The 69228-nt window shown below is 46.1% G+C and overlaps 7 protein-coding genes and 1 non-coding gene across 8 annotated transcripts in view; 3 read left to right on the top strand and 5 right to left on the bottom strand.

The window, feature by feature from the left end:
* The window catches only part of znf16l (zinc finger protein 16 like), a 2888-nt gene extending 1834 nt beyond the window's left edge, over window positions 1–1054 (bottom strand). Inside the window, exon 1 of the mRNA XM_036548724.1 lies at window positions 287–1054. Within this exon, the coding sequence (XP_036404617.1) occupies window positions 287–1028 (742 nt within the window). The 5' untranslated portion in view covers window positions 1029–1054. The remainder of the gene's footprint in view (window positions 1–286) is intronic.
* An 891-nt stretch (window positions 1055–1945) lies between these two features.
* nit1 (nitrilase 1) lies at window positions 1946–4477 on the bottom strand. The gene is made up of 6 exons (XM_036548413.1): window positions 4329–4477; window positions 3586–3816; window positions 3268–3371; window positions 2949–3085; window positions 2728–2853; window positions 1946–2247 (listed from the first exon to the last, which is right to left on the bottom strand). The coding sequence occupies exons 1-6, from the start codon at window positions 4421–4423 to the stop codon at window positions 1987–1989; spliced, it is 954 nt and encodes a 317-aa protein (XP_036404306.1). The 5' UTR covers window positions 4424–4477; the 3' UTR covers window positions 1946–1986.
* Window positions 4478–5012: 535 nt separating this feature from the next.
* Window positions 5013–8124, top strand: pfdn2 (prefoldin subunit 2). The gene is made up of 4 exons (XM_036548414.1): window positions 5013–5105; window positions 6167–6255; window positions 6761–6884; window positions 7862–8124. Exons 1-4 carry the CDS (start codon window positions 5019–5021, stop codon window positions 8048–8050), a joined length of 489 nt encoding a protein of 162 aa, XP_036404307.1. The 5' UTR covers window positions 5013–5018; the 3' UTR covers window positions 8051–8124.
* Window positions 8125–9448: 1324 nt separating this feature from the next.
* Window positions 9449–9530, bottom strand: trnas-gcu. The gene has a single exon. It is a non-coding gene; the product is annotated as a tRNA-Ser (tRNA).
* Window positions 9531–10007: 477 nt separating this feature from the next.
* Window positions 10008–12203, top strand: b4gat1 (beta-1,4-glucuronyltransferase 1). The gene is made up of 2 exons (XM_036548321.1): window positions 10008–11461; window positions 12012–12203. The coding sequence occupies exons 1-2, from the start codon at window positions 10358–10360 to the stop codon at window positions 12201–12203; spliced, it is 1296 nt and encodes a 431-aa protein (XP_036404214.1). The 5' UTR covers window positions 10008–10357.
* Window positions 12204–25721: 13518 nt separating this feature from the next.
* On the top strand, window positions 25722–30763 carry six7 (SIX homeobox 7). The gene is made up of 3 exons (XM_036548779.1): window positions 25722–26129; window positions 29918–30081; window positions 30559–30763. The coding sequence occupies exons 1-3, from the start codon at window positions 25722–25724 to the stop codon at window positions 30761–30763; spliced, it is 777 nt and encodes a 258-aa protein (XP_036404672.1).
* A 7056-nt stretch (window positions 30764–37819) lies between these two features.
* LOC118791519 (ras and Rab interactor 2-like) lies at window positions 37820–56250 on the bottom strand. The gene is made up of 11 exons (XM_036548906.1): window positions 55957–56250; window positions 45248–45394; window positions 44835–44949; window positions 43832–43904; window positions 43314–43405; window positions 42851–43212; window positions 42278–42728; window positions 40153–40458; window positions 39229–39360; window positions 38753–38919; window positions 37820–38224 (listed from the first exon to the last, which is right to left on the bottom strand). The coding sequence occupies exons 2-11, from the start codon at window positions 45392–45394 to the stop codon at window positions 37901–37903; spliced, it is 2169 nt and encodes a 722-aa protein (XP_036404799.1). The 5' UTR covers window positions 55957–56250; the 3' UTR covers window positions 37820–37900.
* Window positions 56251–65911: 9661 nt separating this feature from the next.
* Window positions 65912–69228, bottom strand: part of gal3st3 (galactose-3-O-sulfotransferase 3) — a 14495-nt gene continuing 11178 nt past the window's right edge. The window contains exons 2-3 of the mRNA XM_036548427.1: window positions 68186–68284; window positions 65912–67222 (exon numbers count right to left, since the gene is read on the bottom strand). Of these exons, the coding sequence (XP_036404320.1) occupies window positions 65932–67222; window positions 68186–68268 (1374 nt within the window). The 5' untranslated portion in view covers window positions 68269–68284 and the 3' untranslated portion in view covers window positions 65912–65931. The remainder of the gene's footprint in view (window positions 67223–68185; window positions 68285–69228) is intronic.

Here is a 69228-nt window from a genome sequence, read left to right as displayed (position 1 = left end):
TTTGCACGGCACTTTAGCAATTAATCTATTTTTCAATAGCCATGACAAGCAACTACTTTAAGTGAACATACCTCAAATACAGTGCAGGGAGTGGAAACGTTGCCCGTTTTAATGTCAACATTATAAATGTGTGTGGCAACTTCAACAAAAATCTGAGAGGATCACAACAAAGGCAGTAACGATTCAAAACGCCATGGCCCCAATGCAAGACAGGACGCCTTAGCTTTCGCTAGCCAGTTAGTGTAGCTCATCCTCATCAAACCGCTCTACTAAGCAAGCTAGCTACCTTTCAGATCTGGCGGATACTCCACTCCCGTTATCCATTCGTAGTCATATATTCGTTTGCTACCCGACGGTAGCATGCTAAATATGTCCTCGGGAGTGGTGTCTGTCTCCCCATCCCCTGGGCCTCCGCTATTGATCCCACTGTCCGTCCACAGGTTGACCGAGCTGTGCGACTGCGGATCGAGGCGACTGTCTCTGTCTGACGGCGGGATGCTCTGGTCGCTATCCAGTTCAGCACCACTCCTCGAGTTCTTATCTTTCATCAGATAGTCACAGATCGCATCGATATTCTCCTTTTTGATCCCGGGGGCGCCTGGTTTTGCTTTCTTGGGGTCACTGTTGTATTTATTACCCGGATGAAAATCGGATTTCCTAAACGCAGCCGCCGCCTCCGCGGCCGCCGATCCAGGTAACTGGTCTCTCCCTTCTCTCTCCACCGTCTCCAGCCGTGCCTTTAAAACCTCGATTTCGTCTGTTTTCTCCCGAAGCTCCATTTTAAGCACCCGAATCCTGACGCTGACCATCTTCCTGATTTCGGACAGCGCTGCCTCCAGTACCACAGAGATGTTCCTCCCGAGGTGCTCCGTGATGTCGCTCATCGAGCTCAGCAACTCCTCGTCCGGCTCAAATTCGGAGAAATCCTCGTCGATCCGGGAAGGGGGACCCGTAGTGTCCATGAAAGCGTTTTGAGGGTCAGGGGAGAGGCTAACTTCTGTGAAACAGTGCAGTCTCTTTCGGCTCATGGTTGTGGGCGCGTACTTGTTTTGGACGGTGTTGATAGACGATGGACTGTGGTACGCACCACAGAGTTCTTGTCCTGGTTTTCTGCAAAGTGAAAGTGCTCGGCTAGCGAGGTGGCGCCATCTCTCTCAGACTCCATGAAACAACTTTATATTCCTCCGACCCCGGTTTAGGAGAAAAGGGTTTTCCCTGTTTTTTGTCATAGTGAACTATTACAATTAACTATTGTTTGCTCAGCCATACACATGTATGTTAATAGTGAAAATATCCAGTGTCAAAGAACTGGTAAGTTATGAGGTAATGGTAATAATGATCTTACAAGTTATCGCATGTTTTAATCAGAGTAATTCGATCCCCCTATTATGTACACATTGTGTTTCTTGAATGAGTTCAACAATATTGTGACTTCAGTGCTCAAGCCAAAAATCGAGGAGGTTTTTTGAAAGACAATAAGTTACAAAAATAATTTGCATTATTTAATTATTTGTGTACTTAAACTCCTAATGTGTGTATCACGATTTACAAATTAGTTACATAAATAAAGCAAGAACTGAATTAAGCATATGGTAGGGATTCCATTTTTTCTCATAAAAACAGAGAATATTCCACTGCTGCTCGCTTATACAAATCACATGGGAAAATACATACATATAAAAAAAACAATCAGAAATTACAAAACAAAGATTGGTCAGAAATGCAGGACTGGTAAAACTGAAAAGAAATTTGTCAAATTGAACATTTTTCTCAAAATGGAAAAAAAACCAAGCTAACTGCAGTAGTTAAGAATAACTGATTTGTTATAATTACAACAGATGTTATTTCAGTGTGATTTAATTCAGGGTGAAGTCATCATGTAAAACTGCAGTTTTTTTAGGAAGGTTTTGAAGCTAATCAGAAGCAAATGTACTTGAGTGTCATCTTAATAAGAGCCAGATTTGCCCCAGAAATGTTCCTGTCTCTTCAGTCCAGGCTGCTGTAGAACTCGGCACTCCTCCAATGCTGCTGCACCGGCATATTCGTCCTGGTGTCCCTGAGCTTCTGCATGTCGATCTCCACCAGGGCCACGCCCGTCTCCGCCCCCCCACAGTCACCAATCACCTTCCCCCATGGGTCCACAGCCAGGGCGTGGCCGTAAGAGGCACGCTTGGCATGGTGGCTGCCCACCTGGGCGGCAGCCAGAACGAAACACTGAGTCTCAATGGCCCTGGCGCGAAGCAACACCTACGGTAGCAGGAGGAGTGCACGTGTAAGCATACAGCCCAGTCACAAGCGCATGAACACACAGATATGCATTAAACCACTGGAATCCAGTGTAAAGAACAACGTCTGCACAGAGTAAGGAACTTCAGCTCTCATACCATGGGGTACATTCCAGTACATCATCGCTGATGAGTGACCAAGTGCTCCTTTAACTTGTGGCTACAATGTTGTGTGATTCTCAGAATCCTTTCATGAGAGACTAGTTATTACCATTTTTGGCAATGATGTTTATCTTTCTGCATTTGTTATGATGTATGCATTAAGACCGTGTGGTGTAAATTACCACAGATGAGGGCATTAGCTGAACGATATCAAAAATCATCACTCAAGGTGATGATCAATAGTTATCTTTTGTTAGTCTTTGTTGTTGCCATTAGAGTACTCAAAAAGTGAAGGTTTATCACTCTTAAATTTGCATTTTTTATAAACTGACTTTCTCACCTCCCAGTGGGCTGCCCCCGTTGCCACAGTGAAAGCTGATGGGTATGTCAGAATCTCTGCTCCGTGCCGCAAGAGGGCCAATGAGAGCTCTGGGAATCGCAGGTCATAGCATACGCCCAGCCCCACCTGGAATGCAATAAACACACACGTATATACACATACAGAAAAATGATCTGTTGCTCAGGATAGCAGAGAAAATATTACGAAACATTCCCAGTGACCTTTCCGATGGGAGTCTGGACCGGGGGAGTGAGACTGGGTCCTGGGATGGTGAACGCACTCTCTCTGAGGGACACACCCTTTTCTTTCAGCTCTACATCGAACAGGTGCCCCTTCCTGTACACTGAGACTATATCACCTGGCGAAACACAAAAACTGAACTTAGGCACTATTTGAGTGTGTGTGTGAGTATGTGTGTGTGTGTGTGTGTGTGCGTGCGCCATGGACACTTTGGTCCACCTTTGTTGTAGCACGTGTATGTGTTTACGCCTCTGTGTGTGTGTGCAAGTGTATGTTTATCCACTTCTATGTAGCGAATACCTTGTTCATTGAGGATGATGTGACTATTGTAGATCCTCCTGTCTGTCTCCCAGTCTCCCCCTCTTTCATGAAATCCTCCCAGAGAAAGCCACACCCCCAAATTCCTGAAAGAGAGGAAGAAGGGAGGATGTGTCTTGATTCCATAACGCACAGACACAGGTTCCACACACCAACTCTAACACCCCCCAAAGAATAAACATTTATTTGAACATAGAACAGACAATCCTGGTCCTACAAAATACAGTGGATGACCATGTGATTATTTCTAATGATCTGTTTGCACAATGAGCCGCATTCTGACATGCCCCGGGGACATGCCTGGCCAGCTGAGAGTAGCGTGAGATAGTGTGTCCTTCCAGGCTTTCCGACAACTGCAAGGTCTCGTCACGACTTGACCCGATGTAGTCGAAGCCCTCCGGCAGGAACACCATGCTGGCGCCCCTCTCCTTTGCCTGCTCCATCAATCGCTTGCAAGCGGCAAAGTTGACCTCTTTGTCTGGGGTGGAGGTCACCTGACACACTGCGGCCACTGGATTTGAGGATGACATCCTAGGAAGATTAAATTGAGAATTAAAGCAAATTAATTATATTAACGAGAAAATTAAGGGATTCAATTCCCCACTGAGTGACACATTTATAGCCTGGAATTTGGCAACCCCTAAAATAGAAAATTGAAAATGGAATTGCTCTTCCACAGTGATCAAAATGCTTGAGAAAAGAGATATTCTTGATGTTGGCACTGGTTCCGTGGTTTCATTAAAAGTGATGATATGGGGCACACTTCCTGTATTTAACAAATCTGCGAATGCATGACTCTGACTTTTAGGATTCAAAACTCGTAAATCACAACATTTTTCCTCACGTCAATGGGAGGTGGAACGTTTCATGCACCGTATTTTAAAATTGGTTTTTACTCACCAAAACAAATACTTAATCAAATACCAAATAACATCTCGTTAACACTCGACAAATTATTGTCCCAATAATGCAAATCTTACACATAGTTTATTGGAGGGAGGTGACGGGAGGTCAATAACGCAAGTATGCCACACGGTAATTACCTGCGACTCTCGCAAGTTAAACTCGATATCCTGGTCAAATGGTGCCGCAACAAATGTCTGGCTTGGGACCGCGAGGTGATACCGAATACAAGCATTAAAACACCGTGCAGCAGTACTTAGCTCGCGCTACTGAATTATAAATAGGTTTAAAATAAAAAAACGAACTTTTCATTACATTTCGATTAACAAAGGCTAACTGACTTCACTCTTGTCGTTTGTGTCCAAAGGGTGACAAATGTCATAGGACGAGTACCAACTACTGCTTCTAACCGGACAATCAGCTGATTTACCCCTTGACAGGTTGTAGCTAGGTAGTTAGCTAGCCAAAATAATGCTTGCATTGACTAGAAGTTTTGCTATCAAATGTAGCTGTAATTCTAATCAGGGGAAAGGCAAATTCATGCTTTGCCATCCACCGACCTATTCGCTAACGTTTCAACGAACCCGTAGTTATTAGCATGTTTGCTAATGATAAAATATACTCGCCGAAATGAGTCGTGATACTTAATAATAAATATTTGTCTCCGTCCTAAAGGGTCGTTATATCGTGTTGCCAATAATCTTGCAATTTTATGAGAGCCACCTAAAATGTAAATACGAATATTGCCTTTATTCGTGCAGGCAATGGAGAAGACAGCTCGGAATTGTAAGACGGGGTCCTCGGACTGTCTGGGTGCTCCCTATTCCAAGATGGCAGCGAGCAGTAGTAGCAGCACGGCGGCCAGTAAAACCAACAACAGCACCGGAGGGAAACAGTCTGGGCCCTCGGCGGAGCAGGTATCCACGCGGTTTACCTATTCATGTTCTTATGTGTGGAATGTTATTCTGAAATTTTGGATCGAAAACGGTGTGGTCAATCGCACCAACAGTCGCGATGCATTGCTAGCCAGTTAGCTGGCTAGCTAGCTAGCTTATCACACGATTCACAGTTGCAGTGACTTGCTTGCTAGCTAGGTAGCAGCAGTCCGAGCTGTGATGTCACTTCGCTTTAATGCGCAGGCAGAAACATAATCCAGAAGTGTATCTGAAGATGTTGTAATACAGACACTGCAGTGAATAGGATTGAGAATATTTGGCGTTTCTTTCAAGAGCACATGCTAATGAAGAAGCCTGTTGATAGCATGGAAAAGCCCCTTGTCTGAATAAGGTATGGTCTGTGACACTCGGCGAGGTGTTCTGAGCTATTCCTGCCCTCGGTCAAGCAGAGCCAAGTTACTACCTAGCCGATATATCCTGAGTTCAGTTGTCGGGAACCATACATTCATACGTTATGAACTACACTGTTCGACATGTGTTCATCACATATTGAAATGATCCATACTGTGAAATTAAAAGGAAGCTTTGAATGATTAGATTAGTATTGTGTACTTTTACTGTAGTGAAAATTACTGTGTGGCACGTTGTTCAGAAAGTTGAAAAAATCTTGGATAGAAAATGAGTGATTGTATTTTGCACCGTATTGTTTTCGGATGAATCTAGTCATTGTCATTTTAAACTCAGTAACGTGAGGTTATCCAATATTCCAGTGTCCTTATAGAGTGTACTTCAGTGCATCATTTTCATATTTTGTCCATATTCCACCAAAGTTAGTTTGAGCTGGATTCAGAATAAGCCTGTCATTTTCATCAGTACAGTAGCTTTTAAAGGAGCCTGTCAATTTTGGATTTTCATTTGTTTTATTTTATTTATCCATCCTCAGGCTCAGTAATGTGTTCAGCTGATGTGTAGTGTTTGTGTTGGGTTTTCTCTCTCCCTTTCTGCGTGACTGTGTGTGTTTGTGCGTGCACGTACGTGCGTGTGTGTCCGTGTGTGTGTGCGTGCGTGCGTGTGTCACGCAGGTGGTTGCCGCATTTCAGCGGATGCGCCAGGAGCAGCGCAGTATGGCCGCCAAGTCAGCTGAGCTGGAGATGGAAATCAATGAGCACAGGTGCTGTCCTCCTGTTTGTCAGGTTTTCTGTTTTCGCTCGGGGCCTCTGAGGGCTCAGGTGCCTCACTGCCTGCCACCCTGCCAGCAGAGCCGAGCCAATGACAACAAGCTGTTATTCGCGTGATAATTGGGCGGGTGTACGGTATTGCTCTTCCTTTCCTAATAAACAGCTTGGACTCAACAGATTGAATCACCGCATCACCTGTGCCTAGTCCCCTTACTTACTATGTGCAGTCTAGGTCACTCGGGCATATAATGGTCAAGCATTAACAATAAATTACAGTGGCTAAAAATAAGTGTTTAATTGATATGTGTGAAGGAGGGCCTAGAATTGTCTTTTCTACATGCGTAAATGGAGAGCTATGTTGAGAGCTAGCTTCATGCCCAGAGTATATATATACAATGGTAAGGGTTGTTATAGCCGTAGAATAACCACAGCCTTCTGATGCTAGGGTTGGATACTAAGCACAGGCCCGCTGGTCTTGTCTCTCTCTTTCCCTTTTAGCTTGGTCATTGACACCCTGCGGGAGGTAGATCCTACACGAAAGTGTTACAGGCTGGTCGGCGGTGTTCTTGTAGAGAGGACTGTGAAGGAGGTTCTGCCTGCACTGGAGAGCAACAAAGAACAGGCCAGTATCTCTTTTGATCTCTCCTGGTCTCTCCCTGCCTCCCTCTGTTTTTCTCTCAAGCTCCCTCACATTTGGTTTCTCACTGACTGGTTTAAGTTGTATGATAAGCTAGAAAAGGGCAAGGTACTCCAAAGAAAAATTTTGTCTACTTACCTAACAGGCTGCGCCTTTCCCTTTGTGACACAGTATAGTCAACCTGAGTAGGCATTGCAGCTTAACAATTTGGCAGCTTTATCTGTACCTCAGAGAGTTGCATGCTGAAATCCTTAGCATGACCCTGCTCATCCAACAAGAGCTGGATACTTCCTCTGGTATATGTCTGGCTGTGTGCATGTACAGTATATGAAATATGTCACCTTTGATAGGGGTCTCTGCTTAGAAAATACCGTAACTAAAGTAAAAATTGTATTTACGAAATTGATTTACTGGTTCAGTTCATGCAAACTGAGCAAAACTGATCAAGTTGAGCATTGGCAGATGCTGTGCGCTCTGTGAAGTGGATACATGTATTGTTGTTGCCATAGTGCAGTCATATGTATTTAAAAGTAATTTGAACTGCTCAGTGACCCTTTCAGTTTTGCATCAACCTTGACTTAAAATTGTCATGAAATAAAAGTATCAGCGTGGTCTGAGTACTTCATGGCACTCAGTAATGTTGTCCATGTTCTTCTGTTGGTCCTGATACATAATCAGAAATTATAACTGAAATATCTTGCTCAAAGGTATGAAAGAAATGTCCTGCCTGGGATCCAGGCCAGATTCAGGCTACTACTTGTGCCCGTTATGTCTAAACCGTTGAATCACCCAGCCGACATGTAAATCCTATTAAGTTTTGTGGGCTTTAGATAAGTAGAAGGCCACAGACAGAAAAAAACAAAAATGCAGCCACTGCTATTATACCCAGTGCTCAATACGCAACGTTTCCTAATGCCTTCCTGTTTCAGAGAGTGAATTCAGTGTTTTCCTATGTGCCACAGATATCAAGGATAGTGGAGTCGCTCAACACACAAATGCAGACAAAAGGGCGGGAACTGACCGAGTACCGGGAACGCTACAACATTCGATTGGTGGGAGAGGAAGATGGGCCGGGCAAAGCAGGAGCAGCAGCCAACCGGGAAAGTGAAGGGGGCGGATCCAAAGGCGGGGCTGGTGTCCTGGTGTCATAGGATGAGGCGAAGCCCTGGAGAAAAATCCTCCAGAATGCCATAGCGAAGGTTGCCACGTACTTACTGTATTTGTGTGTTGAGAATTTTTTTATGTTTTGGTTTATTTTTTGGGTTTATGAATAAAAACAGCAAATTGTAACCAATTTTTCACCGGCTCTCGCACTTAATTTCATGTTTAAATACTGACACAGTACCACCCTTGCCCATCTGACTCATGGTAACAGGGAACTGCTGTGGCGTTGTGCATTTACCCAGCGTATGCATATAACAGGGATAAATAAAGATCAGCAGGTTGGAAATGAGCAAGCTGAACACTTTACAATAGATCAATATTCAACTATCCGATATGCAGTCAGAGGTTGACAACAGTTTATCAGGTTTATACAAGTCAGTTACACTATTCAGTAGCTTTTTCACTGGGGTGTCTGGCCTCACACTGGAAAGCTGTTAGACCAATCACAAGCCAAGTTGTATCAGAAGCAAAAAACACACTGACCATACTGTGATTTGAAAGCTGCAATGCACCCGCATTCTCTGCAGGGGGCGCACTGTGCTTAAGCAGGAATAACTCATGCCCAGTTACATGAATAAATGCTGTTGTTCACTTATACTAAAGTAGGAATCAACACCAAGGAGATAAATTGAGTTTATTTGAAGCTATTTTATGATTCTGTAACCAGTTTCACAGTGATCCAAATTTCACACAAACGAAATACCGGAAAGCATTTCACCATCTCTCTGTCTCTGGATTAAAGGGAACATTGAAGGGATCATTATGAATGGTACTGAATCTTATGAAACAATAAAATTCCTGTGAAAATGTAAATGGCTTTATGGATCCAGGAAAGCCAGCTCTTCGTGTTTAAGAGCTTATACTGAGATCATAAAATATTGATTTGTTGAAGGAAGTCTGAAATCAAGAGGGGAAATGTTACATTCATGTGTCAGAGCTGGGTTTGTGTTTTTCATTTGGATGCCTACTAAATTGTAAGGTAAGGAACCGCTTGAAAATATATTTGTTTTTGGATTTTGTGTTGCTTTAAGCACTGCTTAGCCAAAGTTTTTTCAGATTGTAATAAAGCATGGATCACTTGGTGCAACTTCAGGGACGGTGTATGGACGAGTATTAGCAATATTATTGTCACGTTATAAAGACATCTGTATTTCTGTGTCTGACACACAATGTCAGCATTCTAGCAATGATTAAACTCGAGGTTTGTGGCACTTTGCTTGATAAAATTTAGATATTTTAATCAGGGTGTATATTCTTAATCGATGAAATGTTGTTCAGATTAGCTGTGACTCGATGAACGATGTTCATTTAGAAAGAATATATTCGGGAAATTTTCCTCATACACCGCTAAAATCGGTACAATGCACATCTCTCAAAACGTTTATCGACGAGGATGGGATTCGAACCCACGCGTGCAGAGCACAATGGATTAGCAGTCCATCGCCTTAACCACTCGGCCACCTCGTCCTATACGCATATATCGCTACGATCGGGTCTTGTATTTCCACATACTACTTTTATATATCGTGTGAAAAGTAAACTAAATTCACGCGAGTTTTATTTAATATGAATGAGCATATTTAATGTACAAACAAAACAAAAATATTTCTGCATCGTCATTCACTCTAGATTTGTGTTCAGTTGTACACATACAGCTAGCTAGACCAGCTAACTGGCTAGGTAACGTTAGCTACTCACACGGTGCGGCTCACTTGCAAACTAGCTAAATTAAAAGACCCTAATTGTTATGAATGGCTGTAGAAAGGACTTTATTGATATTATTGAGAACATGTAGTGTATTATATCTGGGGACAATATTAATACGTCTCAGTTTTCTCACTGCCCCCCACAACTCCCCCACAAAACAGTCGCTAGGCGTATAACAAGCTAGAAGTGTGCCCCTCTTTTCGGAGACTTACGGTAGGGCGACGTAGTGCACAGGCGTGCGCTTCTGGTCAACGCACTCGCGTTTGTTGTGTGTTTTGAAATGCTGTCCTCCAAGATATTTTAACACGAAAAATGATTGTGAAAGAGGCTCACTCGTTTGAAGCTCGAAACTAAAATCGAAATATTGACGCTCCCATCGACGCACTGCGCGTCAGAGTACAGATGCATACGAATGAACGCGATGGATAATGTAAGTAGGTAGCTAGCTAACCTGGCTAGTGCCAAGCGCTGCTCGCGTATTTAGCAATCAATGGCCAAAGCTAGCTATCCATAATTACAGCAAAGTGGGTCCCGTGCGCATTGTCGCATATTGAATCCAAATAAAATACTCGCTTGATGTTTTTGGAATGCATTTCTCTAAAAAATGTTCCGTGTTTAAAGTGGTGCTCAGTGCCCTGCTCATTGTAGCGCTCCTGCAGTTAATTTACCTGTCCTTTCTGTCGAAACTGCACGGGAGGCAGCAGCGCTACAGGTATTCGGAGCTCTTCGGGGGCGCTGGCAAGAGAAATGCTCACCTGCCCGAGAAAAACACTCGCAAAGAACGTCTCAAATATTCTCTGTCTACGGGGGGCATTTTCGATGGCAGCGGGCAGTACCGCGTATACAAAAACTTAATCAAAAGCGAGTTTTCAACTAACCAAAAGCCTGGCACGGACGCCGGCTCGCATCAGATCGCTCTGGCAACGCACACCACCATCAACAATTTGCACCATCTTGATTCGCTGCTGGAGCGCTGGCAGTACCCTCTGTCCGTCGCGATATTCGCGCACGGCCAAGATGTCAGGTTTGCCACCGCGCTCGTGTACGCCCTCAGCATGTTCTGCCCGCAGATCCAGGCGTTGGTGGACTTCCACCTGGTGTGCCACTCCGGGGAGATGGCGAATTTTCCCGAGCAGGACCGCGAGCAGTTTGCCGGGCTGGAAGACTGCGGTGGGGTGTTTGCTAAGCTGGAGACCCACAGGGACAAATACAAGAACTATGCCATCGGGGGTAACGTGTCGTACCCCAACAATTTGCTACGTAATGTCGCACGCGGGGGCACGGACGCAGCTTACATCCTGGTCATAGACATCGACATGGTTCCCAGCGCGGACCTGCCTCGGCAGTTCCAGGCCCTGCTGAAAAGGCGAGAGCCCGCGTCGGACGAGGTCTTCGTGCTGCCGGCGTTCGAGATCCGGCACGCCCGCAAGATGCCCGCCTCCAAGTCGGAGCTGGTGCAGCTCTACCAGGTGGGCGAGGTGCGGCCCTTCTACGAGGAGCTGTGCCCGCGCTGCCAGGCGCCCACAAACTTTTCCCGGTGGGTGAATCTCCACGGTCAGCCGTCGGGCGAGCTGGAGGTGGCCTACACCCTGACCTGGGTCGACCCGTGGGAGCCCTTCTACATCGGACCCCGCACCGTGCCGCTGTACGACGAGAGCTTCCGTCAGTACGGCTTCAACCGCATCAGCCAGGTGCGTTGCAAGGCGAGAGGTTACCGAGAGCTGTCCAAGGGCACTCTGTATACTGTGCTTGTTTAGCATTTGCCGCTGTTAGTGTGCTTAACAGATGTAAAGCTCACGGCCCGGGAGTGTTGTTAGCCTGGTCTGACACTGTTGCTTAAATGGAATTGGAAACACTCATGTTATAGTGTGCTGGAAGTGGCTGTGGATAAGAGCGTCTGCTAAATGCATGTAATGTAATGTAGGAGCAAGGCTTGTAAATGAAAAGTTGCTGGTTTGAGTCCCCACTGGGGCACCGCTCCTGTACCCTTGAGTAAGGTACTTACTGAATGGATAAAATTGTAATCTATGTAAATTAATCTGGTTAAGAACGTCTGCTAAATGAGAATAATGAAATATAAATATCTTTCCCTGCATTAATCTTGTTGTCATCTCCCCCCCCCCCCCCCCCCCCCCCCCAACGTCTCCTGCCTTTTCTTTCTTTTCCCACACCACTTTTCTTGCCCGCTCTCACGTCTCTCACCTGGCCACGCCTGGCCTCACCCTGCCCCGCCCTCCCCAGGCCTGCGAGTTGCATGTTGCCGGGTACCGGTTTTCGGTGCTGAGTTCGGCATTCGTGGTACACCGGGGGTTCAAGGTGGCCGGGGAGTTCCACAAGCGCAAGGACGAGGAGAACCGGCGCAACCGAATGCTCTTCCGCAGCTTCAAAGAGGGCCTGAAGAGCAAGTACCCCGCCTCCCCTCGCAGGTGCTGAGGCCCCCGGGGGGGGGGGGGGGGGGCAGCGGCTCGGCCCTCCAGCAGGGCGTTTACATGTGGAAAACCCACAGAAACCACCCCTCTCTGTACGTTACGCTGGCTGTATGCTCGGCCGTTTGTGTGGTAGGTCTCTGTAGAGGTCAGTGACATCAGTGAGATGTAGAACCTGCTTATACTGTTCCCAGCCAACCCCACCAAGACAAAAATACTTTCCCTGTCACCCTTCAACAGGCATGTCAGACACAAGGCCCATCTGAGTGTATCGCCTTGCCCTCAAAATGAGTTTACCTGTAATGGTTTAATATGAACTAACAACAAAACCTGCATTCAACCTTCGTAGTTTCAGTGCTTGATGATTTCTGCCATTATTATTGTTATGTTTTTTTGATGTGCCAACTGCATGTTTTTAACTTTGCCATATTGCTTTGTTGCTACTGTGAAGTGCAGCAGCGTGTTCGTTTTAAAGGAATGAATCCGGCACTCCTTCTGTGCGGATAGAGAGATTTTGTGGCACGAATGAGTTAAGTAGTTATGGTTTGATTTGAATATTGTGCCACTGATTTTTATTGTACTGTAAGTTAGATGCCGGGAAAGCAGTGAAACCCGCTCACGAATGTCACATTGATGTTGGCATTTGCTATCAGAAGTATTGTGCATGGCAGCTGTGTAGTCCATATTGATGTTTGTGCGGGTATCATTTCCTTCTAATTGACCCCAGCGGAGGTATCGAGGAACAGAAGAAACGTGGATAAAAGACTGCCTCGCACGCTGTCTTTATTGTTTTGTCATTTTAAGATGGAACCTCGCTGAGACACGGCAGGTCTCGCTGCTGCTGCGGTCTGCTGCTTACAGTGCTGTCACACGCTATAATGTTTGATCAGTGCAAAAAGAAGGGGTGAGAAACCGAGGCTTTTGATGAAGCAGCTCTCAGAAAAAGTAGCCGCTACCTACTCAACGCAGGCACCTGCATTCACGGATACGTTTCCTGGTGTCCCGCACTGCTTTTCTCTCTCAGGTCGTCACCTGCTGCTAACGCGCTACCTTGCATCTCTGAGTTGTTCAGAGAGGGGTACTCCGTAGAACCCAGTGGTACCGCCTTGCTCCCACCACATGTTCCCTCTTGGAAAAACTCGGCCATATTCGCCAACACGATCCACACAGGCCACCGACAAACTGTGATCCCTGCGTGTTGCTGTTTACAAAACAACTTCTTACTTCTGTTCACCAGGACTGGACAGGCGTGGGGGGCTTCCTCTTGAGATCATTATCTTGATTACTGCCACCCAGAGGTGCGTGGGGTAACTGCTGCGTAGGCTGCACACAGTAGCACATTTTTAGAGATGTGATTTTTTTAATCCATAAAGCCCTCGTAGACCAAGCAGCCTCTTCTGCAGTGCACTACACAATGACAGCGTGCAGGGTATTTGCGCTGAGTATGTGGCAGGCTTCAGAGACCCTGCTGAAATATCACTGAAACAAAGGAAAGAGATAATCTTTTCCTTGACTACTGAACTGTGTATATCAATTTGTATGTATTTATTTTTTACTATTTGTTGTTTTTTTCTACTGTAAAAAAGTATTGTAAAAAACACTAACAAAAATTATGAGTGGCTGGCAGAGGTTTACACACCTCACTTAGAGACCTGTGATTGATCCTGACTGGATTGTCCCCTTGAAGGTGGAACATAATATGTAGCTTGGGTTTTCAGAATTCATACTGATCTCACAGATGCCCAGCCTTGCAGTGCATTTTGCCTTCCGACCGGAGTGGGACATGAAGTATGTTCTGGAATCAAAATGGCAGTTTCTGGCTTCTGATTGGCTGTAGCCAGCCTGGCGGTGTTCCAGGTCACAAAAGTACCCCCCTGGTTGAAATTTCACAGGCACGGGTGGAACCACACAAGCCTATCTCAGCAGGCACGCCAGTCCTTCTCTTTAATATCCATGGCACATGGTGATGCAAATGATCAGTATCCCAGCGGGCAGCTGTGGATGTCTCTGGCTAGGTGTGTATCTGTAGACCTTTAGGCTGAGTGCAGAGTGTCTGTTTTATTGTCGGTCCCTGCATTTCCATTCTCGGAAAGACTTGGAAGGGGTTAATCTATTTGTATGCATCACACGTAAGAGATGTGACAGGTTTGTCCAGATAAATGGAATATTATACCTGCGGTATTTCTGACTGGCTGCTGGAACAGTGGTAAGATGTGTGCCTCAAGGATTGCATTCGATTTTTTGAAATGTGTTTAGTGGGTTGTGGAGTTTTACACTGGCAGCTTCCTTCTTGAAGGCATATCCATGACATTTAAAGCACAGTTGAGATTTAGCATTATGTTCTGACCTCGGTACAGCAATACTCGTGAAAAAAGTTGATTTAAGAAGTATTAGCAGAACTATGTATGGATCAGGGTGTGTGTGTGTGTGTGTGTGTGTGGGGGGGGGGGGGGGGGGGGGGGGGTTGGGGGACATGTTTAGGCAGTTAAACTGGGGATAATTTCATGGCCAGATTGAGACTACTTTTAATGGAAAATGCCAAGGAATCACCAGTGACCTGTGGATGAGGACCACGTAGTCTTCGGAAAGGTACAACAGCAGTGTTCTGCCCTGGATCTCTACCCATTGGCCTTTATTTTAAGAGTGCAGTACACTAATGACTAGTGACAGCAGAGAGAGGCTTCATGAATCCCATAGTGGGCAGAGGTAAAGTGCATCATTTGTATGGATCAGGGGCATTTTGGGGTTCATGAAGCCCCTCCCATCAGTCACTCCACTACCACTACTAGCAGTTGTGTTCTGTTGACATTTAGGTTAGTGAAATATGTACATATATATTTTAAAATATAAAATTATGGAATGTAACTTATAACTGTGATGTTTGATCTGTTTTTTTTCTCCCATATTTAAAGTGATGAGAAGACACTCAGCTCTGTGGTCTGCCTTTGTTTGATGTCCACCCACTCCTTGTGCTGTGTTTTTTAAAATAAATGAGTCCCAAACTTACGCAGTGTTGGACGCAGTCATTTTCCGTATGCCTGCTTGTGTTTGCTGCCACACAGCCTGACGTCCCGTCTCCAAACAGTGAGTAAACAGTCCCTCTGGAACAGGCTAATTGCAGAGGACTTTCTGAACCGTCTGTTTAGGATTCAGTGCTATTGTGCGCGGGCATTTTAATTTGCTGTTGGCAGCTGTGTTAAAAATTGGGTCCGAACCCGCCACTGTAATTACAACTCCTGTGTAATCATCAAGGCGTACACACACACACACACACACACACACAAATGAACCGTCGGTGATCTGTGTTGAAAGCTGATGGTGTGTTGAATCGTGTAGTATCACCTTTAGTCAGCAAGTGGCGCCCGAGTACAGGAGTGCCTCGGAGCGTAGTTAAACATAACGGATGATGTTGGCCTGTTCTTTGGTTCTTTGCATCACAGGACATGCAGCCATGCATGTCCTGCGATTGTCATAGTGTTACTTGCCTTTTGTCAGAGTGCGCAGGTTAACTTGTGGTAGGGCTTGAATAGTGTTTTGCTCACAGTCGCACTCACTGGTCTGGGAGTGTTGTGAGCCTGGTCTGACACTGTTGCTGGTTTAAATTGAATGGTTACACTTATGTTCTGATGTTGTGATAGAAGTCACTCTGGGTAAGTGCATCTGCTAAATGCGTGTAATGTAATATAATGGCCACCTGTGATGTACGGTTTCTGCGCTGAAACCCGCTTATGGGATTCCACACTGGAGTTCTTGGTGGTTTTTAATGAAACTGGCTGCCCCTGCCCGACACTTAAAGTTGTAAGCAACTGGGCTGCGGTTGAAATCTGAGGCACTCCCAATTGTTCAGATTGTTCTCTGAATGAGAATTACATTTTGTTGATCATTATCTAGGTTGTCTGCAGTGCATCACTTGTGTTTGGCAGAATGAGTGTGCATAACATGAATAAGCATTTCTAACATATGATGTTTCACAATCGATTATATGAGTCAGTAGTATGAAACCGTTGACCTCAGAGTTTTATTCTTGCACTGAAACAAGTGTAATGGTAACACAGCATTTCAATCTAAGCTTGAGCAGGTCAATGTCATGTTTTTCATGTGTACAATTTTATTATTCTTTGAACCTGTCATTTGGGATCATGAGGCTGTTAATAGGCTCTTCAGCTTCTTATTTGGTCATTGTATTCTGTTAGTACAACTTGTCAGAAGTCAGTACAGTTAGTACAGGTTGTAAGACCTGCTGTATTTTTTTTTTTACTTAGTCTATTCATAAAGAAACACTTTGGGTTTTTGTGTTTCTTGTGCTTTTCATTGTAACAGGAAGAGGGGAGAGTGTTTGTGTGACACGCTTTGGTCTTATAACCTGATTTTCTGGGGTTAATTAGAGGTGGTAAGATTATACACGCTGACCTTAGTTATGGGCTTCTCTCTTGTAATGCAGTTCCTGAAGTCACCTGCTTGGGGGCGCTGCTGAGAAATGGTTGTACACAGTGTTCCATCGTGCCTCCAGAACTTCAGCAGAGGGTAGTGTTGCGCTGATTGGATCTCTTGAAGTAGGAGACAGGCCCCAGGTCTTGCATTAATCATTTTCATCTGCCTCTCTCCACCTCCATCTCATACCCTGTCTCACCCTCCTTCAGTGCTTCTGTCTTTTCCTCTAACCTTTTCTCTGTCTGTCTCTTCTCTTTCTTCCACTACTCACTTTCCTAAGCTCTCTGTTTGGTTTTCTCTTCTTATTCTGCCAGTCTACACACTGCCCCCCCACACACACACACACACAACCCCCCCCTCCTTTTTTAACCACACCAAACCTTCTTTTTTTCTCCTCTTCTACTCTCCCCTTCTGTCTGTCTGTCTCTATCCCCCCCCCACCCAGCGCCCCTCCCTCCCAGTGTCCGAGTGACAGACGGTGCAGGGCTGTGTGTGTGGATAAGGGGATGCAGTAAGCAGGTTTGGTGAGGTAAATCGGGGTTTATCTCGGCAGCTTTGGGGTAGGGCAGCTTATTAGGGTCAGAGCGCTTTACGACACAAGCAATTAGGACTGGCTCTTCACTACATGTTAACAGGAGGCGTTATCCAGTGAGATTAGCTCCCCGCAAAGAGCGAGACGCGTACACACACACACACGCACAAATGCCCAGGTTTTTGGGCGACTATACTTTCTGGGTACTGGTGAGGCTTTGAGTGTGATCCATGGGGGAGACTTTGTGCATTGGAAGTACCACAAATCTAGTAGGCTGTTGAGGGCATTCCCTTGTTTTGGACTAAAACCTGTTTTAATGACCAGAACAGCATGACCCATGCAGTCAGAGACGGGCAGTCATATGCAAGCATCCCAGCCACCCCACGCCTCCAAGCTCCTGGGTACCCTTCAGTCCCTGAGGGGTAGTGCTGGTGCTGGGGGCTAAACCCAGTCTAAGCACTCTAGTGGTAGGCCTGGTGTCACTAGAAGGCTTTGGAATGAGTCTTGAGGTTGAAGCTGAGTACCTCACAACGTAAATTGCTAGCTAGGGCTGCAATGAGCTCGGTAGACACCATTGAGCTGATTGTTGCAGAATCCCTGTTCCTGGCTACGTGTTTGGTACTCTGCTAAGTTTAGCTGTAGGGCCCTACGTTATTTTCATCGATTAGCAGGTGCCCTTCACCAGGAGGTTTTTACATATTCTTGGTTCATACAGCTGGACATTTACTGAAGAAATTCAGTAAAAAAAAGCTGACCGCCCCAGCTGGGATTTGAACTAGTAACTCTCTTGTCTTCAGTATCAGTTCCCTATCCAGCACTGACTATTCACCGATTGGTTGTGGGCACCACAGCAGGATGCCGTGGATGTGATTACGAGAAGCGGGAGATGATATGACTTATGAATTTCCTCCTTTCTCAGAGTGTCTGTTTGCAGGGCTCCGTCCCATTGATCTGATTGTTTTGACAGAGCAGACTTAGAGAGCCGTGAGTTCTCCTGTGGGGCAGCTTGCAGGAAGTCAAAGGCCAGTGGATTCGAGGGTATTAGTATCTATACCAAGTGTTACACAAGGGCTTCAGAACAGTGTACAGTTTGAAATATAAGTTTATACCCTACGACAAAATGGATATACAAAACATTTTGACCCATCTGCTGGGGAAAAATTCTGTTAACAACTGTCACTGTCAGCTGTCCAAAAATAAGCAATATTGTAAGCAAAGGGATTTGTATGGTTGCTACTCTTTCAAAATAGTGCTGTTCTAATATGTTTTTTAATTTTTTAATGTGGAAAATAGCTCAGTTTTAATTGTGGTTGGATAACGTACAATTTTCTAGAGAAATACTTCTTAAAGTAAACTTCTTAAAATGTTGAGACCAGATGTCCTAGATGACGATTGGCAATAAATAACAATAACAGTAAAGCATAATCTCACTCTGTGTCTCTCAAAATGTGGTGTTCGTGCTTCTCTAACACCTTTTGAAGTCAGCCAGTCTTCATACTATTGCTGGAAGTTGCAGAGTAAATTTAATTAGATGTTCATTTTGGACATTTTATGGCCTTGGTTAATTATTCTTTGTATGGGTTCATTCTTTAGAGAAAAACCTTTAAGAATTTCTGCTCAAGGGAGTTATGAACATAAAACATGTGAATACTACAAACATGCATATTAATACGAGTCCTGTAATGCAGTTAACTGTCTGTGGCCTGATTCCATTGCGTACAGGTCAAGATGACACTGTGATTTCACCTTTAGTCACAGGGCAGTGTGTAGTCTGCGTTGGTCACGTCCACCTCAATCACGGGATAACTTATCATGTGTCCGGACCTGCTCTGGGAGCAGCTAGCCTGGCTGCTAATGGAAAAAGCCCAGTGTGTCATGCGTATCAGTCTGCTGGTGAGACGTGTGTACTTGGACACCGTGTCCATGGGCTCTTTAAACGCATCCAGCTCGATTCCCGATCGGGCCCGGGGCAAGACTAATGAGACGTGACACCGCCCGGGGGGAAGAGAATCAGGCCCCGGGGATATAGGTAATCCCTCTCACCGAGCCGCCGCTTAGCTTCACCCACTTTAAACCCAGCCCCTGTCAGTTTAATTAATAAAGCACTCGCACTCACACACGTACCCACATGGAACCACATGGCTTTTATACACACACGCGCCCACACACATACCCACATGTTCTGTACACACACACCCGCATGTAACCACATGGCTTTTATACACACACACATAAACACCTACTCACATGGTTTTTATACACACACACACACCCATATGTTCTATTCTCTCTCTCAGACACACACATACATATCCACATGTTGTATTCACACAAACATATACACACACACATATACCCACATGTTCTATAAACACATGCGCAGTCACACACATGCCCGCATGTATGGTGCACACATGCACATGTAAACAGACTGGCCACACATGCATGCAATCACAGACAGAAATACCTATATTACACATGTACTGGCATGTTCTACACACACAATCATTAACACACACTTATATGAATAATCCACACATATATCCACAGATGTGTTACACACACATAATGACATTTTCCTCACACACACACGGACACACATTTGTACTGACTTTTTACACAAACGTATATACACAGCAGGGGGGGTCTGTCTGTGAAGAGTTAAGCCATTCTAATCAGTGCACTAATGTGACCCCCTTTTGTAACTTCACCTGTACGGCATGTCATAATACTAGTGTTGGCTCAGACGTCAAACATACAGAATAAAGCGTTAAGTCGTTTGCTGTTAAAAAAAAGTTATTTTAGACCAATGTTTTTTTCTTTGTCTGTCCTTAACATGTATCAGAAGACCAAAGTCCAAATGATTTCCACAAGCCACAAGAAGGCGTGTTCATGATGCACTTTATGTACTGCTTATGCTTTATTTTTTGGTTAATGCAACTCATTGCCTCCTTAAGCACTGCCTTCAGCCAATGTGACAGAGCTGCTGGATAGTGTGTCCATGTGTATATGCGCAACTCTGCAGTTTCACCCACTGTCTGGTCTACGATCCGCTCCACTGAGCCCACGCAAGGACCCCCACAGACTGGAGGCCTGGCCCCTCCCCGACGCCCAGCTGCCCCTGCGAATGGGAAGCTCGACTGCTGGGCTCTGCAGGTAGGGAGATCGCAGCCGCACCCAGGGAAACACACGTTGGAGAGGCGGGGGTCAGTGGGCGTGGCGGGGAGTGTAGGGGGGTGAGCGGGGTGGCCGGGGTGGGGTAGGCTGGAGGAAGCGTCGGGGGGGGCACGGTATGTCACTGAAGCAGGAATTAATGAGCATTAAAGCATTAGATGAGAATAAGTCCTCTCTCTAAGCACTTTAGCATTCCTAAACAACTCCAATAACACCTGTTATATCATGGAAAGGCTGGAAGGCTGACGTGACAGGGTTTTTCGACAGGTCCAGCACCCAGCACCGCTCCACTGGAGCTACAGCAAGAAAATAACCACTCAGGTGAACAGCAGCTGCTAAACGTGTTGTGCTATAGACATTACTGCAAGAGCAGTTTTTAAATGAATCTGTTGACGTTTCATGGTTCAAAAACCCTGGTGATATAGCTTTGTGTTTTGTCCCAAATCCTGGTGGTACATGCAGCACACTTCTGGGGGAAAAAGGGTCAAAATGTCAAACAGTGCCCCCTTTTATACTCACCTGTACATGGCCAGCGTTTCCATCATTATTCTTTCACATTATTATTGGCATTTAGCAGACACAACTAACATCAGTTACAGTCTTCAATTATATTAATCGTTTATACAGCTGGTTATTTACTGTGGGTTAAGCATCTTGCCCAAGTGTACAGCAGCAATACCCCAGTGGGGAATTGAACCGGCAACCATGCGGTTACGAGTCCTGCACCTTAACCACTATGCTACACTGATGCCCGCCTCACGTTCCTGATTACACACAGGGGGTCAGGGGCTAGAGACTGGAGCCTACCTGCTAACACAGAAATGAACAGAACAAAAATAATCATATCTGTGTACTCAAGGCCTGTTAGTCCTGCTGGATATCAGTTCAGCTCTTGGTGCATCATGGTATAGATTATTTTGTAATGGTATTCTTAAAGGGGAATCTTAACGTACATATACATATTAAAACTTAGATTTCTAATACACACCAATATTAGTATTTTGGGCAGCACTCTTGGACTGATTTGAACATGGTAACTGCTGTCCCTTTTGGTACAGTAACAATGTCCTGTCTTTTGAATTAAACCCCCAGCCTCCCCAATAATCAGACACACGCGCATTCAACAAACTCATCAATATTTGTTTCTCATGGGGGCGTTCCTCTTTCTTTACACAGCACCCATTGGGTCACGGCATGAGCCTTTTCTCTTTCAGTTACACAAAAAAACTGGAGGGGAGGGGGTTGGGGGTGGGGTAGACGTGTCATTTGTTTGAGGAAATCCGTCAATATCCTGTCGGTTAATGGAGAAGAGCAGGCATTTGTGCGGGTGCTCAGGGGGGACTCGGGGCTGTTGCTGCCATTGAGTTGCTAACGAGTCTGTAATTAGCCTCCCCTTCATTTGCAGGGGAATTTTAGTGTGTTTACCCTCCCGAGTGTGGCATGTGTCTTGGCCCCCTTGTCTGGGGAATGGGGCTGGCTGATCGTAAGGAGATAATACTAATTGGTTCTCCTCCCTGTTGCTGGTTAATTGTGTTTGGTTGGACTTACACGCTGTAGTAATACCCCTGTCCCACCCCCTGCACTGCCTGTCGGCAAAATCAACAACTATTTTTTTTTTTTTCTAGCAAGGGGGGTCTGTGTTTAAGACCTAATTAATTATGCCGAGTTCTCAGCCATTCCAATGAGGTTCCAGTTTGTCTTGCAGCGATGTGCGGGTGGGGGGGGGGATGGGGGGAAATCGGTGTGTTATTTGGTTTAGCCACAAGGGGAAAGAGACAGGAACAGAAGGCTACCACACATTATATTATTATTGTTATGACACTGCTGTTAAAAAAAGGTTTGAGCATATTCTTGTTGAAGTAAATGTTCATATTGAGGGCAGTTTGCATCAGCATGTTGGCAGAAGTTAATTCAGGTGAAAACTGAATTGGAGAAGAGTAGCAATTTGTTCATGACTAATTACACCTACCTGAATGTACAAATCAGTCCTGTTCTGCACACACACACACACACATACACACACACACACACACACTCACAGTGATGTTATACGACACACACTCGTATGTATGCACACACACGCACACTCTCACACCAGCAATAAAACATTTCGTACACCCCAGTGATTAAATATTTCTTAACCAGATTAAAACGCACACGCCCACACACACACACACACCATCTTGTCCCCTCCCCTTTGTCCTCTCTTCTTTGGTCCATCTCATCCTAGTGGCCGTGGCAGTTAAGTAGATCGTAGCTCAGTCTGTTCTGTTAAACAGTGTTAAACGGCTTGGATGTGTGCTTGTAGGGGGAGGGGGCAGGGGGGTGTGGGTGTTGAGTGGCTGTGAGCTGTAATGGGGTGAGGGTCACGGTAGTTTGGAGGATGACGCATTGTGTCTGGGACTAGGCAAAGTCAGATTAAAGGGAATGATCTTCGCCAAGCCGGGTAACAGTGCACAGAGACACTTGCACACTAGACCCCTGTGCACCTCAGCCCCCCCCCCCCCCCCCCCCAAAAAAAAAAAAACCTGTCACACATCACCCCACTGTCGGTTCTTACTATTGGTCTGGTTTTGCATGCTTTTCGTGCTGGTCCAGTTTGCATGTGTGTATGTGTGTCCAAGCATGTGTGCATGTGCATTTGTCTGTGTAGTATGTGCATCATTGAGCTTGTCAATGTCACAAACAGGGCAGTTACCTGCAGGCTTGCATGCGTGCACACACACTCTTATCTCTTACCTGTTATAGCTAGTAGAAGACAATGTGCCAGGCTTTGAGTTAGCCAATTTAAATCTAATCTCGAACCAGAACACAATTGTTATAATTTTTTTTTACTTTTTTTTACTTTTCTGTATGCTATGGTTTATTGTTTCTTATTATTTTGTAGTCATCCGTGGGCGAAGTTTTACACATTGTTTCATCTTGCTTTGAATGAGTTTTGTGTCGTAGTATCATCACCTCTTCTCGACGAGTAGATGTATTTTCAAGTATTGTTACTACAATCTAATTGTTTCTTTTAGCGCCGTTTTAATGAAAATTAAATGTTATTTTGTTTTAAACAAATTGTTGATTTCACCAGTTATCGTTCTGTTTGTATCATTCGATTACAGGCTTTATCTTTGGTATCTTATCGCTTTTAGTTCAGTATTTCTGTTACACTCTCATGACGTTGAAGTTTTATGCGCTGCAAAGAACTCTTATAATTCTAATGTAAAAAAAAAAAAAAAAGCAAAATACAATTCAGTCAAGTAATTTAGCCACAATGTACTTAAATAGTGTCAGGAGGTAGTTTAAGTACAAATGCACAATAGAGTACGTTCAGTCTGCGGTCTGAATTCTTAGACTTTAAAGCATACATGCGCTGTTTATTCACAGCTAATAAGCAGACCGCCACCGCTATTTAAAAGCAAACAGCCTAGACATGTTGTTGAACTAACTAAAACCCCTACATGGTTGAAACCGTGTCCCAGAACTTGGCAATTACTTTTATCGTGACCTGACTCGAACTATCCACATGTACCCTTATTTAGCGGTGTGCATAGACGCAAGTTTAAAATAACACAAAGTCGCCATTGTAGCGTTATTTGTTTAGCAAAACAAAAGATTTGGGGGTCTCTGGCAGATGGAAAAGACATATTGTCGTTCATAGTGTCGTTCAACTGCCATTGATGGTCCTTTACAAAGAACAGCACGTTTCAAGTTTAATAAACATGTAGGCTACCCAATCAATCGGTTAGTTTCCCACGTAAGCCTTTTGCTCCATATCAGATGTACTGTGTCTTATTCCGACAGCAGCTGCTTACATCAATATAATCGTAAAGAGAAGTTTCTCTGAGAGATTATTTTTTATAATTGGGATATCAGAAATGTGGAAACGGGGTGCGAGATTGTGTGACGCCTTGTCCCCGAGTAACACTGTCCTGTCCGCAGAGACGATTTTTAAATCCTGCCCGTGGAGTGTAATGGTATAACGGTGTCCAGATTAATTAACATGGTAATTGTTAGTCGGGATCGCCGAGGATTCTTCGCCGCTTTGGCTGACGCGTCTGCAAATGTCTTCGCGGTCAAATGGAAGCCTGCATGTGATACCGATCTTCATGGCCAAAGCGCGTCGTCGTTAAAACTGCGACGCGAAGAGGAGCATCTGTCCACCCTCTTCGCGTGACACGGCGGCGCGCCGAAAAGCATGATCGCGGATGGTTGAAACTGGGTAATGCGTTAACCCGGTGAGGGGGGAAATACTTAGGGTTCCATTAAAGGCGACTGTTGGATCTTTGTAGCGTTTTACAAACTAGTTCCAAAGTTAAATGAGTCATAGTAGTGATCAAATAGGCTGTCCCGACTACTCAGCGTGCAGTTCGGTATCACCATAAGGGCAAGGAGCAAGTGTAGAAAACTCAGTATTCCTGCAATTTTGGTAAATGTTTAGAGACTCTTGCGATGTTATTTTCCCCAAATATTTCTGAAAATCCCAACCTTAAACTGACAATTCAGATAATTTTCTACACATTCTCCCCCATGCCACCTGTTAAAATCCCCTATCAATCCCATTATCTCCCTCTCATTTTCCGTCGAAAAAATCTCACACTGTCAGATTATTTTTGAATTCCTGAGCCTTAGATTTTAGGATTTTCATGAATTGAAGGTATCCATTGTGGTCTTTTAATACAGTGCTACTTTACATGAACGTGTTATTTAACACTCCAGTGTTACCAAATTAGATAACCATGCCAGAGTGCAAGTTGGCACTTAATGCGCACGCTTTCAAACTATGAATCTGTGGTGGTATTGGTCCACTTGTAAATATTAGGATTGTATTAGCCAGAACTATTCCGTAATGCGGATAGCGTGCTGTCTGGTATGAACATGGAAGCAATTAAGTCATAGTGTTGTAAACAATTATTCTGACTATCTATCCCTTGGCTAAGCCTAACAAACCGATCAGGCGGCAGTTCACCTCCACCCCACGCTGAGTAGCTAATTACTGTGGCGCATAATCCCTCTCAAAACAACTACTCAGATGCTAATTGTATCTCGCTATAAATACAGGTTGACTTCTGGTATTTCTCCTTCACTCCATTACTCAAGGAATTCGACCTCTCAGGACACTGTGCAGTCCCCGCCATTTGACAAGAAAAAACTTTAACAATCACGTTTTTTATATTTTTATTTCTTTTTAAATGGTCCTAAAATGTAATTGTTGCTGCATACAGATTGGACAACCTGACCAAAGAAGCATGAGTCGGCGTTTTATTTCTTTTATTACTTTACTTTGACTTTTAATGATGACTTTTCATTGACTTTTAAAATATCTGTTCTGTGTGTGGCCCTTTGCTATTTAATATTTCGCCCATTTTTTAAATCGATATTTTAACATCTGAAGAAGCCATGTTCCCGTTGCCAATGTTCACACCCGATCAGGTGGCGCGCGTGTGCGAGAATCTGGAGGAGACCGGGGACATTGAGCGCCTCGGCCGCTTCCTGTGGTCTTTGCCTGCGGCGGTCCCGGCCTCTGCGAGCGATGCCCTCAACCGCCATGAGTCAGTGATGCGCGCCCGAGCCCTGGTCGCCTTCCACGGAGGCAACTTCGAGGCGCTTTACCAGATCCTGCAGAGCCACCGCTTCACCCGCGAGTCTCACGCCAAGCTGCAGGACCTGTGGCTGGACGCGCACTACCGCGAGGCGGAGCGCCTCCGCGGGCGGCCCTTGGGACCCGTGGAGAAATACCGCATCCGCAAGAAGTTTCCTCTCCCGCGCACAATTTGGGACGGCGAGCAGAAGACCCACTGCTTTAAGGTATGGTAAAGATTTTGGTCATAATAATTTGACTGGGCCAGGCGATACAAAGTGTACATTTTAATATGTCTGTGAAATGGATACTGGATACTAAAGTCACAGCTGAAGAACATATGGAAATAAACTACTCTAGTGATACAACATGTAAGTATTTTCATTTGTATTTCTAGAAATGAACAATTCCAAAAATATGTTTGATGAATAAATTAGTTGAGCTCCACTATTCATGGAAAACATGCAGTAATTCGATCTCCCGGTCCCTGGAGGCAGCGATAGGCTAAGGTTGCGTCTGTTAGGTTTTGTAATGGATAGTGATAGATTTTGGCACAAGCTCTCCTCGCATTTTTACACCATCAATATATTATGGATGTCTGCTTTCAGAGTCTGTTTGTGTCAAAAGGCTATGAGTGTGTGTATCTGTTTGTGTGTAGGTGGGATTCTCTGATATTACACACCTTCAGTAGTAGACTTGCGTGACAACGGTGATAATGAGACACCAGATAATGGTGGCTGAATTAATTAATACATTTGGATTCAGCTTATGCGTTAAAACCATGAAGTCCCTTATCTGGTGACCCCGCATCCGCGAGGCCAAGATATGGGCATGACCAATTGATCCTCATCAAAGATAGACATGCCGTAATCGCTGTTAATTATTCGGCAGCCAGTTAATTCAGTTTTTTTTGTGTGTCAATCCTAATTCTGGAATTAAACTGCTTAATTTCAGTGCGGAGTGTCCCCAGGCATACCTCAGAGTTAAACCCACCGTTAAGCGGTGTAAGGCCCGCTGTTACAGGCCTCCCGCTGCTCTGGGAACTGCCACTGTGCCGTTAGGCCACGCAATCATTCAGATAAGCCTCTTGGGTCCCAGGAGCACCTGTGGCAGTAATCTGCCATTATGGAGGGGGGGGGGGCTTTCCTCACCCCCCCCCTCCCCAAAAACAGCCTCACAGCAGCTCTGCCCCCTCTTCCAAATTCCCCACACCCTCTCACTCCCTTTCCCCCCCATAGAACCACAGGCAGAACCCTCTTCCATAGGTACACACCACACTGAGTGGAGTGTGGTGAACAGTAAATCAGATGACCCATGCTGTGTAGAACTGGAGCACAGTGTATGACCCGCATAAAGCAGAGGCACAGTGTAGCTCTTCACTCATCCTGTAAAGGAATTCATATTCACATTCATAAGGGCGCAGCGCCACATATTGACAACTGTAGCAGACGAACACAGTGTGGTGTTTGGCATAAGTAATGCTGTGTAGGAATTTGATGAGGAGGAACTCTCTCATCGTAAAATCCTATAGTACAGAAGAAAAATCATGATATACTTGGCCTATATATGCCTATGTATAGCTTATAAATAGTAGTAGCCTACGTAACTGATATAAATGATAACCTATATAGTGAAACATAGCCAACATAAATGATACACCATACATGTGGTGTACAAACCAATGCCTGATGCTTAGGGATATAGTATATGCTATAAGAAAAGTGCAGTGTTTGACTCTTGAAGCATTTAAAATAAAAATGCACTATTTAGCCAGTATAATGCGGGACTGGAGAGAATTATTCAGTTTGTACAATGCAGGAATCCACACATGGAGGTTTGCTTTAAACGGCCATTTTAAAATGTAATATGGAGTACGCAGAGTGGTAAAATGTTTGGAGCACATATTTGTCTGTTCTTGGATGAATCAGAATCACTTATTGTGAACGACAGAATGGTGTGGATTCTGGCCCTCACAGTGGTCCTGGACCATGCCTATTTTTTTTTTTTTGGTTATCCTTTGACCTGACCTTTCACCTTCAGTTTTCAATCCCATATACTATATTAAACTGTTGAGATACTCACATGGCCTTAGGGGGGTAGGCCATGGTTAAGACTGGCACTAGTGATACAGCTTCTTGTAGACGCTGGACATGCAGGCAGTAGTAACGTGTGAAAAGATGCCAGCCCCCGCAAGTGAGGGTGAGTAGTTTGGGCTCAAGATCAGTGGATTTTGGAGCATTCAGTCAGTGTCCAGCCTTGGTCCTCACCGTCCCTCCAGTGTTAGGGCTTGGTACTGCAGGCGGGGAATCTGGACGCTCTAAATCTGTCTTAATCGCAAGGCATCTCGCCTCTCCTATCCTAAGCTCCTTTACTCTGAGCCAATCATTAAAAATGTTTCACTGGCCTATAATTATCTATAAATACTGCTTTAATGAGATGGTAGATTATTTCCAGTATGGCTTAAGAGACAGCCTTGTCCCGTCTATCAGGGCTGGTGACTTAAGATTCCAGAGGCAGCGACCAAGAGGAGCTGTTTAATCCTCCTTGACATTTTTACTGGGATATATTAACAGGATTCCAAGCACCACAATGATCAAATTACCCCAACACAATGTATTCTGTAAGTAAAAGACAAAAGAAGGTGGTGCTGGGAAAGTCTGGTCTTATAGCACATCACCTAATACAGCAGTCCTTAATGTGCAGACCGATCAGTGTGTAGAGGTGTGGCCTGTTTCACAAGCTGTGGAATGGGAGGAGTCTGCATGACACAGATCAATAAATTAGAGATGGGGAAGTTGTGTGGCAATACGCAGGGATTACCAATCTTGCCTGAGCTGGAAAGAACACTTTTTTGCAAGCATCGGATGGAAAGATGGAATGGAACTTTTTACACTGTGCTACAAGAGAAGATGAACAAACATTTTAGAGAAAAAACATATTAGAGATAAAAAAAAGGTGTGAATTCAGCCCACATGGAGAGCTCTGGCTTTTGGTTATGGCCCACTGTGTCAAACAGTGTATGTACAGTGTAGTGTAACCACTCTAAGTGGAGGTGATGCAATCGAGATCTTCTAGGTTCTGAGGAACTGTGGACTCAGTTTTCATCTCAGGATTGAGAATTTATGGTTTTTGCCGTGCACCTGTCATAGTTAGAAAACAAACATCATTAGCACGCCTACAATCTATCATTTAACATGTATATCTGGTCAGAACATGATGTGCATGCTAGGCTTTCTGTTTAAACGGACATACTAAACCCACACCCATAGAGCGGTGTTTTATAATAGTGAATGCTACATCCAGTTCCCTTGAGGTATTGCCAACTCAGCATGTAAGGGATTAGCAACTGTAGTTGCTCAAAATGAGTATGCATTTTACCTGTGTGGAAGATTAGTCCCAGATCCAATGTCCTGCAGTGATTGGCCAATTGCAGCTGGTAATCTTGTGCTTACCCAGCTGGCAGACTTTTTTAGGGGTATTAGATCCAGGACTAACCAATTCAGAGATGTTTCCCAGCATCCATTGTAATGCTCAGTTCCTCTCAGTTTTATTTACCTGCAGAACCACATTCGTTTTTCTTTTGCCTCTTGTTACGTCTTAGAGAACAAATCTTACAACTACCGTAAAATTTCTATTAAACACAGAGTCTCTAAGAAGTCCCTTTTAGTGACTGGGGATAAAACCAAAAAACTCCAACAGCAGCCGGTCTCTCACAGACACTGGAGCTAGTTTGGGTTCTAACCAAATAAACACACAGGCTACTATTAGAGGTTTTTGCAGTAGTAAGTTTTCCTAAGTAGAAAGTACTCACATGAATGGCAGCACTGTGTGCCTTACAGGGAGCAGTGTGCTGATTATGTAACATCTGTTACAGGGAGCAGTGTGCTGATTGTGTAACATCTGTTACAGGGAGCAGTGTGCTGATTGTGTAATATCTGTTACAGGGAGCAGTGTGCTGATTGTGTAACATCTGTTACAGGAACAGTGTGCTGATCGTGTCATTTATGCATTACAGGAGCGGACTCGTAGCCTACTCCGAGAGTGGTACCTGCAGGACCCCTACCCAAACCCCTCCCGAAAACGACACCTGGCCCAGGCGACTGGGCTCACCCCCACCCAGGTGGGGAACTGGTTCAAGAACCGGAGGCAGAGGGACCGGGCGGCCTCAGCCAAGAACAGGTCAGTCAAGACCCGGAGGGCTGTCCATACAGAGTGCCTGAACCCAGCCTCCTTAGCCGCCAGTTAGCATTTCTGTCTAAGGAGTAGCTAGGGGCTGGCTGCTGTACTGCCAGAACTACACATGGCAGATGTGTGAAAGGAACAGAAAAGCTAGCAAAACAGCCACTGTATGTGAAGCTTTTGTCTCACTCCCTGCCTCTCTCTCTGTTTTTCCTGTTAGTTTTTTTTTCCAATCATATCTCATTTCAAATTAGATCGTTTTCCTCGTTTTCATTCCAGTGTGTTTTCTTTTGTGATTTGAATTTTCTGTTTACTTATACTTACTTATTTTACTGTTTTATTATATTATAATTTCATTGTTATCTTGTATATACTTCTTCCTTTTTGTCTAAATTAATATAAAGTTGAATTAAAGTCTCTCTCTCTATCTCTCTCTATCTCTCTCTCCTCTCTCTTTCTCCCTCTCCCTCTCCACAGGCTGCAGCAGGACTCTAGCCTCCTGCCTTCAGGCACCTCTCTGGACAGCTCCTCCCAGGACCTCCACGCCAACCTGCCGCCATCCTCGCCCCGCCACCCGGGCAGCCCTGAGGCCAGCGACTGCAGCACGGGCACCGGGCCCCACAGGACGGGTGCCTCCACCCCCGAAATCTCCGTCAGCAGTGACAGCGAGTTCGAGTCCTGAGACCCGGCCCACAGGTCCACGCTGCCGTAGATAGATACACCCAGCCATGGCTCTGATAACAGTAAACCTGTGATCGATAAATGTCTGATACGCGCTAAGACTCTGAAAGGAGAGGAGAAGGAACTCTTAAATGAGGGGGGTGTTGAGGTGGGGGGCGGATCAGGAGCCAGCGATCAGACGTCCATAGAAACACGCACGCACTTATCAGCAGAACTGCAGATGTCTGATCAACTGCATGTGCTTCAGAGTACCTGTGCTCTGTTGTCGGTATGGAGGACGTTACATCCATGAACCAAATGTATCCACCTTCAAGCAGGACTGCACTGCAAAGACTCTCTCAGGCATGGATACACACACGGCCCAGTTCCTTAAACATGGCACCATACTGCCACCTATGTCCTTAGGATGTGCACTGCAATTAGTATTGTCAACCATGATGCTATTTCTTGTGCATGAACTTTAATATTTATGTTGTATTTGGACTTCTGCAATGTACACTGCACTTGTACCAATGATCTGCAGAAACCACTCTGGAAGTAAGGGCATTGCCATATGGATAAGACAAATTAGAATTTGTAGCAAAAATGTCACAGAGTGCTTTGCAGAGTACAATATGGAACAAAAAGAATGTACAATTATTACAAAATCAAATAAAAAAGATTATTAGATGTCACAAAAGATGAAAACATTTGACTGAAAGAATCATACCGGACAATATCAACTATACCATTAGGAAAAGTGCAGTTTGAGATTGCAGGCCCTGGCTCTTTGACTTCACTCACCTGGTGACAGACCTCTCCTCTGCTCAGGCTCCCCCTGGTGGTCAGTTTATGATACCAACATATCTGGGATAAGGTGAGAATGCACTCAAATGCAATACCTTCAGACGCAGGGGAATTGCATTTTAAATCGCAAAATTATGCCTGATTAAAGAATGCAAATGGTTCAGTAGGTGAAGAGCTTTAATAGTGGGTGTCAGAGAACAGGAATCTGAATTGTCTGTGAAATGAAAACTGATAACAAAAGAGAAATAACTCAAATGAAATGATATTTTGGTAATAAATTTAAGTGCATGGTTCAAGGTTACTTTCTCATAGGGATTAACAACAAAATTATAAGGTGGTTGTATTGATGGCATCAGTCTTATTCTGTGATTGGTGTCTGTGAACCCAAATCCCGTTGCCTGACTGCAGGTTTCATGACGATCACTTCTTCTACTTCCCTGCATTTGCGTCAGATTGCACAGGAAAAGAGGCAGACTATTGGCAAACATCACCAGTCTACTCCCTTTCATATGAACCACAATGAGTTTTTTTATCCTTTTTATTATGCGTTTTGATACTGTTCCCCGTAGAGCGGAATGATTTCTAGAGTCTTGTGTTAAGTCAAGCTGCCATTTTGGATCAGATGGTGTCATCATCCACCCCATCTATCATGGGAATTACCTGCTACCATTCTACACTGTTGCTTTTTTTCCTACCACCAGTCATCAGGGTCAGTGAAAAATGTGTTCACGTGCTTCCCTTTGTTCTCAAGGTCCCGAATATTGTGTACGTTTCTCACAATGGTGTCTACAACGTTGCCGCAATGTTGTCAATGGTCTGCATTGACTGATGCTGCTGTCTCCCTGCGCTGTCCTCGCCCACAGAAATAGGCTTACTAGATTGGAGCAACGTTCTGTCTGACTTGTGCAGTGCTGCCCTTCCCAGTTTTGCATTCCTAACAGACTGAAACACAGGGCAGCATCTGGCACTCTGGAATCAAAGGCATCTGTTGTAGGTGTGAAATTACTTTGGGATCTGTTCGAATTTCACCTTTGATAAGACTCTTGCTTTAAACCAGTCTGGTAAGTCTATATCTACGGGTGCTTCATGTTTCCTCTGGCTTTACGGTTTCATTCCTGCCCTTCTCTGTATGTGTCTGCCTTGCGTATCTACCAGTCCGTGGGGTTTTACCTTTAAGCTTCAAATTGTCCATTACGCGTTTGTAATTGTTTAAGTAAGAATCACTCATCTACAGCTGACTCCTTTTTACTTGATTGCATCTAGTGCAGTAGCATTACAATTGTGTGTATCCCACTGAGAAATCTTTGGCCTTTTTTGGGTGACACGCTTCAAATTTCAACATTAAGTACACAAAGTTTACAGACATAATGCCCCGACATTCGATGCAACTGGGTAAAAAGGAAAGGATGCACATTCCTCCTTCTTCCTTCCTGAGCTGTGCTCACCTGAGAGAAAAACGAAGGTAAATTTCAAAAGCAAGCACGTTAGGTCCCTTGAAAAATGGTAGCGGCTTTCAGAGTACACGCATAACCAGGAGTGAAGATGCACGGCTTCGGTTTCCCTTCAGTGAACGTGTCTGTGCCTTTAAGAACAGGAGGGGCTTATCTATCTGTCCAGGAGAGTCAGTGGCACAAACCTTTACTTCTCATCACACCCTCGGGGGTCGTTGAACTTAAACTGGATTTGAGACGAGTGGTAACAGGTTTTTTTGTATATATCCACTGTATGTATTTCAAATAAATGAAATTATTTTTATCCTGTGGTATTGGTGGTTTTGTGTCAGACCTTGTCAATGCATACATTAAGAGAAGAAACACTGTGAAAAGAAGGTGGCATTAGTAGTGAGTGCTGTCGTGCAATTTCGTGTGAATTTACACAAGTGTGTAGTCATGATGGAAGCTCCAAAAGCAGTCGTGCAGAGAAGCATTAATTTTTTCATGTCTTTTGGGGGGCTATGGCTTGGTTTACGGTACATTTTGGATGTGTTGTTTTGGTAAGTTTAATTGGTTGCCTAGACTGGGTAGACCTGATATCATCTTAACTGTTTTACATTACATTACATCATTTAGCAGCCGCTCTTACCCAGCGTGACTTACAAATAAGTGCATCGCTATGCTAAGAGTAGACATCGTAAGGTATTGCAAGAGAACTGTTTAATTCTCTCTATTCTCTCTTTTCTCCTACTGTGTAGTACCCTTTCTGAATGGCAAAGACTAATGTCTTTCCAAGTGGAGACATACTCAAAAAGATGTGGTGAGTTGTATTTTGATTCATCAGTTCGTTGCTTCAAAACCCCAATTTTATTCATTCCACCTGAACTCCAGATAATGACATTTGAATGAGTGCATCAGCGTGTCCATGTTTTGTCTGAACTGTCCACGTTCCCCGTGTTACCAAAATGCCCTTTCTCAATGTTAAAGGCAGAATTATTATTAACGACTATAGAATGTTTCTTTTGCATTGCTGCAATATAACCAATCCAGGAATGAAGGCTATCATATCATTCCTTATTTGATCATCCTTGGAATAAAATGGAAATTATGTATCAGGACATAACATTATATGAATTTTGACATAACTATGTCTCCTCTCCCCAGCTGCTTACAGGGACTGCCAGGTCTCTGGTATGGGGAATGAATCTGTGATACTGTCTGCCCAGGAACCTCAGGAGATGCTTGCTGTCAGGGGCCTGGGGTAATTGGTGACAGCTGTTCTATTCTGAGGAACACCTTTCACTGGTACAGTTTAGTCCGGGAATCTGGGGGTTTTAAAGAAATGACTCTTTTTGAGTGGAAAGTTATCCCCCAAGCAACCGGCACAGGCATGGCGACTGCTGTTTTGAACTGGCAGAGAACATAATTCTGCTGTCTATGTAGCCGAAACATATATTCCCTCTACATTCTCTCAGCATCTTTGTCCATTACATTATTGTAATTTAGCAGATGTTATAACCCAGCGCAACGTGCAATTTTATGCATTCATACAGCTGGACTTATGCTGAGGTAGTTCTGGGTTAAGTACCTCGCCTAAGGGTACAGCAGCAGTGCCCCAGCGGGGAATTGAACCAGCAACTTTTTTAGTTATGAGTCCTGCTCCTTACCACTATGCCACATTGAGACTGAATATTCAGATCTTGTTTTGTGGTCACAATAATCCCTTACATGGGGCAGTGCTAAGGTTATTATTTGTTTATTAGCTAGGGAGTGAATATGTATCTCAAGCTCATACAGTCAGTTTCAGACAGAGTAGGCGGCAGTGTAGCATCGTGATTATGGAGCAGGACTCGTGACCGAAAGGTTGCCGGTTCGATTCCCCACTGCACTGCTGTTGTACCCTTGGGCAAGGTACTTAACCCACAATTGCCTCAGTAAATATCCAGCTGTATAAATGGATAACATTGTAAAAAAACTGTAACAGATGTAAGTAAACACCAGTGATGTAATGTAATAATGAGTACTGGCACTCAGGTGTAAAGCGGCTGGAGGAAGGTGCTCTACCTGATTTGACCCAGTCAAATTCCAGCAGTCTACAGCAGTTGGAGTTTATGAGGCACAACTGTGGCTGCACTGGATTAATGCTTCGTGATCAGGAAATGAACAAACCAATCACGTGATACTGTCATTACTGCAACATTACTGCAACACCCAAAGAAGGGATGTTGGGTGCCAAGATACTCTCCTCGGTAAAGGAATTAGCCTTGTAATCAGAAATTTAATTAGAATGAAAAGTTTGAAGACAAACTTTAAATTGCATTGAAACGCCAAGCATGGTAGTCACTAGTTACACGCTTTGCAGAGAGACGGTGTGTATCTGTGGCTGCTGAAGGAGCCCCATAGTGGTGACAGCTGCATGTGTTAGAATGTTCAGATTCTAAATGTTCTAACCACGTTATTCAATGGGAAATATTTTGATGTAAAATCATAAATATCTCAAATATATTTTAGGTATTGACACAAAGAGCACAAGCAACACAATCCCATACCAGCTGAAGGTATTGGCCAAGTTTCCTAATTTGACTGAGATGTGTAGTTACTAATAATAAGAACAGCGAGTTGGTTTTTTCAAGCCAACCTGATATTAATGATAATAATGTCTAAATCCAGCTTGAGAATGATGATTTGCATACATACCGTTATTTTATTGCAATTTTCAAATTATTTTTATTACAGAGCACAAATACAGCGCATTATTACTTGAAATTTCCTGGATGCACTGGGGATGCTCTGATCAGAACACGATTCATACATGCACCACACACACAACACACCAATCTTTACACACACAGGTACAGCATGCACATATTCTCTGAGTAACAGAGTTTGTATCACTGTCAAAAGAAATATTTCATGACCGAGAAAAAAAAACTTGCTCCTTTGCTGTTGCCAAAAGCAAAATACATTAGATCAATATTTAAGTTAGATAACTTATACAAAATGATGATCCAAAAGTCAGTTCTAATGGAGGATACATATTGAGTATTTTCAGCCACTTGCCACAAGGGGGCGACCTTACACTCATCAGGCAGTTACCATGACACACTGATTTACTGAATTAGGATAGAGAAAACAAAAAAAGAAGAAACTGGTGGATGCCTTGGGAAAAACTTTCCAACCTGCACAAAGGTGCGTAGTTCGTTCCAAATAAACAAAAGCTAAAATGTAAAAGCTAAAATTTTGTAAAGACAGTTGGAAATAACATTTACAATCCTGTCCTGTGTCGGTCAGTAATGGAAATAAAACAAACTCAACAGGATTGTCTTGTCCAGTGCCAATATACACTTCCTGTACATTTTCAGTGTTTCTCTAGAATCATCAAGTTTTTCCCAGGACATGCCTGTAGTTACAGATGTTTGTGATGTGCAAGATTGAGCTGGTAAATTTGAACTCAGGGCTTGTATATTTGGCAGCAGGAGTGCTGTTTGAGGGGATTGCATTTCAAGATTTGCTGTTTTTTTTTTACATAATCTTCTGCCTGTTTTCCAGGGTTTCCTCTTCTTTCTTTATTCACATCCTTTACAAACAGCTGACCTTGTCATAACTTCTAGTGATTGCTTCCCAGGTACAGGTTAAAGGAAATCCAAGGCTGACCTGGTTTGGTTTGGTTTGGAACAGATTGATGGTAATTTAGTCTTTTGTGCATGGCATTATAGTAGAGTTCCGTTGATGGCGTTTGCCCTCTTGCACCCCAGAGAAATATTTACATTTTACCATGTCAGACTGAAACATTTCCATTAAAGGACAGCTGGGGTCCTTCTCTGAATAAAAAAATTCAAATGTCAGGAAATTACTTGGTTGAACATACCAAACCTTTATAAACAGGCAGTGCAGTGGCCATCTATGTTGTGTGTGCTTAAATGATCAACTCAAACTCTTGCCGATCCATAGATGTGAAGTAAAAACAATAAGATGAAAGTAAGTTACTCCAAAGAAAACCTCAGGTGCCCCTTGAGGACCAGTGTAACGTAATACAATGTAAGTTGACATTATGCATTTTGCCATGACGGCTTTGTAGGTCTCTCTGGATGAGAGCATTCATTGAATAAATAAGTAAATACATACATACATAAATAATAAATCATAATTTCCTCAAGCACAAAAAGTATGAAAGGTCAACAGGGTCCTGACTGACCTGGCTGTAAAGTAACTGACAGAGAAGGGTGTCTGCCAGTGTCTATAAGTCCAGGAAGGATGCTTTGTCCCACTGTAAACAACCAGGCCTCAAAGCAAAGCAGTACAGTTCACCCCTGTCCACACAGCCAGCCTATGGCCACACCCCTAAGGCAGAGCTTGGAAGAGGTCGACCGCAATCTGGTGAAGGGGTCATGACCTCCCAACTGTGCCTGTAACACCTTGGGGGGGGGGGGGGTGTCACACCCACTCTCTAAGTTCCCCTCCCCCTGTCAGCCTGTGTCCAACTTTTTACTCCTCACCAGTTTCTACCTGGAAAACTGGGCTATAACCTGCAGAAGCTTGTCAGGTTAAAGAAAACTTTCCTCCTCTCGACGTTTGGTAGTGGTTTGGCCTGGAATGAATATGTCTTTCAAAGGTTTGTAAATTCTTCTTTATCTCTGTGGGTGTCAGGAGCGGTACTACTTTACTGTAACTTCCTCAGAACACAAACATAATGGTTGAACCGCCTTCTGGACTAATGGGATGTGTTCTCTGGCCCCAACCTCAACAGAGCCCCAACCGCCAACCTCTGCACATCGACAAAAAATGTGACATGAGAAATGATTGGCCACAACTGCCTCTCTTGCAGCTGGCGGGGGGGGGGTTGGGGAGGGGGGGACAGAGACACGGGCCCCCCCGGTCACAGACACACAAAGCCGTCACGAAATCTGGCCACACCCCCTCTACTCCTCGCACACGGACTCGCCCAGGTCTACGGCGCCCCCTCTGGTCAGCTTGCGCGCCTTGCCCGGGTCCTGGTCGGAGCGCAGGAAGATGAGGGTGGGGCCGCCCCCGCTGTGGGCAGGCAGGTCCGGGGGCTGGGCCTGGGGGGGCACGGGCCTCGTCTCCCCGCCGTCGCGCCAGTAGAGGGCGTACTGCTCCGGCTCGGTCACTCCGAATTTGATGGCACACAGCTGGGCCAGCGCCTCCCCGCTGTCCCCCGCCTTCCACTGCAGCGTTCGCACCGCACTGCAGTCGCCCTCCTGGAACAGCACGCGCACGAACCTCTGCAAAACGACAGCCCCCGCCCACCGCCGTCACTGAGGGAGCCAGCCCCAACGCGCACGTCAATGCACGGGCTACCGTGCACACGGGCCTATGACACTTGCCAGTGCAGGACGATCCAGTAAAGATAGCGATTTGATGCAATTCAGCTGGATACAGCTTCACACAATCTCTTCAGAACAAAAAACCCTGTCTTCCTGAAAGCCTTATCAGTCTACCCGAATAAGGTCCTGAGTTTTCTGATTTTTAGGCCCCATCTCGAAAATTTACTCTGTAGAGTACTTAGTGACAATACAACCATACAAATGCAGTATAACAAATTGCATTGATTGATTGATTGATTAATTGATTGAATTAATAGTTTATTAAAGAAAAACAATCATACTTGGTGTGTGCTTCTGCTGTTTCAGCAGGCCTGCATACCATGTTTGTGCTGTAAGTGCAGGTTGTTCATACTGTATGTCTTCAAAGAGTCTCTCTCTGTTAGCATGCATGCTGTCTCTGTGGAAAGAGCTGTGGTTGCATCTGACCTGGTTCTGCTGGGCATCTCTCTGACTCTGGGCGTCCTGGGTGCGGCGCCGGCTCCACTCTTTCAGGGCCTCCTGCGCCCCCTGGGTCAGCCCGCCGGGCGGGACCGGATCCGGGTGGCTTTGGATCAGACACAGGCTGGCGTAGACGCTCGTCAGGTAGTACCCTCCTGCAAGGGGCACATCAGTGACATTTGCCGTTTAAGCCGTGCCCAGAGAGGCTAGCACATCACTTCCTGTTCAAAGCATCATTAACACTGCAGCGTGCTGTTAAATGTAATTTTTAGTTTACGCACTGCATCTGTGTGTTAAAAAAACTCCGGAACTATACTCTCACAGTACAACATAACATGACAAGGTTTAACCTTTCCAAACAGGGTTTTCCCAGACAGATGAAAGGGAGATTTTGGTGGATTCTGGTTGCCTGGTTATGCCCCCCGCCCCCCACCCCACCTACCCTGACCCCATCGCTGGCTTACCCTCCCCTGTGAGCCAGGACGGCTCCAGAAGCTCCATCATGTACTCCACCTCCAGGAGGAGATGTGGGAGGTTACACTGCACCAGGACGTAGGACAGGGCGGGCAGGAACTCCTCCGTCCCAAACTCCTTCCCTGGACACGGGCAGACAAGACAGTGAGGACACAGTAAGGGCAAAGATATTCTATCCGAAAAAAGATATGCCACTCTGCCTTCTCCACTAAAGACACTGCTCTCTGCTCTGGTGTCTGGACATGTGTAAGTGGGACGGTGTGGATCTCGCCAGTTTAAAAAATTTTCATTTATACTGAATGAGCAGCACAACAGCACAAAATCAGGACAAGCAGTGGTTCTGCTTTACAATAATTTGTAAGCACCTGCTGCACCAGGGTGGAGAGGATCTAGTATCTTGTTTTTGTAGTAGAGTATCTTTGGTTAAAGCAACAAAGGTAAGTTGGGTCATACCAGTATGTAAAACGAGCTCAGTAAGGAAGAGGTTTATGCTGTACGCTATGTGCTGCACGTCTGTCGTTAGATATTTATATAGATAACTATATATGTATGTAGTTCTGCTCAGAGGTAGTAGTTTGCTAAGATGCCATTGATTCTGTTGTGCCAGCCAGTACGGGTGTTGGCTTTCCTTGCATGTTTTACCAAATGAAGGGGAATGATATATTTCAGTCAGATGCCTGTTAAGCTTAGAGTAAGGCTTCAATGAGGCCACTGGTGAGCAGGACTCCCATGTACTGTTCAGCCCTGACTCGAATGAACCAAGCAGAGGACACTGCTGTCCATGACTGTGATTGGTTTGAATCAGAGAGTCACCGATAATGCTTAACAGGTCCCTCCATGTTGGGTGTCGTAAGGCCGCACTCTCTGATGAGAGTAATGTAATGAATGTAATGTGGTGAGTGTCTTTCTCTTACCGGGCGGGGGACCCATCGCCTTGTAGATGTACTTGCAGCTTTGCAGGAGCAGCAGCACTTTGTCTATGGGGGAGTGCGTCCGCTGCATGAGCCCCAGCTTCTGACGCACCCTCTCCACGTCCCGGGCGTCCGGCACACTCCCGCGCACCCCGAAGCGCTCCAGCGCCCCCTCCTGGCTGCTGCGCAGGCTGTCGGCCAGCCGCTGTGTAGAGCCGTCCTGGGTGTGCAGGGAGAGCAGGGCCTGGTCCAGCTGCACCTTCAGGGGCTTCAGGACACAGCCGAACATGGCCTTCTCCAGAGCCAGATCTACACACACACAGAATCAGAGCCAGATCTAGAGACACACACACACAGAATCAGAGCCAGATCTAGAGACACACACAGAATCAGAGCCAGAATCACAGCCAGATCTAACCACACACACACACAGGATCAGAGCAATGTCTCCACATACACACGCACACACACATGGACACACACACAGAGTCAGAGCAATATCTCCACACACACACACACACAGAATCATGGGTTAAATTCACACACACACACACACACACACACACACACACACACACACACACACACACACACACATTATCAGGGCTAAACCTAAATGTGCACACACAGATGATCAGGGCTGAATGCATATGCACACTGATTGAGGTTATGTAGGTCTCACTGACTGGGCCACTGTTTCCCAGAATGCACTGCTGCTGCAAGCCGCGCTCGCCTTAATGTACGCGTGGGCCTGCGATAGCGCTTATGATAAACGACGGAGAGAGAAAAATGTAAATGCTCCCACCGACGCAACGGAAAATAAACCACCGAGCGAACGCGGCCACTTCGCCAGCAACCGCACGCTCCCGCAGTGGGAAACCGCGACGAAAACACTACGGCAGCACTCGGTGTACTCAGAGCTCCGAGCAGAATCGCGCTCCCGGGCACAGCTCGCTGGATGAGTGCGTTACCGCGGTGCTGTGTGTGGCAAAGCCTGTTTGCCTCAGTTCAAAGGGACTGCGCTGAGCAGCCACCCCATGCAACTCCATCCGAGTTTCACGTTAGCACTCGCTGACATGCTGTACATGCTGACGGCTATGCCTGCCAAAAGCAGCCCCCCCCCTCCACAGAGGGGGAACTACATACCCAACACAGGCCCTCAGGGCTCTGCTGATTGTGCTCGCTCTCATTGTGTATGATTTAGAGAGGTGTTTTCGGCGCCCTCTGTTGAATTTTGGCAGTATTGTGTTCAATCCCCTTTGTGTGTGTGTGTGTGTGTGTGTGTGTGTGTGTGTGTGTATACGAGCATATGTGGGAGGGGTGCATGTTGCATGCTTTCTGTTTTTAGGGGTATTATGCTCACTTTGCCTCCACAGAGTGTGTGTGTGTGTGTGTATATGTGTGTGTGTGTGTGTGTGTGTGTGTGTGGGAGGTGTGTATGTTGTATGCATCTTACTGTTTTTGGGGGTATTATAGTCACCTCCCCTCCACTGTGTGTGTGTGTGTGTGTGTGTGTGTGTGTGTGTGTGTGTGTGTGTGTGCGTGCGTGTGTGTATGTGTGTGTGGTTGTGGTGTGTGTGTGTGTGTGTGTGTGTGTGTGTGTATACGAGCATATGTGGGAGGGGTGCATGTTGCATGCTTTCTGTTTTTAGGGGTATTATGCTCACTTTGCCTCCACAGAGTGTGTGTGTGTGTGTATATGTGTGTGTGTGGGAGGTGTGTATGTTGTATGCATCTTACTGTTTTTGGGGGTATTATAGTCACCTCCCCTCCACTGTGTGTGTGTGTGTGTGTGTGTGTGCGTGCGTGTGTGTATGTGTGTGTGGTTGTGGTGTGTGTGTGTGTGTGTGTGTGTGTATGGTTGTGTTGTGTGTGTGTGGATGTGGTGTGTGTGTATGGTTGTGTTGTGTGTGTGTGTGTGTGTGGATGTGGTGTGTGTGTGTGTGTGTGTGTGCATGGTTGTGGTGTGAGTGTGTGTGTGTGTGTGTGTGTGTATGTGTGTGTGTGTGTGCATGGTTGTGGTGTGAGTGTGTGTGTGTGTGTGTGTGTGTATGTGTGTGTGTGTGTGCATGGTTGTGGTGTGAGTGTGTGTGTGTGTATGATTGGGGTGCATGTCCATCCCCCCCACCTTTCTCATTCTCGGGCACCAGCGTTTCGATGGGGGGCTCGAGCTCGCCGCAGTCCAGCAGGAAGCCCTTTGCCTGGGACAGGAAGCGGCGCAGCCCCTGCAGCAGCTCCACGGCGGACGCCGCGGCCCGCAGCTCCTCCCGCTGCTGCTGCAGGAAGTCCTGCACCAGGGCGCCGAAGGCGGAGCGCCGGTCCCGGGACAGCTCCTCCACCAGCTGGGCCACGCGCCGCTCGGGGGCGAACAGCGTGACGAAGGCAGCGCTCATCCGGCGCAGGCCCGAGGCGGGAGCACGCGGCTTCGGGGCCGGCCGCTCCCCGCCCTCCTCCGCCTCCTCCAGGCTGCTGAAGGAGCTGCTGCTGTCCAGCTCCGCCAGGGAGGGGGCCCGCCTTCTCTCCAGGGCCAGCCCCGCCTCCACCCCGCCCTCCTCCTGTGCTGGCTCCTCCCCCTGGCCCTGCTCCTCCTGTTCACGAATAAGAGTGATGGAGTTAGTGAGTTAGTTAGTGTGTGTGTGCTTGTGTGTTTGTGAGAAAGAAAGACAGAGTGTGTGTGGAAGGGAATGTGTGTGTGCGGGACAGTGACTTGCCCCCGTACCTGGGGGGGGTCTTTGGGGATGAGCTCCTCCTCCTCCTCGGAGGTGGGGGAGAGGGCGGGGGTACGCCGGAGCAGCCCAGCGGCGGTGCTGGCCCGCTTCTGCAGCGGGAGGCTGGCCTCGGTGCCGTCCAGCTCCGCCGAGCGCGGCGGCGACGACAGCGTCATGGACGTCTCCGTGGAGACGCGCACGCGCAGGCTGCGCTTGAAGCGGTGCCGCTTGTGCAGGGCGCCGCGACTGGCCGGCTCCCGCAGGAACAGCGGGTTGATGAAGCACAGCGCCCCCTGGCTGCCAGAGGGGGGCCCGTTACAGGCGGCGCGGAAGTTCAGCGGGGAGCTCCAGAACTCTGCAGGGGTGGAACGGAGCCGTGAGAGGGGGGTAGTCCTGGCCTGCCGATGCCATTCATTCTAATGGAAGCTGGAACAGGTGCTTTGGGTCTCTACCTACCTATGCCCAGGTGAGAGAGGGACTCCAGTTGTCTGTGGGACGAGGCTTTGGCTATGGCCTCCGGAAGCTCCAGAGGAGAGGGCAGAATATCCCTGAAACAGACACCCTGGCTGAGCGCTAATCACGCAGTGCTGAGTGAGTGAGGGGTAGAGATTCAGCTTTGACAAAGTTCCCAGCCTTTTCTACAGTGATTGTACTACAGAAGTGCAGTGTAGTGTTGTTGTAAGGAGCAGGGCTTGTAACTGAAAGGTTGCTGGTTTGATTCCATGCTGGGGCACTGCTGCTGTGCCCTTGGGTAAGGTACTTAACCCACAATTGTCTCAGTAAATGTCCACGTTAAAACTTTAAGCTATGTAAAAAAATGATGACCTATCTAAATTGTTCTGGATAAGAGCACAGGGCTAAATGACAATAACGTAATGTAATGGTTGTGATGTTCTCTGGCTAGGATCCAGCACCTTGCTCCAGGTATGGGCACAGGCTGGGAAGGTGTGTTTCCCTGGCCGGGCGGGGCTTACCGGCTGACGCAGTAGAAGGCAACGAGTCTGCAGAGATCTGGGAAACTGATGGCCGAGCTCTCCAGGGAGAAAGCTGTGGAGAGGAGCACAGAGCGGTCAGCGTTGGGTCAAACGAGGGGACACAGCCGTCGTCTTTGGGTCAGATAGGGTGATAGAGCGGTCAGCATTGGGTCAGACACGGTAACAGAGTGGTCAGGATCAGGTTGACAATACTAACAGAGACGGCTTTCTTATCCAATCAAAAGGCTCAGCCAAGAGCTTTGAGAGATAATCGGATAGCTTGAATTTGCAGTGAAAAATAAAATTACTGACATTTTGGTTTTTGTTGAGTATGAATATATTATTCATTGTTGGCTGCTGTTGTTTGTGTGAGTGTAAGTGACAGTTTGTGTGTGCGTGTGTGCGTGTCTGTGAGTGTGCGTGTTTGTGAGTGTGAGCGTGTGTGTGTTTTTGAGTGTGACCGTGTGTGTGTGTGCGTGAGCGTGTGTGAGCATGTGTGTGTTTGTGAGTGTGAGCGTGTGTGAGTGTGCGTGTGTTTGTGAGTGTGAGCGTTTGTGTGTGTGTGTGTGAGCGCGTGTGTGTGTTTGTGAGTGTGAGCGTGTGTGTGTGTGTGTGTGTGTGTGTGTGTGAGTGTGTGTGTGTGTGGTGTGTGGTGTGTGTGAGCGTTTGTGTGTGGTGTGTGGTGTGTGTGTGTGTATGTGTATGTGAGAGTGTGTCTCTGTGTGGTGTGTGTGAGTGTGTGTGTGTGTGGTGTGTGTGAGCGTTTGTGTGTGGTGTGTGGTGTGTGTGTGTGTGTGTGTGTATGTGAGCGTGTGTCTCTGTGTGGTGTGTGTGAGCGCGTGTGTGCGTTTGTGAGTGTGAGCGTGTGTGTGTGTGTGTGTGTGTGTGTGTGTGTGTGTGTGTGTATGTGAGCGTGTGTCTCTGTGTGGTGTGTGTGAGCGCGTGTGTGTCTGTGAGCGTGTGTCTCTGTGTGGTGCGTTTCTCTCTGTAGGCGGAGACTCACTGGACTCCTCCTCTCTGATGACACACTGCCTGACAGAGGAGGCGCTGTTGTCCTCCGTCAGTCTCACACACAAAACCTTCTTCTGTGACGCGTTGCACCTGCGCACCAGGAAGGCCTGCAGGTGGCGCCACACCAAAAAAGGCAGAGGCAAGGTACAGTCAACCATGTGGAAGTTAAACACCAGCAACACTACATTATTAGGTATTTCCTATATGGCCTTATACTGTGTGTTTATGAGAGTGTGAGTGCAATTATGAGAGTGAGTTTATGTGTGCATTGATGTTGGTTGTGATTGTGTGTATATGCATGCAATGTGCTGGGTGTGTCAGGATGTACACTGTATTTACTGTGTGTGTGGCAGTTATGTGGCAGTTACGTGTGTTTGTGATATGTACTGTGTGTGCGTGTCTTACCCCTGGTGGCTCTTTGTGCAGGACCTGCTGGGCGGAGTCAGAGTTGAGTGACAGCTGCAGCCATACGGGGTGAGTAAGCAGCAGGCGGTCCAACACACTGATGCTCCTCAGAGAGGCAGACTGCAGCTCACACACTGGGGCCTGCATCTGTAACACAACCAGATTGCCATTTGGTTGGCATTGGGAGGGAGACCGAATACCCACACACACACACAAACACACACACACACACACACACACACACACACACACACACACACATACACACAATACACACAATACACACAGCGACCTGCATCTGCAGCTGAGAAAGAAATAATACACCTACTCACACCATGCACACGCGCACACACCACGCATACACACACACACACACACACACACACACACACACACACACACACACACACACACACACAGACACACGCACACACACACCTGCCCCAGAAACACTCCCTACATGGACAAAACCTACACACAGACTCACATACAGGATACTTCTGAGCCTGGAGCACAGCTAGATTACAGATACAGTACATGGGTATACGACTGTCCTCCACAACACTGCAAAAACTACATTACATTGTTTACATCATCCTTTGCTCAATAGAAACCCAGAGCAAGGAAGTCTTTACCACACATAGCTTAAATTTCACACACCTTACCAATTTCTACAGCTGGATATTTACAGCCATGATCCCTCCCTGCCAGGCAGTGCCAAAGCAGGACCCCACCTGGGACCTGAATGTATAATATCATGGTTGCACATCCATTTCTTCCACTACATCACATTATCATCATTTAGCAGATGCTCTTACCCAGAGCAAATTACGTGGGTTGCAATTTTATCCATTTATACAGTTGGATATTTACAGAGGCTATTCTGGGTTAAGTACTTTGCCCAAGAGTACAGCAACAATACCCCAGGAGGGAATCAAACCGGCAATCTTTCAGTTAAGCGCCCTGCTCCTTACCACCATGCCACACTGGTGCCCCTACTAATACCTACTACTAAACAATGTATGCACCGCTGAATGACTAGACTGTGGCTGTAAAGCTCTTTTTTTCTCTCTCTCTCTCTTTTTGCCCATTGGCAAATCTCATTTCCCTTTCCCTTCCTTGAAAAGGCTCAGTTTGTACATTTTATTAGTGTTACTTTTGTCTTTTGGTTATGAATACACCAGATCAACTTAAAAGGTGCATTATCATAAGAGCAACAAGAACAAGTGCATAAATACAGAATAGCAAGCAACACATCAGTGACAAAGCTGGAAGGGGAAAAAATCAGTGACAATATAAGCTTATAGCCAAGCAACCACAGGCATATTCACAGTGCTTAAAACGTTGATGAGAAAGACCTTCCAGAATCTCATGGCATGGAAACCGCCTCGCAAACCGCAAGAGCTACATCAGCTAACACCGCTCCGGCGCATGCATAGTTTGCGCGGAAACGGATTATTTCAAAAGGTAAAAAGGGACAAAGACCCGGATTAATCGCGGCAAGGCCGATTTAACGACGCTGACACGCTAAAGCTGTCTGGAGCGGGCCCCGGCTACGGGCGCAGCCGAAGATGAAATTTAATCGCTAACGCCCCCGGACACCCACGATTCCCCTGGACCCCCCTCGCTGCCGTGGGAGGCTGAATGTGAATCAGGCACTCCACATACGACCTCGCCAAAAAAGTCCGCTCCTGTCATTATTCTATTCCTGTTCGCTTGTTTTGACGTCAAATAATCGGGTGCCGGAACGTGGTTAAAATGGGAAGTGAGAGGTGTGCGAGGGTCACAAGATCAAAAAATCAGAAAAAAAAAATCTTCAAAGCTCTGGTAAAAAAAAAAAAATTATATGTCCACAGTCAAATTAATTTGAACACACATGAGAGTGAGTGTGTGAGAGAAAGAGAGAGCTTGCATAAATATGTGTATGTGTGTGGATATGTAAAAGGTTGGACAGAACTGACTGCCTTTTTTGTACATATTCTCGGTTGGCTTGGTTTCATAGATGTACATAAAGATTATAAAGTAGGATGTCCTTGTAGGGTGCTTAATTGCCTGCTGTCTCTCTCTCTCTCTCTCATTTGTCTGTGTATCTTGCTGCCAAAAATGCACAACTCCTCTGCTCTCCCTGGGGGATTCACATTGTTCGAGTTTTGGGCAGGGTTGGAAAAAACTGTGAACGTCTGAATTTTTGCAGAAGATTGTTTCTCTACTTTTTTGACACCTGGTTAGGAAGCACAGCTCTGTCTAAATCACTTATCTGTTGCAGTCTGAGCACAGCCTGTCCTCTCTGGGCAGCCATGGCTGTCTGTGATGGTCTGTTTCCACGGCCAGCTTGTATTCACTGAGTCTGTGCTTTCCAAATGTATTTCTGTTTAACATCGTTCACTGTGGGCAGGTAGGCCGTCACAGAGAATTCTCTGTTCAGGGCCCGATGGCTCACCTTTGTGTGTGCCTTTGTGCTTTTCAGGAAGTGATCCGCTGTTTGTTTTTACATTATCCTTTAGTTTGGTTCAATATTTTTGTTTCTGTTGTCCTAAGGCTACCCTCTGTTTGCAGGTGAAAGTGCTGTGAGCCACAAGACCAGCTAATTCTTTTTTTTTTTTGCACTCAGCTCCTGTCATTTCAGGCCCTTGTGAAGATAAGCATCAGGTTTGCGAACCTTACATGCCACCAGAATATAACAGTTTAGTAAAAAAAAACACTGGCCGAATTCTGCCCTGCATTTATTGGAAAGTGGTTTCCTCCGCACTCAATGATGCTTTTGCAGGACATACACCCTAAATAAGCCATACAGGGCTTATTTAGGGTGCTTGTCTCCCCAAATGTCATTCCCATATAGTGCAGTTGGTTCATTGACTGACCTGAGGTCATTCCTAAATTGGTAAAATTATAACATCTATTTAAAATGACCTCAGAACCTCATGAAATGCCCTGTATCTCCTATACGTTCTTGACAGCCTCACTGAAACTTTAAATTTTAATTTTTAGGTATGCGGTTAGTGGTGTTTTCTGTATTTGTTGCGCCTTGTTGTAACATTATGTTGGAGTTCCTGGGAGGCAGCTTCTTGCCAGGGTCCGGTTCTGGCAGTACTGCTCAGCCAAAGCCAGACTGCAGTGCTGTCCCTGTTCCGTGGGAGGCGGTCAGACCTGGGGCTACAGATTGTTCTAAGATTTTGGCCAGTTCGGTAATGTAAGCATTGACTAATGTTGGGCTCAAACTGCGGTCTTGCCTCACTCCATGCTCTTGATTTACCAGCTTGTTTTTGCATCTTATCTGCAAGCTTCTTTCCTGTGCACCTTGTTTTGATTACATAACAGAATTGTTCCCCGACACCACATTCTATAAATTTAGTTCAAGCTGTAAGGCGGGCGTATTTTGTTCCTCTTGTTTTGGTTAACATGTCTCTGTATTAGGATGTGTATGGTGTAAATATGATCAGTTACATAGGCAGTGCAGGGATTTGGTGAAAAGCCAGTGCTTTTGCAATCTGTCTGTTACTCAGGGCCTTGTGTTCGTTGGGTCTAGTGTTGATAATACTGCGGTGAATCTTTCCCAGATTACTGCTCACACAAATGTCTTGGGATTTGTGGAGGCTGAATTCGCCTCTGCTCATTAAAACAGGAGTTACGAGTCCCTGATTCCAGATGTCAGGAAAATAACCTAAACCTCGACCAACTTGAACAGCTGGCCTTCTGAAATGTTCTGTGTATTTCATAATTTCATTCGAAATGCCATTTGGTCGGCAGGCTTTTTCTGAGCCGAATGGTCTGTAGTGGCTCCAGTTAATCATGCCCTCTAATGCAGAAAATTCTGTATTACAAAAGTACCAGAATCCAGATCATTGTGGTTATTCTTTATTGCAATTTCACATTTATTGCACTTTTTCCCACAAAGCCTGTGTGTTTTTATTCCATATTCTTTATTGTTTTAACTACACATTTTTACAAAAGGATTAATCCATACACCTCCATTTTGAAATGCCAACACCTCATGTTGTGGTTTATTAATTGACTTATAATTGTCCAAGATGTGATTTTAGTTAAGGAACTCCTCAACACAGTCAATTACAGACATGTCGTTCTTTGTTTTTGTGTGGGTTTGTATTGTTTAATACATATTTTTGTTTCCTGCCTGTTTATGGATGTATAATATAATTTGTTCATTATTATAATTTGGTCATTATCTAACCTCTTTGAGCTTGTTTAATGATATCTTCAGATTGAGGCCAGATTTTTCACAAATGCTATTTACGCTGTTCTCTGCCAGGTCTGTTCCTTCTTTATTCTGGGGATGCCTGGTGACCATAAAGATGTCAAAGAGTGAGTGGATTTCTTCATTGTTATTGTTTTTATTTTTTTTTTTGTTTCTGGTATTCCTGTGTGCTATTTTCTCTCTTTATCTACTTCTCAATTTCTGTCTCTACCTCTCCTTCTCTCTCGCTCTCTCTCGCTCTCGCTCTCTCTCTCTCTCTCTCCCCTTTCCTCTGCCTCAGAACTTCATACTGGATGTCACAGTGGTGACATTGTGTGGGCTGCAGGAGAGAGTGTTCGAGCATAGCAGCAGATGGTTGCCATGGAAACAGAGGCCTACACGTCCTACCAGGCATTCCCACTCAGTCTCAGGCTTTCGTCTCTCTCAAACCCCCCCCCCCGCCCCTTTCCTCCCAGAGCGACATTTTTTTTTTTTTTTTTGGGGGGGGGATGAGGCAGGAAACTCTGTGCAAGGTGGGGAGGTTTCTTCCCTATTCCTAGAAACATATTCCCGGAGCGTCCATGACTCACACACATATCCTGTTAATCGCCATTGGCTTAAATTAATTTCCCTGTGTTGCTCAACCAAGAAACAACCCCCTTCCCTCCCCACTCTCTGGAAGTGAGGTACAGATCTGATGGCGCAGCAGAAAAAAAAGCCATTTTAAGATTAGAATAGATGTAAATATTTCCCAGGGTTTTATTGTGAAGGATCTGATCTGAATCCTTCACAGCATTAAAAGGAAAGTTTTAGTCAGCGTATAAAATTATGATGGTTTACCTATTCCTGACATTTCTGACATCATTAAATATGGACTCATAATGAGGAAGTCTGTTTCAGTGTCAACATGAGGACACGCACACATGCTCCCTCATCCATGTGACTTCGGAGGGCAAAAACTGCGACTGTTTCAGGAAATGCGATCGCCGCAATAACGGCAACGGAGCGTCAAGCGCGTGTGTTTCTCCACCGCTCTCAGGGATGCGTTTGTCGCCCTGCGGGTTCGTTGTGAAGGGCCGTCCTCACGGGTGGGTTTTCACCGAACGCGAGAGAGGAGAGCAGCGGTCACCTGTCCCTCATTACGACCGAATGTAAGAGAGGATGCGGTTACCTGCCGATCGGTGAGAGTGATTATGCGAGAAGCCTGGAGAGCTGTTAGTCGGTGTCTTCCCTCAGGCAGATGCTTGAGTAGTTGAGACTCTCAGTCTGAGGACCTGAGGGCAGGTGAGTTCAGCCCCTCAGCGGCCCAGAGTTCAGAGCTGAGGTCTCTCTAACATAGCCACAACATGGACAAAGAGAGCCTGGGCCCTCATACACACACGCATACATGTGAATATATGTGCACATGCACACACACTGATATAAATGAGTGTAAATGCATGCACACATACACACAGAGATGCATGCATGCATACATATACACAACCACACTCATAGACATACACACACATATACTGTATATGCACACATACACACAAACACACACACAGATATGCACCTGTTCACAGCGGCACACACACAGACACGTGCGTCCTGCCGTGGGAGAGGTAAACAGAGACGCCCCTCCCCTTGCGGAGGGGAGTGGGGCCGCGAGGCCGCCCAGCGGGGGGTGACCTGAGCCGGGCCTCCGGCTCTATGCACGCGTCCACAGGTGGGAGAAGCAGCGCTGGCCACTCGGGTCTCCCTTACATAAATCACACAGCCCACGCTTCCCAGCTCTTACGCAACCCGCTGACAGAGGAGAGGGAGAGAGAGAGAGAGAGAGAGAGAGAGAGGGATGGAGAGGGATGGAAAGAGAGAGAGGGAGAGGGAGAGAGAGAGAGAGAGAGGGATAGAGAGAGAGACAGGGAGGGAGAGAGGGATAGAGAGAGAGATAGAAGAAGAGAGAGAGAGAGGGAGAGAGAAAGACAGAAAGAAAGAGAGAGAAAAGGAGAGACAGAGAGATAGACAGGGAGGGAGACAGAGAGAGAGGGAGGCTGGGAAAAAAAGCATAACATCTCCAATTCTGTTCAGACTGACTCCACCTGCTCAAATGCAGCTGGAGTTTCCCTTCCGTCCCCACCCTGTCCTCAGCCAATCAGCTGCTGTGCTGTGTACTGTTTCCTTCAAGGGGGCTGAAGGAATCACAGTATCAAGACAAAAAAAAAACACTCGTTTTTGGTGCTCATGTTACATGCCGCAGCCCTTTGCCCACACTTCCATGAGCCCTGACCCGTGGGTCTGGACATGTTCCCTGCCTCCTGCTTCACCTCGGGAATCGGGCTCAAGGCTACGGCCTGACAGACACGCTGACACCGCAGAGGAGAAGCAGAGGGGATCAAGCATGAAGCCCTGGGGCACACCGGGACCCAGAGAGTAATGAGAAGGTAGAGAACCTCTCCAGGTCATCAGATTACTGTGACAGGTTCAGTAAGAGGCTGGAGCGGTGACAGGGTCCGCTCAGATCAGCGGCGAAGAAGAGTGAGGAAGAGGAGTGAGTGACAGCGCTGAGAGCGGGGGTGAGAGATCAAGATGAATTCGCAATGAAGGGAGAGGAGCAGAGAGGCCAGAGACGAGAGTGCGCAGCAGACTCAAGCAGGGCTTCTGCCCAGTTTTTCTTCAATTGTTACTGATTGGAGAGGATCAAGGACGGAGTGAGGAGTGGTGGTGGAGACCGTTCAAGGGTTCTGAGGCCAATTTGAAGCAGAGGGAGAGACAGAGAGAGAGAGAGAGAGGACAGTAATTGAGGGGCTTTGCTGAGAGGAACTTTTCAGAGGGGGAGTAATTCAAACTACAGTGAAAGCAGAGAGGGTAAAAAAACTGAAACAAGCAGTTTGACAACAAAGCGGCAAATAGGGGGTGTGAGATCAGGGGAAATAGCTTGGAAAAGACGAGCGGGGTAGATTTTTCAGGTCCAAAAGTACGGAGCAGACAGAACCTGAGAGAGAAGCCGTGGCGGTAAGGCCTGCCAGGGCAAAAAGTATGAGTCACTCTGTCAAAAGTTTCAGGAGAAGCTGCGCGAGAAAGGAGAGCGGTTAAAAAGGCAGAGTGAGAGAGAGAGAGAGAGAGCAGCAGTCAGTTTCGGCGGCGGGGAAAACGAGGCACGCGTTCACAGGCAATCAATCTCCAACAATCTGGAAGTGATCGTCTGCCTGTCACGCCGTCCCGGGATGGCGGTTCTGTCTCCACCGGCCTGCGCTCCAACGTGATGGATGCACTGAAGGAGGCGTCGGGGGGCAGAGGTCGTCACGACAGCAGCCCGTACGCGCTCTCTTCAACGATCCCGCCCCACGCAGCTTGCTGGCAACGCCAGCTTAAGCACCACTCATCAGCAATTTACCGTTCAAACTCACCACAACCAAAATCTGTGCTTCTCCCTCTCTCCGCTGAATAATTTAAAAAAGAAAACAATGATCTGTCCATGCCACTTGAAATAAACTGATGTGTCATAGAAAAGTGTAGATAGTTTTGACAGCTACCCCAAATGCCTTAGTTAGAAATTTTCTTTTCTTTTTCTCCCCTACAGGCAGAGGAAATGAAAAGCCGGACAAGACGCCCACATAGATACCCCGCATTCTGTGATTTGGGGTTCAGGTACAGTGTCATTGATTGTTACATGGGTCTTGCTCTAAGACCTCATTTTTTTAAATGAGCAGGTTTTATGTCAGTTCATTGGGTGTTGAAGTTATTCATTAGCTCTTTGGCTAAATGCACCCAAGCTGCTTTCATCTAAGAGGTCATTAATCAGAGTGCTTTCCTCCCTACACGAAACAAGATAATTTACCATGGCATGAAAATTTTTAATTTTGTCCCAACTGGGACAAGTAACACATATTTGTATTTTAAGGTAGAATCTGCTATCTACTATTATACTTATAAATTAAGATGTTGCTATGTTTTTAGGTTGAGTGTCACCAAAAAGAGATTTATATGCGTAATAAATAATGAACTGAATATTATTGCATTGTGCTGACCAATGAGATGTGAAGAGTTCCATTTGCACCATGAGCAATTGCCAAAGCGTGAACAGTCATCCCTAAAAAAGATGCAACATACAGAACTGTTTTGAATAGCTTAACAGACATAATTAAGACAGAGGGCTGGGAAAATTCTTCCTCACTCATCATCCTTTGGATATATTTGACCTTTTGCTGTGGTACATTTGGCTGGGCCACCTCTCCGGTCTTCATCATAAGTGACATCGCCACAGCAGTGACATCACAATAACACTGACATCAAAGCAGCTGACAAAAGAGTGACATCATAATGGCTAACTCAGCTCTCCGCCTTGAAAAGTGACAGATTCAATCGCACGCCCTGAATTCTTGCTGCGTCTCCCAGTGCCTGAAATTACCATAATCCAACAGGTCCAAGTCATAGCGCCAGCTTGATCACTGTCACACCTCCCCCCATGGCCCACCCCCACAACAGATACCAGAGCGTAGTACTGTTCCAAAACTAGCGACAAACCCGCTACGTCAAAACACAAGACGCTCTCCCCTGGGGTAGGGGGCTGAATCACGTCTCTCAAAATAAGGGCTGACATTAGTCTGACCAGTGGACTCCTCTCCACTGAGGACTGTCTCTGAAGTGTAAAAGGCAGCACAAAAGATGAAGCTGTGAGGTATGCCATGTCACTCAGTCCAGCGCCCAGCGCTAATCACTAAAAGTGCTCTTCCTACACAACACTGGTAGTGTTTTTTTTGGGGGGGCTGTAAGAGATTCAGGTGATGAGAAATCACTGACGACCTGATCCACCAAGGGATCAGGCTCCTGACCATGCTGAAAAAAGCACGAAGGAGTGGCACATTATGCATTCACTAACAGGCTGAGTTTTACAACTGAACATCTACTGACGTAAGTGAGGGTAAGGGATACAACAGCAGTGGCCCAGCTGGGGTTCAACCCAGCGGTGTGGTGAGGTGGGTAAGGACCTACATGTGTAAGGAGGGTGTGGGTTTGAATCCCAGTCAGGCTGGTGCTGTTTTATCATTTAACCTAAAAAACCTCAGTAGATGTAGTAGCAAAACTCTCCCTATAACCTATAAATAACTCAGTGGTATAACACTCCTGTATGTGCTCTCCACACGGCCACGGAGACCGCAATCGTGTTGTGTATCAGAGCATCTTTGTTTGAAAAATCTCCGCACCCTTTTGTCACAGCAAATCATGAGCTATAGATGTGTGTCAATCAAAACAGGTCTATCGTTCAGTCAGTTCCATGAGGTATCAGCATATTTGTCCATAACTGTGTGGTCTCTGCATCATGTCCTGTCCATGACTGATACTGATCAAATGCTGTTCTATCAATCTTAATTCATTAATTAGACGTGCAGATTGATTAAGTTGTATGAGGTTAAAGGGATTCCTCAATATGTGTATATGATAACACCAGACCCCGTAAGTCACTGTGAATTCCATATGTCATTTCAACAGTACAAAAACAATTTCCTCAGCACCTCAAATTGTCAGATACATGTGGCTATACATAATGTAGGAACGTCCACACACGCAAGCTCGCGAGGGCTTTTTGTGGGAATTATGTAACGATATTCTATTTCCTCTTCGCGGAGATTAGATCATGATTAGATCGTGTGGGTAGACAATGTGTGACAAAATGCTCTCTCACTTAGGTATCACCTGTAAAACACGATATATGGATTTCTTCGGCTTCAGCCCGGCAACAGGTGAGACGTGGAGAGGGATACGCCTAAACATTACATAAAATGCCCGCAATTAATTTAGTAATGTAGAGTAATAACATGAGTTATCCTGAACCTCTGGGTAAACAGGTTAACATATTTAAAGGCACGCATTTAAAAGGTAAACATTTTTATGTTTACCTTTATCTCACATATGGTATTCGGTAGCTTGTGATAAAAGCGAAATCACATTCCTTTGCTTAATAATACCTAGAGCACTGGCTATTCTATTAAGTATGTGCAAAAGCATATATTGAGGAGTGTGTCTCCACTACCCCGGTGAGATGATCAGGTGGGGACAGATTGAACGACTTCAAAGCAAATGTTAGTACAAGGTAATTAGCGCACAGTGTAAAACGGCAACTGCCCTAAGTCTTTCCATTAGGACTACAATGACGCGCTCCACAGAGTTCAACCTCTCATTTGAATACGCAAACTTAATCAATTAGACCAAATTAAGAGGAAAAGATACTATTACACGATTAAGAGCAACATCTAAACTCTAAAATGCACTTTCATTTGACATGTTTATGGTGTTCCTCTTTCGAAGTCTCATTTAATTCAGACAGCAGACAGCCTCATTGTTTTGTATGGTTTCGAGCCCACCCTAACGAGCCCGATTTCTGACATTATTGACTGAATTCTTCTGCGCATTAATGCTTTCCGTCTGAAGTTACAGCCAAGCTATATTTCCTTTCTTAAGATCTCACGCAGAAATCGCAACACTGAACACTGATCTAGTTAACAAGGGTAATAAATTAAGATGAGCCACTTACCTTCTCTCCTTCTCCCTAGAGGTTGACAGAGGCGTGTACAAAATTCGCGGATGGATCCATGAGATTCTTGGATACAGTCGCTGACACTGTCGCCTAACTTCTGTCGATTCTTCTCATGGTGAATGATTTGAGTTATTTGTTCGCGAACACGATCTTTACTTGACGGAGACGCATTGTGTGTGAGGGAAAAGCCGTTCCTCTCCTCCTTACTCCCTCTGTAGCCGTGATTCAGGATTTAACTCTATCCCTGTCTTCCTTACGTCTCTTTCGCCTTCTCCCTCTTGCTCATTTCCAAACAGCATCAAACTTTGTGCTCAGTATTACTTTTGATTTACGCATGCGTCCGCCCGTCAGCGTGAGACATCCGTGATTCAAAGATTGTACTATATATATTCCTGGCAAAGATGAGAAAGTTGCGTCGACAGTGATTGTGTTTTCTACGTTTTCAAGGAAATCAATCAAATGTTTAATTTCTAGATGCTCCTTTGGGCACCGTCGGTACTTAAAGGTTTCTGGAAGAATCTCTATATTTTCAATTTTGCACACATTGTGCACAAGAGAGTGTAGTTGGTGGTGTAAGCGCGCAGAAAGTTGGATTTTGTTGTTGCTGTTGAGCTGTGCTGATGATTTCATGATAAACGTGGAAAGGAGACGGGAACTGGCCATCTGCGATTAATAGGTATCTAAATTTGACAGCCTACCCACACACCAGCCTCTTGTCGAATAAGTTTTGCCTGGATTTAAAATGTATTATGCAATTGCCAACGTGGGTCTTAACTGAATTATCCGAAATGGGTAGCGCGTCGTGCCAGCAGGGAGCGCGCTCCGGCACCGTGGGGGCAGAAGGCACCGAGCCATTTCATCGCGCTGAGGGCCCTCCACGGCCACTCCACTGCGCGCTCGAGTGAGAGACGGCTTCTCTTTTTTTAAAGCCCTTTTGCGCGCGATATTACTCATCGATCCGCTTAGAGAATTTTAATTACGAATTCTACCACCTTTGATTCGCTGGGAAAAATAGCTGATTATTTTATTAGAATATTAGGGCGGCATATTGTCACGTGTTGTTTGGCTGTATTCTGCCGTCCCAAGTGATTCTTATGGCTGTTGTGGTGTTGGGGTTTTGATAAGTCGTAACTACACTGTGTTTCCAATAATTTTGTTTCTACTGAGAAATTCTACTTTTTTAGTAAACAAACCTCGATGTCTTTCCACACTGTGCAATGTGTTTCATCTTGTATTTCACAGAACAACAATTTCAAATTGCAGTATCATTGAGGTGACTGTGCAATACCAACCTAAGGGTTCGAATCCACACCGCTGTTGTACCCTGTAGTACTTCTGAAACGCTCCCGTCAATGTCCTCTTGTGTACACAAATAATGTGGAGAGATACTGGCTATCTAGAAAATGTTATCTAAGCAAACTGTTTTTTTTTAGCAGAATGCAAAAATGTAGCACTGTATGCAAGCATCTGTAAATGAGAGAGTGGGCGATGGTCTGACCACGTGACACCTGCATTTACACCAGCGGGTGAATATAAAAGTGCCATGTATTTTTTAACCACAGCCATACTTGCTGCCGTTTTATTCTACGTTTTTAGAGTAATTGAACCAATGTGAAGTATTTACACTCTGTTGCAGATAACATTTCCGCTGGGTGTCGCCAGAGTCCATACTTAAACAGAATGCGGTCTACTTGACTCAAGCACCATGTGGGATTTGTGGGGGCTATGAGTTGTTTTACTTCACAGGAGGCATCCGCCACACGATAATTACTAGCGTGTTATTAGAAGACAATTGATACAATTGCGTAAAAGTTTTGATAAATTTCTGCTATTTTTGATTAATATCTGTCCCGCCGAACGTGTCTGACTTTGCAGGTATTAGACTTATTAACCTCTGTGCATAGTCTTGTACTTTACAGTTGATGTACTTTTTCATTGAAGCCGTGTTTAATCTTTATTGTTATTTAATTCAGAAACGGCACTGCGAAATTTATAATAACCATATACTAAAAATGCTGTATTTACAACTAAGTAATTGATTAAAAAAGCAACTCTCTAATTAAAGTTCTTGGCCTTTGTAATTATAGCATAACTGAGTGCAGAGGTGTCCCACACGCAGAAAAAATGGAAATGGAAGGGTAGAAGAATTATATTTGGGCATTATATGACATAATATGATTCCTGTGGGTGAATCCTGACGCTTTAAATAAATTAAAGTATGTGGCAATTGCTGTTGTAACTAGATTTGCTGAAATTTCGCGTGAATAAACACCAGTTTAGATAGCTGCGGTGTTGCATGAATTTGGTTATTTCAAATCAAGCGAATATTGCCTGTGGGACCTGAACGACCAAAGATTCTTGAATTCACTTGTGTCCACTTCAACTGAGATATTTTAAAATACATAAGTCATTTTCGTTGAAGTGTATATATTTTTGTTTTATTACTGTTTAAATTTACATTAGGTCTGTTGATGGTTATTTTGGACTGAATTCAGAGAAAACTCATCGTCCCTAATTATGGATTTCATCCACCACGACCAAGTTCGGAACCTTATTCTCTATGTTATAATATGCTTTTGGTTGACAGAAACACAGTGCCGTCGCAGACTACAACAGATCGACCTAGTGCGCTGTGCTTCTCAAAAAACTATGCATAACAATGCCTAAACCGCTGTGAGTCCGCTGTTGAGTTGAACTCCGACATGCAGGTCAATTTTAATACTAGCGAAAGAGAGCAAAGAGGTGTGTCAGTGTTCGTATGGATATTGTCCGCATCGCCTTCATCAGGCGCAGCAGGGAATCGATGTCCTTAAAACTAATTTCATGAGAAACAGGACAAGGCGAACGTGTACACATTTATTGGAAATAATGCTCACAATTGTAATCAAGCACTGTCAACTGACAAGGTGGGCAGATGGGAAATGATCATAGTGAGGTCTTCAGAAGTCTTTCCTGACTGATTGGCTGTACATTACAATGCTTTCCAGTCCTCTTCCTGGGGGCACACACCTTCCAAATGCCTCTGATTAAATAATTTTTCCGACTGATTAGGTTTGCTGCTGGCTGGCTTCTGATCTAAGTTTGACATCATCTGACAGTTACTTACCTGAAGTCCTTGGAGTGATGACAGTGTGGTGGAAATGTGTTTGGACTAACAGAAACAGCAATTGGTTATTACTGATATAATTACTTTGAATAACTAAGTTGAATAATCTGTGTTTCCACTCTGTTTAAGGAACAGAATGGCCACAAACACGTTGTTACTTTTGCTTTTAACAAACACATCACCCACACAGCACATTTCTTTTACAAAATACTAAAAGTCCATGATCGTCAGATCATGTCAAATTCAGATTTTTTTTCAGGTGGATATTTACATTACATTCCAAAAGCTGTGCCCCATTTTGGATTTGACCTGCAAAAAGACCAGGGGGGTTGAGTGAATTCATTTGGGCTATATTTATCCTTCAGGGGGGCCATTAGAAGCCTCCATCTGTATTTCAAATGAAGCAAAAAGGCTTCTCGTGAGTCATTATTAAGGTTCCTGTGAGTCAAGAATGCCTCACCTAAAAGCATTGCAGTGGCACTGAATATTCATACTGACGCACTTCAGGTGTTCTGCTCTCGAAAACCAACGGCAATGGGCTCTCTAAATTCTGAGAATCCTTGAAGCTGAGGATAAAAACACAGAACAAAAACAAAATCAAGGGAACACGCAGCTGTCCAAAGCACCCCCCCCCCCCCAACACCAGCACTGTGATGAGTTTCTGAGGTACAGCGGAGGAAGTGAGATGCAGCGTACGTCATGTAGTGGATGTGGAGGGAGGTCTGCAGCTCAGAGAGCGAGAACCAAACCCTTGATCTCGTTACACAGTCTATCTGAAATGGCCAATGTCGTTACCAGCTGAGCTAAAGGCAATTTTCCCCTAGTTCGCTAGGTAACAAATCTAGCTAATCAAGTATTGGGGAGTGATTTCACTGCTGAAACTGCTCTGCTACCTGCTACCTTAACGCTAATAAGAATAAGCTGCTCTCACAGAATAACGATACAGGACATGTCCAATCCATAGATTTTTCTCCTGTACAGTGGTGGTGATGAAAGATTTCCCTTGCACTCATTGGTCAGTAAGGCTGTCAGTCTCACCATCCCCCTTGCATGAGAGGGGTCATGTGGATTTTGCAACAAAGGGTGTGGTCTTAGTGGAACGGCCTTGAGGGATACTGAATAAGCACTCATAATATGTTTCTGACAAGGAATGCACACCTAAACAATGTCACTCCTACCTACAATGGTACATTATTCTCACTGCGCTTATTCATATTAGGGTGACTTATAACGGTCAGCATTTTATCTCTCACTGTGCCTTGCTGCCAGGGCAAAGGTGAGTCAAGGGCACAACACCTGTTGTACCTGTGGCCAGTTTTGGCTGTGCCCTTCCGCCGCTGTGGTCCGTGGCCCTTTGCCTCCGTCACCAGCGGAGTAATCTCCTCACCAGGTTAGCCAGCTGCTGTCTGTGCTCTGTGTGTTAGCGTGCTTTTCCCACCAGATGTGCACGGCGTTCTCAATCTCTGGCTTTTGCAAAACAGCCAAAGAGGTTTTATCTCATTTACCAGCCGAAAACATGCAGAATAATTAACCATTCCATATGTCCAATATCCTCTGCTGCTTCACCCACACATTATTTTTTTTGTGGTGAAAAAACATCTCTAGTGCTTTAGTATCAAAAGAGCAGCATACATTTGCACAGAATCTTCTGTGCGATTCTCCCCTACTTTAAAAACACCAGTAAATCCATATCTTGTCAGTGAAATGATTTCCAAGCAATTCACTGTTGCTCTGCTGACACTGATGATGATTGGCCACACTTTCACCATGAAGCCATTCATTGGTGTCCGGAGAAGGACACACACACACACACACACACACACACACGCACACACTCACTTTCACACACATACATACACACACATTCTCACACACACACACACACACACACACACGCACACACACACACACACGCACACACTCACTTTCACACACATACATACACACACATTCTCACACACACACACACACACACGTACACACACACACACGCACACACTCACTTTCACACACATACACACACACACACACATACACACACACACACGCACACGCATACACATAAATGCATCCTCTTGCACGCAATCAAAAGATGTCCAACTCAATTACTGAATAAAATTATTGTGCTTCTGTATGGGGTTCTGGTTACTGGCCTGTGTCCTTACCGAACACAGACGAGGGAGAGAGAGTGGGAGAGAGAAGCGAGCTGTCTGGTATCCAGAGCAATAGTTTTCATGGGCCCCATGGGCCAGTCAATATATCGACAATACTGATACTGAGCCCACCGTGTGGTTGTAACATGACACCCTATCCGTCTGAGAGGATCTCTCTCAGTGGCTCTGTGAGTGACAGGAGTAGTTACTGAATGGCCCCTCTTCATTGATGCAACCCACCCACCCCCCAGTGCGCACACACACACACACACACACACACACTCGCGCACTCATGCACGCATACACACTCCCAACCATATCAGGTTTTCTCATCTCCCAATCATATCAAACTCGATACAGTTTGGAGTGGATGAAATGATGTCTAGGTCTGGCCAGAATGCTGCGCTCACCATGATGTGAGGTGCGATCTTAGATAACATGTAAGGCAGACAAATAACCACACTCTTGACATCAGACCTGCATTTTAGAAAAGACTGTTGAAAAGTGTCATCATTGACACTTTAATTACAGAGCTGAACAAACAGGCTATTTCAAATGTGCCATTATTTTTCTGTCTTGGATAAAACTATTGAATTGTTTATTTGGTTTAATCTTTACCAAGATTTCTTAAAATACATCTTATTACAATGAATTTCTGTGACAAAAACAGGAGCTTTTTACTGCAATAACCGGACTTAAAATTCCTGAGGACACAGCATGTAAATCCCACTGAGGAACTGAACCTGCAACCCTCCAGTCCAGAACTCAGTTGCATAAGGACAGTACCACCCTGCAGGCAACAATGAATGTTTAAAGATGCTTCCTTGCCTCTTCACAGGAAACGCTGTCTAGTTCCTCACACTGTTTAGCCTCCTCAGAGGTGTTTGACCGACCCACAGCTATTTATATTACAGCCAACTCAATCAAGTTTCAGGAAGCCAAGCTGCGCCGGGTATCTGGCTTCCACAGAAATTAGCTGCAAGACAGTGAAAATAGGATCTTTAAGTAACCCAAGATCTGTATTCTCACAGTCGACCTTGCGGGGCTTTAGATCTTTCAGCTTGTTCGTCTGTTCATTTCTTCCTTCCTTCCTTCCTTCTGTCTGCCCACTCCCGCCCACGTCGTTCCTCGGTACTCCTCCTCATCCTCCCTGGATCTTATGGCTTTATTTCCTGCCATTTTGTTATATGCCTGCATTATCCTTCATGTATTGCTGCAAGCACATGCTGTAGTCAAAGCTGTGCTTCCTGTGTCATCTTTTTTCCCCCGTTGCAAGCCGTTTTCTCTCAATGTTGCGCGTGTGGTTTAAACCGGATCAATTCCGCCTCAGAGTTTGGCCCTTTTTTTTTCTTTATTTATATATATATATTTTTTGCATACTTGAATCGATGATGTGAGTGTGCGGTAAACGCTGGGAGCCTTCCGGACACCTCATCCCAGAGGCTGTGTCCCACCACACAGACCCCCGCTCCCACGCGCTGACCCCGCTCCCTCTCCCGCTCCCTCTCCCTCTGACGCAACGCCGGCACGGAGCCAGAGATAAGGTGAAGAGTTTCTGTAGCAGCAGCAGAGCCTGCGCTCTCTCCCTCGAGCACAGAATCGCTCCTCTGTTTCAGGCACTGTGAGGTGAGCGCGTCGGTGTACGAGAAAATGCATTTACACGGATCGAAATCCGTCTCATGAGACAGAAGTCTGCCACAAGGTAGATATAACATGGACGGTGAAGTTTGTGGGTTCTCTTCATGAGGAAGACAGTGGCCTTCACATTACATTATTGTCATTTAGCAGATGCTTTTATCGTTTTAGACTTACATAGGTCACATTTTTACATGTCATTCATTTATACAACTGGATATTTACTGAGGCATTTCAGGTTCTGGGTACCTTGCCCAAGGGTACACCAGCAGCACCTCAGCTGGGAATTGAACCAGCAACCTTTTGGCTATGAGCCCTGCGCCTTACCACTACGCCAGGCTGCTCCCCCGTTGTATGTGTATGACTCCACATGATCATGTTCCCTGAGCCAGTCAGACATGTGTAAGCCCTCACCGAAGAGCACCATACCAGTACACTGTTGTAGGACGTTAGAACAGAGATAGGGGCAGTGGGTAGAAAGCATGACGTGTGACTGGGATAGTTACACATTGATTACAGGGTCCTTTGTGTTATTACAGATTCCTTTCAGTTAGCAGTTTGCCTATTACAAGTGCAGTGAGAATCAGGGAGAAACAAAAACTACATTAAAAAATCCGTCAGAAATCAAGCCAGGGTTAGCCTGTGTTAAAACTTGCACATTTGTTTTTTGCTTAGGTTCAGTTTTAAGAAACTAGTGAACAAAATATTTGCGAGTTAAAAATGTTAATTAAAAATAAAAGTGATAAAACTAATATTTTCACTGATTCATGGAGCTAAGTGCTTTGCGGTAGATTGTGTCTCCCTGAGTGGTGAGGTGAGGACAGAATATGATCACAGCACCATGAACAAGGAGTAAAATCTAGAAAGTCTACATATTAAATATTGTTTGCAGTAACCTCCATTAGAAGTAAATTCATACCTGACTCAGATATTTTACACAGTGTGCTGTAAAAGAAAGAGGGGGGTGTTCCACAGATCACAGCATTTTTTCAGAGGACTGCGGCTTCAAGCATTGTGGGAAACTTTCGATGCCGGTGGCCCTTTTTAATAAACAGCAGAAAAAACTGAAACAGAAACGCACCTCCAAAGTCACCAGACAGATAGGCAGGAATAAAAACTCAGCATAACAGAGAGATGTACAAGCACACCGGTTTTGCTCCCAGTCCATGTTGGATTTTATTGCACAGAGAGAACAGTGAACAAAACAAATCTTCATTCAACTATTCAGGTCTTCTGTGGGATGCCATCTTTAAAAGTGTCTGGACCATATGGACCATGGGGGGTCACATGATCCAGACTGCAAGTCTGGCCACACCCATAGCAGTTCTGATTGGCTCAATCACAGAGGGGGGGTGTTTTTACCCCAAAACACCGCACCCAGAACTACCATGCCTGCAAATAGTCCATTTCAAGTGCTGTAGAACAAGAATTGTTCTCTGGCTGGCAGTTTTCATAGTTGATTAAAAATATGCTAAATTAACGTACATTAAAATATATCATTCATCACCTTATCCAAAGTGCAAACATTTTTGTTTTTTTCTGTTGCCACGAAGTTTTTAGTTTTTAGGTGCTTTTCCCAAATGGAGTTTCCATAGAAAAATCACCCGCTTTCATATTAACCCTTTCACACACTTGCAGACCCTGCATGCATGCACACACTCATACACACGTACACAGGTACACACACACACACGTAATCAGTGCGAACCAGAACAGTGTAAAATACAGTGATGATAAGGAGTTTAAAAAAAAAAACACAACTAAAAAAACCTAAAAAAAAAAAAACATAACACGTAGTCACACGCATTACCTTGCCTCTCGTTACCATGTCAACCGCGTGGGAGACTGCCAGAGCGGTCTCTTTCGGAGCTAGCGGAATGCAACGTGACTGCGAATTCACGCAGACAGAGGCTGCCTGCTGGCTGCTCTCAGCTCTCTCCTTACACTCGTCTTTTCAGGTAGAGAGGCACGGGCAGAGAGAGGGAGCAGAAAGAAGGAGACGCGTACAGAAACACACCGTGTCAAAACGGGAGGAATCGTGACTGGCAGCTCGCACGGACATCGCATTTTTTTTGTTTTTTTTTTCCTTTCTTTCTCTCTTTCTTGGATCTGCTTATAGCTATTTTGGCATTCGAACATGGAACAGACATGATACATGGTACATGCTCTGCGGAAAACCCACTGTAACTCACCCAAGAGCAAAGGCAGTCTGAGAAAGAGCGTCGTAATTAAATTGAAAACTGTCTAAATACTGTAGTGTTTCCGTGTGGGCTGGCAGGAAGGGTGACTTCACAGAGATTCAGCTTTGCCGTGACCGATAGCTGACCCGCTAAGAGACCCGCACTCTTCCGTTATGTGACAGCAAGCCTGCTTGCAGTTTGGGCAGCCGTGACTTCCATTCTCACACATCTGCTCCGCCCCCCAACCCGTCCTAACACTGTCCTGGTGTTCAGAAGTTCAGTAGCGATAGTTAACAGGTAACAGGAAGGGTGTGGTGAATTTGAGACCACCCGTCATGACTCAATCATGGATGGGGGTGCAGGAGCATGGCAGAGACTGACAGAGATTCGCAGCAACTGGGGGGGGAGGGGGGGTTGCTGTAGGGGAAAGGACTCCCAGCCCCCCCCCCCCCCATTGCCCCCATGTTATATTAGCCCTCTGAATCAGGGTCTGGTGGACCCTTTTTCGTTCCTAGTTAAGCTCCCACCTCACATCCCCTGACACCCCCTGAGACTTTCAAGGGAAATTTGGAGAAACAGAACACTGCCATGATGTCAAAGCCAGTGTGGGGGGGGGAGGGGGGGGGTAGGGGGTGGGGGAGTCACTCCAAACACACAGAGCTGATGTCAGGTTAGACCCTGTCCCCCTCACACACACACGCGTGCACACACACACACACACACACACACACACACACACACACACACACACACACACACACACACAGAACGAGGAGAAGCTTCACACAGCTCACTCTGAGGACAGGACGTAGGGTGGTCATGGGGGAGGGGGGGTGTCCCCCAGGCTCCAACACCAGCAGGAGGGGGGGGGGGGGGGCCGCTGCCAGGGGCGTCGACCCTACGACAGCTGCTGGCGCGAGAGGCGGAGTCCGGCCCGGGCGCGGCCCTGGGCGCCGGCGGGCCGTGGGGTAAGAGAGGGGGCGGGGGCATCTCGCAGGGCTCCCCCGGGCAGGCGGTGCCGGGCCAGGGCAGGGCGCAGGGGCGGGGGGGCACGCATGGGGTAGGTCCGGCGGTACCGCAGGGATTGGGAGCGCAGCAGCCGGCGGGAGTATTGCACCTCGGGCATGATGAGCTTCAGGCAGGCGTCCTGGGACAGGCCCCCCCCGCTGCCGCCCCCCCCGCCACCGCGGGACCCATTGGGCGGCAGGTCGTACCCCACAATGTCCACCTGGGCGCTGGGCTGCCAGGGCCGCAGCTCCTTGTTCCTGATCTGGGCGGCGGGGCGGAGCTGAGGGAGGCGGCCGCCGAAACAGCCCCTCACCAGCCTGTCCCGGGCCCGGCGGAGGAGACGCACCTCCCGGGCAACGCAGGCCGGCCCCAGCGCCCCCAGCTGCCGCCACAGCGAGGAATTGAAGTGGTCGTAGAGCCGGGCGTCCAGCGCATTCCAGGCACGGATGCGGGCGGGCGTGCCGGCGGCGAGGCTGCGGCGGGAGCCGGGCGTGCGCATGTTCAGCTTGACGTACAGCACGTCCTCCAGGTCCCAGGACAGCAGACGGCGCAGCAGCACCAGCGACTCGTCAAAGTGCTCGGCGATCATCACCAGCGAGAAGACCCGCTCCACCTCCGCGATGAACGCCTCCGCGTAGGCCGTGTCGCTCGGCGCCCGGTCCTTGTCCCCGCCCAGGTCGAAGGTCAGCGTGTTGCGGGCGTACATGGAGTCCTTCTCCTCGGGACGGTAGTAGCGGCGGGGGGCGGCCAGGAAGGCCTCCAGCGAGCCGTTGGGGACGCGCTTGAAGCTCAGGCAGTACTGGTTGTAGTAGCTGAAGAGGGACTCGAACATGGCGGCGGGCTCACGCAGGATGGTGACGTACAGGGTGTCGGGCGGGAGGACGCGGCGCAGCTCCGTCAGGTTGAAGCGCATGTGGCTGGAGATGATGCGGGCGGGGAGGGTGTGGGGGTGCACAAAGCGCCCGCTGAAGGGCCGCGGGTAGCAGAACTGGTGGTCGCAGGCCTGCACCGGCAGCGCCACCGTCAGGTTGTTGCGCTCGGCGAAGCGGAAGAGGATGTTCTGCACCGTGGTGCTGGCTGTCTTGTGCGTCTTCAGGAAGCCGATGCTCGTGTGCTTGGGCTTCAGCCCTGAGGAAGGGTGGGGCCGCAAGGAGGGGCAGCCCAGGAAGGCCTTTAGAGTCCTGCAGCAGAGACAGAGAGGGGGAGGGGGGGGGAGTCAGATTGAGGGGAAGAGAGAGATGGTTAGGGAGAGAAATAGAGGGGAAAAGAAGGAGGGAGAGGAGAGAAAAGGATAGAGAGGGAAAAAGTAGAGAGAGTGGGGGGAGGAAGAAGGGAAGAGCAGGATGGTGAGGGAGAAAGGAAGATAGAGGGGGAGGAAGGAAGACAGATTGAGAGGAAGAGAAAGGGAAGAGAGGAGGGGAGAAGGGAAGAGAGGGATAGAGAGGCAGGGAGAAAAAGATAGAGAGGGAAAAATAAGAGAGAGAGAGGAAGGGGGAGAGAGGGGAAGGGGGGAATGGAGGAAGAGAGATGGGGGATAGAGAAAGGGAAGGAGAGAAAGGGGGACAAAAGGATTGAAAGAGAGAGAAAGGGAGAAAGAAAGAGAAGAGGAGAAAGAAAAGGCAGGCAGACAAAAAAAGAAAAGATGGAGACAGTGAGAAGAGGAAAGGAGGAGAGAGACAAGTTCTTTTTTCTAAAGTCACAGGATTTGAGTCCACCTGGTGTGTACAGTGCATGATGCAGCACAGTGCCTTCACACTTAAAAGTTCAAAAATTCATCAGTTTTTCTCACATTGTTTTGTTTTTTTGCCAGTTTATCTCACTTTCTATATTTGCAAAACGCAAACACCATTCTGAACAGCCAATCGGGGTTTGAAAAAAAAATGTAGCCTGACTGCAAAATCTATTTGATTGGCTGGGTGGGTCTGTCAAGCAATTTGTTAAATGGTTATCTGCCTCACAAAATGGTTCATATTTTTCTTTTTATCCCCTAGTGATTTCAGCCATGATTTAATCCCTGAATGTCGACTGGCAAATTAAACCTGCACCTTATTCACAGGACATTTTAATGAAATGTTAAGACCCCCCCGGGGGCGGCGGGGGGGGGGGGGGGGGGGGTTCATGGCAGTGGCCTAAGAGGATCTTACCAGCTGAAGTGCCCACCGCGATGAAGCAGGAGGCTCACACTGCTGATCAACAGCAGGACCAGGAAGAACTTCTTTTGGGACATCTTTCTAACTGCCCGACTAAAAAAAAAAAAAAAAACAGAGACACAGACAGAAGGATGGAGACAGAGGGATTAATAAAAGAAGAAGGGAAATCAGGCAGAGCTTCTTTTGGGACATCTTTCTAACTGCCTGACTAAAAAAAAAACACAGAGAGAGGGATGGGGCCAAAGGGATTAAGTGCAAGAGGAGGGGAGACAAGAAGGGACTTCATTTAGGACATCTCTCTACAGAAACACAGAGCTGGAGATGGAGACAGCGGGATTATGTGAGAGAAGAAGGGAAATCAGGAGGAACTTCTTCTGGGACATCTCTTACCTGCCTAAAACAGAAACACGGAGAGATGGATAGAGTCAGAGGAATTAAGTGAGAGAGGATGGAGACCTCTTTCTGTCTGCCTAAAATGGACAGAAATAACTGATTGCACAACTCAACCAGACTCTGAAGGAAAGCTCCAAAAACTCAAACCTAGAAAAGCAAGTGACCCTGACATCGTCAGAGCAGAAATGCTTACAGTCACTTTGCACTGCTGGAGCCTTTTCTTAAATTATTCAATCTGGCACTACAGAGAGGCCAGTTTCCTGACATCTGGAACCAAGGGCTTACATCCATCATCTGTGTGAGCAGTAATCTTGGGAGGGTTTTTCTGTAGTATTCCACAAGCTCAAACACAAATGTTACCAAACAGACATTACCAAACAGACCTGCATAAGAATCAGACTGCGTGCGTGCGTGTGTGTGTCTGTGTGTGTGTGTGTGTGTGTGTGTGTGTGCGTGTGTGTGTTTGTGTGTGCGTCCGTGCGTGCATGTGTGTGTGTGTGTGTGTGTGTGTGTGTGTGTGTGTGTGTATGTGTGCGTGCATGTGTGTGTGTGTGTGTGTGTCTGTGTGTGTGTGTGTGTGTGTGTGTGTGTGTGTGCGTGTGTGTGTTGGAGGTTTGGTTAATGAAACAGACAGCTTGTCCCTG

This window comes from Megalops cyprinoides, chromosome 16 (genome assembly GCF_013368585.1).
Source record: "Megalops cyprinoides isolate fMegCyp1 chromosome 16, fMegCyp1.pri, whole genome shotgun sequence".
Taxonomy (NCBI): Eukaryota; Metazoa; Chordata; class Actinopteri; order Elopiformes; family Megalopidae; genus Megalops; species Megalops cyprinoides.
The sequence above is the reverse complement of the archived record's forward strand: the minus strand, read 5'-3'. Positions and strand labels throughout refer to the sequence as shown.

What these genes read in the sequence shown, in the direction of transcription:
- pfdn2 (XM_036548414.1), top strand. Translation starts at nt 5,019, where the DNA reads ATGGCAGCGAGCAGTAGTAGCAGCACGGCGGCCAGTAAAACCAACAAC. An exon ending in CTGGGCCCTCGGCGGAGCAG is followed by an intron (nt 5,106 to 6,166) that starts GTATCCACGCGG and finishes TGTGTCACGCAG; the next exon opens with GTGGTTGCCGCATTTCAGCG. An exon ending in ATGGAAATCAATGAGCACAG is followed by an intron (nt 6,256 to 6,760) that starts GTGCTGTCCTCC and finishes TTTCCCTTTTAG; the next exon opens with CTTGGTCATTGACACCCTGC.
- nit1 (XM_036548413.1), bottom strand. Translation starts at nt 4,423, where the DNA reads ATGCTTGTATTCGGTATCACCTCGCGGTCCCAAGCCAGACATTTGTTG. An exon ending in CGCTACTCTCAGCTGGCCAG is followed by an intron (nt 3,372 to 3,585) that starts GCATGTCCCCGG and finishes CCTCTCTTTCAG; the next exon opens with GAATTTGGGGGTGTGGCTTT. An exon ending in TCCAGACTCCCATCGGAAAG is followed by an intron (nt 2,854 to 2,948) that starts GTCACTGGGAAT and finishes ATTGCATTCCAG; the next exon opens with GTGGGGCTGGGCGTATGCTA.
- six7 (XM_036548779.1), top strand. Translation starts at nt 25,722, where the DNA reads ATGTTCCCGTTGCCAATGTTCACACCCGATCAGGTGGCGCGCGTGTGC. An exon ending in AGAAGACCCACTGCTTTAAG is followed by an intron (nt 26,130 to 29,917) that starts GTATGGTAAAGA and finishes TATGCATTACAG; the next exon opens with GAGCGGACTCGTAGCCTACT. An exon ending in GCGGCCTCAGCCAAGAACAG is followed by an intron (nt 30,082 to 30,558) that starts GTCAGTCAAGAC and finishes CCCTCTCCACAG; the next exon opens with GCTGCAGCAGGACTCTAGCC.
- b4gat1 (XM_036548321.1), top strand. Translation starts at nt 10,358, where the DNA reads ATGCATTTCTCTAAAAAATGTTCCGTGTTTAAAGTGGTGCTCAGTGCC. An exon ending in GCTTCAACCGCATCAGCCAG is followed by an intron (nt 11,462 to 12,011) that starts GTGCGTTGCAAG and finishes CGCCCTCCCCAG; the next exon opens with GCCTGCGAGTTGCATGTTGC.
- LOC118791519 (XM_036548906.1), bottom strand. Translation starts at nt 45,394, where the DNA reads ATGCAGGCCCCAGTGTGTGAGCTGCAGTCTGCCTCTCTGAGGAGCATC. An exon ending in GCCTTCTACTGCGTCAGCCG is followed by an intron (nt 43,406 to 43,831) that starts GTAAGCCCCGCC and finishes TGTCTGTTTCAG; the next exon opens with GGATATTCTGCCCTCTCCTC. An exon ending in GAGATGCCCAGCAGAACCAG is followed by an intron (nt 38,225 to 38,752) that starts GTCAGATGCAAC and finishes GTCGTTTTGCAG; the next exon opens with AGGTTCGTGCGCGTGCTGTT.